The following is a 53,344-nucleotide window of genomic DNA, read 5'->3' as shown; positions in this document are numbered from 1 at the left end:
TCTGAATGACTGCTTAATGTTAAAACCTACAGTGCAAAAATAGGAAAGTATTATACATCAAAATAGCGACACTTTCCCCCCACCTCTTCCCCATCCAAGCTCACAGCCTATGCATTTCAACAGGATTCACGACCTCGGCCAGGAGCTCTAAGTCTGGTTCAGTCTGGAAGTCTTTATAAGCCTCATACCTGAACCCTTGTGTAGCTTGACAGATGCTGAGAGCGTGCTGCCTCCTTTCCCGAGTGCTCCTTAGTTTCAGACATCACATCAGCACTTCTGTGATGGTGATGCTGGGACTTCTGATCATGGTGACCATCCCTTTTCCTAGCTTCTGTGTCAAACAAGACGTGGGTTAGCCTGTCCAGATAGTTCTCCAGCTCTTCCTGGGTGTGCTCCAGTTTTTTGCCGACATTACTGGGGAAAAAGGAAGATGATGGCGGGGGAGTTTTGCTCTCCCTCTCCTTCTTGGCCTCTTCCACGTGCGGGTTATGCTTCATTAGAAAAAGCACTATGACAAGCAAAATCAGGCAGAGATACACAACCCAGACTTCTTCCATCTTGGCGGTGAGATACCAAGGAGCTAGCAGTGCCTGTCGATGTACTCAAAGGGAAGATGACAGACAGGCCAAATACAGTAGGTGCTCAGCACTTTCCAGCTGTCAGCATCCACGGGAAGGACTGCTGCCAGTAATCAAAGCACCGTGGTAGCTGATGTCAAAGTTCAATTTTCTAAAGCAGAGTGTGGCTTACAGACCCTTACAGACCTTCCAGCAGCTCTAAAGATGAAAGCAGCACAGACAGCAAGCAGCAAAATGTTTTAGGCAAAGAAAATACAACTTTGTCTTTAGAGTAAAATAACTTCAGCAGAAAGATACAAGATCATCTGTCACCTCCATATGATCTTAAAATAGCACTATCTCTCCTCTTTTTTTGTTAAGGAACTGCAGGTTCAAAGCTTACTACTCTTCAAATAACTTTCCTTCTGTTACACTGTTTGAATACTTGTCTTGCTTGAAGTGGCAAGCTTTTCTTCTTTCTGATTCAAAGAAAAGGTAAGTTAGGACTGCGGTTTTCCTTCCCACAGGAAGGCAATAGAGTATTTTATCCTTCAGAGATCTTTAGATGCCGTCCACACTCAGAACACTTAAAAAAATTTCAGTGGCAGAAGGGAATATTCATCACCCGAGTTACAGGTTCAGTAGGACCAATTTGTTGGCTTCCTCCTGTCTTTGCTGGTCCTGGGAGAAGGAGTCCTCATACAAGTGGCTGCTGGGACTCGGGAAATTTCAGCTGAACTCTGCAGGTGTCCCTTGCAGATCCTTTGTAGGCTGTTCCTCAGTGGCTCTGCCCCCAAATACTCAGGCCAGAAAATGGGCAGCCCAGGGACCAATAACTGCACTTCCACTGACCAAGGCCAAGGGAAGGATCGGAAGAACTTACCAATTAGGGCCCAGCACCCAGGTTAACAGCCAAAATGGAAGCGGGAACGAGCAGCCACCGGGACAGAGCCGGTCTGTGAGGGGGAGGCTGCCCATTGCCTGCTCTCTCCCCTGCCTGGAGTCAGGGTCTGTGTGGAATGGGATTGCGTTTTCTAACCTTAGCTAGGGGATCTTTTTACAGATGAGGGTGCCAAGCCTAAAAAGAAGAGAGATCACACATGGATTTCTACCGCCTCTGTGTGGAAACATTCTTGGGCTCACCCTGCCACAGAAAAAACTATAAAATTCTTGCACTTTGTTCTCAAAAGTGAAACCTTCCCTCTGCTTTCCTCCAGTGTTCCTTCATCCTGTTACTCTAGAAGTCGATCCTCAGCTTTTTACTTTTTCAAGACCAATGCTATTAAGCAAGTTTTGCTCTAGAGGCACTGTTGTACTTCGCACTCACTTTTTGCTTGTCTTTAACTCATTCCTGAGGCCACAACCAGGCTGAACGATATTGTTAGCAGTTTGCTGCCCTAAGAGCCCGGACCTGGCGCTGCTGCACTACATTTAGAGGCAGTTGCCAAAAAGATACAGTACCACAAACCCAGTCACCCCTTTTGCACTGCTATCAAATGCATGGCACAAAGCTGAGGAGAGGATGCAGAAAGAGATGGGCAGATCAGAACTGAGCTCAATCTTCTACCAAAACTGAGCTACGCTTCCTTAATGCAAAAACACGGGAACAGAGAACTTCAAACAGATGAGAACATCTTTCTCCCTCACTGCTGTACATTGTTAATGCCTTTAGGGCATGGACCATCCCTCCAGCCAAATGTACTAGAGTAACTCCTGCAGCAAGACTCTGACCCAAACCTGACACTGCTGTAACGAGACATCACTGAAACCCTAGACAGCATTGAAATCCTAAAGAAAGAGATGCTAAATGGGGAAAACTAAATTAAAAAAAAAATATTAAGACTGAAGTGTGGCTCCTATAAAAGGGAACAGACTGATGGAGCAGACAACATTTCCTAAATTCTAATATCATTGCTTGTTTCCTTTCAAACAAACAGTAATGCACCAGAGATACTTCAAACACTGAAAAGCTCGAGAGTGAAGCAAAAAATGCTGCAATTTCAGATGCAAAATACTACAGAATTACCTCTTCAAGACACAATCATTAATGAAATAACTTAGGCACATCAGTCAAAAACACAACAGGCATCACCTTGCCTTTGAAAACAAGGAGTGGACACAGAAAAGCAAAACGTCTTATCCAGTATCAGAGTCCACTCATGGCACTGACCCAGGCGACTCTGGTCTCGCACTCAAGTCCACAGGTCAAGCGATACATTCAGGTCTATGAAGTATTGGATGGATGAGCATTTGCCTTCTGAATCCTCCAATAATGAAGCACTGTGAAAGGAATACGGGTTGACCTCTGCAGGTCAGCATTATGTGAAGATATCTGATAAAACAGAGGAGCTATTAATGTATTAGGATGCACTTTTCTCTGACCTTTTTGGAGATAAACCGGCTGGATTCGGTTACACCAAACGTCTACCTCACTGGTATCTTTATTCTGACTGTGAACGCCTAATGAATCGTACAAGCACGAGGCAATTATGTAAGAATGCTTCCCAGAATCCTTCTGCTGCCTTCCACAGCACAGGATTTTATAACGTTTTAGCAACTCTACTTGAAACAAGACAAGGAAAAAAAAGTAACTACTTCCCAGACATATGCTGCATAACCAGCTAGGATAGAAAACAGCTGTAGTTCCAAGGTCATACACAAGAAAAATGCTCTTTCCTCTTAGTAAACAGCATGAAAACACTAAAACACTAAAAGTTTGACAATGACACAGCTCTTGTATGTTTAATATAAAATCCTGGAAATCCAAAAAATACTGCATAGTGTTGTTCCATAGAAAGTAACAGCAATGCTCCTCAGCAAGTACAATAATAGTCTGATAACCTATTGGTTTCCAGTTTTAACATACTGAGTTCCAGAAGACTGAGAGTCTTCTCTCCATATTTCTCCTCATCAGATATATTACACAGGTTCAGTTTCTCCTTATGACTAGACAGGCATTCTTTAAAATACATATATATGTATATATTTATATATAAACACCCAAACCGCAACCCTCACAGATGCAACTGACTGCATCAGAGCTTCGCAATAAAATGTATTTTTTTTAGCCAACAACAGGGTTTTTTAGTCTTTCCTAGCAAATGTTTTCCACCATCTCTCAGCTGCTCTCAGTACACCCTGGAATCTGCCTACACTCCCATTTCTCACTTTTCATACAGGATGACTGAACTATAAAAAGGAAGGAAAGCACTGCACCCTAGGGACACCTGATATCATGTTTCCTTTTAAAGGACTTCAATTCCTTCAGCTTTTTTAGCCTTAGTGAGGAAGATTTTCTGCATGAACACAGAAGATGGGCTCAGTGGTTGGAGCAATATCTAAACACTGGAGACACAAATTCAACTGTTTGGAAAGCAAAAATTTAATACACATCAAGTGCAAAAGATTCTTTGGGCTCTCACCGTTCATTTCACCACCACCCAAGGTTTGGCATGCAGCCGATTTATCCTCTGAGTCACTAGTGGTTGTAACTGGGCTACTTATAAAGTTATTTTTTTAAGAACTGATTGTACATCTTTCCTAGCTGGCCAAAACCTGGCTTCAAGCAACAAAAATCTTTCCCTGTCTGGAAACAGCTGTCCTTATACCCCTAGACTACCATCAGCATTTGCAGTTCTCTTCCTGTCAATTAAAGAGATGAATGAGCAAGGATGATTCTCACTCATTTTCCTCCAAGATTCTGAACTCATACTCTCTAGATGGCAGTGATGACACACGCTGCCCAGTGCTTTCTGGATACCAGAAGCTGCACTCACACAGACTCACAAGGAGCGGAAAAATTCAACTATCCCTTATGCTTACGCTGCTGGATCTTCATGACAAACCATTGCCTTCTGCACGCATCGCTGCCTCATCTGCTATAAAAGGTCTGCTCTATTTAAAAGCAACAGGAAAGTGGGAAAATCTCCCAGTATAAAAGACAGATTCTTAGGTTAATGTCAATTCTCAAGGAAGAAAACCAGATCCTTCCAGACTCTGTGCTGGTATTTTGCAAAGGCGCCCTTCTACAGTGTGAGAACAGAGGAGTACCATGTATACCGAGTCTTAGGGTCATACATGCAGCAGGCAGATAGGTTTTAGACCTCTAGATAAGGCACTCTGAAAGAGGATCCTTTCTTTGAGAAATACACAGAGATTCTTGCACAATATTTTCTACAGCATCTTTCCACCATTTTTAAGCCTACAGGAGATTTGGCACAGTTTTCGGCCACAGTTTTAGTCTAAAAACCTTTCCTAAAAGAAATTAAAGTAAAACTCTTCTTGGGAAGTTAGGAATTTGAAAGAATCTGTGTTAAGTGTCCTGGGTGACTCTGGAGGGGATCCTGCTGAACCTTGGCTTTTCCTGCAAATTCCTGAGTGCTTTCGGACGAACTGGCCACTCTTGTTGCGGATACTTCCCTTCACTTCCACGATCCTGGCAGATTTTGCAGCTTAAAGAGGGGAGAAAAAAGGAGTAAGAGAAGTTTAGTCATCTCATATAGTGAAGTCCCACTCCACAAAGCAATACAAAGGGCAGGAGCGAAGCCTTTTCTTCTTCTCTTCCCCTACCAGGCAAAGTTCTCCTACCTATCTCCATGAGCTTCAGCTCTTTGCACAGATCCTCCTCCATCTTCTTCCTGTAGTCTCCAAACATGGCTCTCATGAGCTGACGCTTTTTCACCAGTGGAGCCTTGTCACTGCGCAGTGTCTTGATCGCACGGAGAGACTCCTCGACTGAAGCAGTGCAAAGGAGAAACAAAGCAAAGTTTAAGACTCCTCACTGGCTCTACACTTGCATGCTTGCCAACCCTTCCACAGGTGAGATCTCTCATTTACTTGAATGCTTACCCTGCTTTGGAGTAGGTTTCTGTGTCTTCAGGCCAAGTTCCAGCTGTTCCACACACCAGTACACCTCTTTCCGCAGCTGGTCATCTGACTGCTATGCAACAGAGCAGAGTGAGCACAAGGAAGTAAGCAGTCCAAAAATTAGAGCAGCAGTTGCTACACAGGAAGAAAAGTATCTACATAAAGTCAGGACTACTCCAAATTTTATGTTCTGGTGAGTACTTTATTGACTTCATGACATTTTCCCTATAGTGTTTTTCACTGGATAAAGTTAAAGCACTGGACAAATGTTTAGTTGCAACTCAGTTGCCTCTGATGGATTTTATATTTGGCTGCCATTCACATAATGCTGTTTTCTAGAAAGCTGTCCAGGGCCTTTTCCCTGAAAGAAGCTGTCAAATCAACTTACAGTTGGGAGGAATAAGCATTAACAACAACAAAAAACCCTAATCTGCCCAAAATCAAAAAGCAAACAATGGACAAAATCAGAAGCTGTGTCTTGGTTTCTGAGCTCCTTTGTGCTTGTTCAACCTGAAATGCACGAGGAGAAGGAAGCTGAAAGCCCACAATGATGGAAGAAGCCAAGTCCCATCAAGCAAAGCCACCTGGCTAACAGAGCAATGGAAGGGAGAGGAAAACAGGGTTCATGCTGTGGCTGAAGCAATTTTTAACTGTTATGTACGTGTAAACAGAAAAGCCCTCATGCTGTCTCCTTTTCTTTACAACAGTCTCCATCCAATGGACTGGAAGGGCCATCACCTTCAAATCTTTCTACCTTTCTGGTACTCAGCAGTGTTTATTAGTAGAATTGTTGGTGAAGCAGCACTTTGGATGAAACGTATCAAGAGACAGGTGAACACCCAGTGCGACTTCTGTGTAGAATACCAATGAAAGGAAGGTTTTCTTAATAATTTTGTATTTCAGTATTGCTCAACTGCCATTGTTTGTCAATAACTACACCAGTGCTGAAAAGAAAAACGGAATGAAGACCTGGACCTTAGCAGAACATTAGAAAACCTTAAGGGCGTGCCTTAATAGTGTGTTTACACATAACTTGCAACTGCAGTCAGTTTCTGGGCCATGCCTTACAGCGGGAACCTTCTCAGAAACACCCTTAAGCTTTGCACCAGACCCTGCTGCATCCTTGGCTACACCAGGTACCTCAGCTTTGCTGTTTGCATTATGTGAGCAATTCATCCTACCCACTAACACACAAATCAGGGGCACAGTGCCTGGTTCAGCACGCACAGATACCAGCTTGGCACTGACTGAGGACAGTTACCTCCATTTTAAATTATGTATTTATTTAATTTTTATTTATTTTTTTAAGAAAACATGGCACCCAGCTTCCCAGGATTAGTCATCACAAGCCTAAACATAAAATGTTTTAGCACAAGTCTGAAGCAGACAATGAAAGACCATTAACTTACTTTTCACTACTTAGGTTCCTCAAATGCCTAGCAAAGGAAGAAAAGAGCTGCTGTAAGAAATAAGCAGCAATCTTTGTCTTTTGGCACTCAAGTTTCTCTTTTGCTCAAGGGTTCATAAACTGTGGGATCCCATCAATATTTAAATACCTGAGAGACCTCTTCTGGGTGGGAAGTATTTTGACATCTGTTAGCTTCTGCCTTTGCCTTCGCCTTCCTGTTGATTTCAGTTTCTTCAATCTCCTTTTTACTGACAGATGTTTTTTGCTGCTTTTTCTTCTTCTTCTTCTTCTGGGCAGCTCCACCTGTTGTTGATTTCTCTCTCACCAGCTCATCTCCAGGGGCAGTCTCTGGTTGGGGGATCTTCAATGTGACATGGCTTCTATCCTTGTTGGGTGCACTACTTGTAAGTTGAGTCAACTCGGGCTTCTGCAAAGCTGAAATACATGGCAAACCTCCCGATTCAGCAGGCAGTGAATTACCCAGCACTTCATGATCTGCTGCACACTCTGTATGTTGGCTTGCCGGAACTAATTGAACCAGAGAACAGTCATCATCTGGGATAGCAAAATTGAAAGCAAACTTGGGTTCTTGTCCAGAGGCAGCAAAACTCGAGGCTCCATTCCAGTTCTCCTTGGTGGCTCTTACACTGGTTTGTATCTGCTCAGCAGCACTGACATCAGGGACTGCTTCCAGAGGTGTGCCACTTGCTCCTGGGTCAATCTGAGAAAGAGTGAAATCAAATTGGAAGCTGTTGCCAGATGACATGAACGACTCTGGCTTTGCCTCAGAGACTTGGTCAAACTGTTTCCCATATACCACACCATCTGAGGCCTGCCCATTGCTTTGCTGCACTTCCACATTGCCAGGTTTCACACCTAGAAAAGACAGAGAATAATGTTTCCATCAATATGCCAGTTTCCTACTATGGGGATGCTACTGCAACTCCTCCTGTAAGGCATTGCTGCAGAGAGGCAATCCAATCAAAAGCTGCAACATAAGAAATCTACAGAAAAGGACCAAAGATCACCATCCCCTGAATGGACAGTTCAAGCTCACCTGCCTTCTCCATGCTCTTTTGGTTCTCAGCCATCTTGAGACGATAGTTCCCAAACACGTGGTTCATCACTTGTTGCTTCTTCACAGGAGGAATCTCATGGGAGCGCAGGACCTTGAGAATGTGCTGTTGTCTCCTCTACTGCACTCAAGAAAGAGACCAAGAGAGACCAGAAACAGGTTATGGTGGCCTTACAAACCGTATTGTGGGATGCTGATGACTCTTGTCTCTTTGAAAGTGTTCTGTATTCATACCTCTGACTAATCCATGACTGACATTCAATTGAAATGAAATTCTCCAAGTGCTTCTAGAAGCTGAAATACCATTAAATGCTCTTAAGTGGGGGATATCTTAGCTGCTTATTATACACAGTATGGATCTTACACTGCAATAAGTGCACTACTGACACAGAAGCTACACAGGGCTTAACCACCCTTCCCCAAACCAACTGACAAATCCAAGAGCCTAGCTTGGTGTCTCTTCCTTGGAAGACTGGAAAAAATCTGACCTGAGTAGAGAGCACGCTCTGAAAAGCAGGACGCTTACTTGACTCTCATAGACACTGGCCTGACCACAACAGTAATCCCAGTTCTTTGTGTCAGAGCAAATTATCTAAGAAGCAACACACTTTGTTTTGGGGCTGAGTTGAGACAAGTGACATTTGCCTCCAGCTGCGAAAGGCACCACTCCGGCTCATCTTGGAACATGCCTTGGGGAGCCTTGGACATGGGATGGGAAAAGACACAATATTTAAAAGAAGCATAAATCCCCCACCCGCAAAACTGATTCAAAACCTGAGTTTTCTGAAGCCTTCTCCCCTCTTACTGGAAATCAGACCAGCGAGTCATAAACCCTTTTCTTGGCTTTATGCTTGAGCTGCAGTGTGTAACAGCTCAATTTACACCATAAAGCAACACAGCACAGGGTGGGACACATGCCCTGCCACACTGCCTACATGGAGGGCATCAAGCATGCCCTCTTCATGACAAAAATTAGAGACAATAAACTTACTAGCTGTAAAACCCCCCACCCCTGGCAACCCAGGACTTCCCACGATTTTTTGCTTCTTTTTTTCTCCTCCACTCATTTTAAAGCCCCCAAATGGAAGACTTCTCATTTTTCCTGAAGCTTTTCCTATGATATAGTTTGTCTCCACAGCAGATTTCCCTCCAGCACAACACCGGCAGCACACAGGATTTATCTTCATGCTAAGCACAAGTCCTTAAGACTACCTTTGCTGTATTTTTACCCTGTCGGCCTCCTATAAAGTAAGGCTCAGAAGTCCACCTGCGAAGGAGTCGGTCATTATAACGCATAAGGAAATGAAAAGTAAAAATCTTGCTTCAGCGAAATAACGAGGTGACTGGGGGAGGCAAGCAGAGCTACCAGGGATGCCGTCCCAAGCGAGCCTCCCGGGAGCTGGGGCGGGAGGGAGGTGCCTCGGCCGAGGGCCGGCGGGGAGAACAGGGCACTGAGGTGGGGGGCGGCCGCCCGAAGCTCTTACCCGCTCCATGCCGGGCAGCCGCCGCGGGAAGGAAGCCGGCCCGCCTGCCGCCGCCTGCCGCCGCCTGCCGCCGCCCACCGCCGGTCACGGAGCAGCGTGCGGGCGCCCGGGCTCGCCGCTCCGCCCGACACCAGCCACCGGGACCTGCCCGCCACCGCCGGGGCCGGGCCTGTGAGGAGCCCTGGCCTCGAGGCGGAAGGGCCGGGCCGCCGTGCACCGCCCAAAGGGCTCCCCCCGCCGCGGTCCGCCCGCCGCCCGCTCCCGCGCCCCGCGCCTCCGTTCCGCCCGCCGCGCTGAGGGGAGAGCGGCGCCCGCCGTCCCCGCGAGGCCCGGTATCTGGCGTACAGCGGGGGCAAGCCCCGGCGCCGTCCCCCCGGGCCCTGCCTTCGCCGGGGCCAGGGCCGGGGGGGCGGGGGGTGCCGCGGCACGGCGGGGTCGCCTCGGCAGGAGGCGGAACGGAGGCGCCGAGCCCCCCTTCGGCGGGGTAGCTGAGGCCGCCGCGGCCCGCCTGCCTTCCCCGAGGCCCGCAGGGAGCCGCTGGGCCCTGCCGGGATGCGGGCCTGGCCGCTGGGGCCCCCTCCCGGGACCGAGTCCCGCGGGCCCCGCCGAGCCGCAGGGCCCGGGGCCGGTGCACGGCGCAGCGCCGCGGGTCGGGCACCGCGTACCCCCCGCGGGCAAGAAAGGGCAATACACATATACAGGCACGGTGCCACTTCTGGTTTAGGTTTCCTTTTGATCATTTAATTTTGTAAATAAAAAAAAAGTTAGACACCTTGTTCCGTATGCATATTTCCCTTGGATTTTTTTCATCAGCAGTCAGAAGTGGCCCCGCTGAGACTCGTAATGCTGTAGCACGTCACATTTTGCAGCACAGTATTTGACATCTCTTTCAAATGCTTGAAGTCGTGGAGGTTTTAGTTTCTGCTGACATTGGCAGTTGATGTTAGAAATTCTCCAAGGCTGCCAGTTATTCCAGCAGGGCTCTAAAGTGCTAGGAAAGCACTTCCGAATGTTGCTGTTCGAGGTTATAAAAAGGTACTGGAAAAATCAGCACACTTCTGCCAATCTTGATCAGACTTCTGTCTTGCTTTACAACCTCCACCCTCGCTAAGGCTTAACCCTTGTCTAAGCCCTCCCCTCACTACAAAACCCATCTAATTCAATTGAGGCTTATCAGAGGTTGTCCAAGACTTATCGCAAGGCTCTTCTGACTGTGGTAGGTTTGAAATTACCATCAGTCTTTGCACAGAAGCGTCCAAATGTCAGTAAAAGAGCTGACAGTCAAGTATCAGAGAAGATAATAATAAGCACAGGAATAATGAGCTATCAGCAACTGTCTTGAAAGGCCAGAATCCCACTGCAGTTCTCCTCTTCCTCAATCCCTGAGCTGGACCGAGGGGTCATAAGCTTGTCACCACCGGTCTGGATGCATACCCCAAAGCAAAAGCTTCCCATCTGTGGCCTGATGGCACAAACCCATCCGACAATGCAAAGGCTCTATTAGTATGGCTGGGCACAGAGCCTACAGAACCCAGCCAGCCAGACCAAAGGGTTAAGAGGACCATTGCCTTCTGTGGCAGGATGCTGTCCATGTCTCCAGCTGAAACCCCGTGCTGCTGACTCAATGCCCATGCAGGGAAAAGGCACAAAGGACCAGCAATACCTGTTTTCCTGGGTTTGATCTCTGCCCTGAGGATTCAGCCCGTGTGGATTCACAGCCCCACAATGGCACCAAGCTGGCAAGCTGCACCAGCCTTGCTCTGAGGACACAGGACAGAGGGACTGCCGGGGGATCAGAACACGATCCTCAACTTCTGCTGACACAACAGGAACCTTTTAATGTGAAGAGCTGCGAGCTGAGCTGGTGGAAGCTGATGTCTAACCAGCCACGACTGCCCGGGAGGAGGCAAACAGCAGGCAGAGGAATGGCAATGGCTTGAGCCTGCCTCGGGGCACAGGGCAGGTTAGCGTGTGCTGTATAAAACAGTGCAAAGGCTGGGACTGCTTCACACTGCTGTTAAGATGGCAACAGGAGCACCTCTGTCTGGGGACTCCATGCAGGATGGCTGTGCAGTCCTTCGGGTCAGTCCAGGGACTGACAATTCCCCCCCAACACAGATCTGCCTGCTTTCCCCACTCCACCAACTGAGCACCAACAAATTTGTTGCAGGCATGGCTGTAACTGGAAGCAGCAGCTGGGCTGGAAAACGCAGCTCTTTGGTATGAGGCTCCTTTAAGGGAGTTGCAGAAGGAATTAGGAAAAAAAAAAAGAGAAGTGGGGTGGTTACCAAAACTGCTAACCACAGTGCCAGGGGGCCTCAGAGGGCACCAGGACAGCCCAGCGTCACATGCCTAATGCATCCTGTCTCCAGACTTCCTTGCCTTCGATGTATGTGGCTTGCACATACAGACCATCATTCAGCATCAGGAAATCTGCGTTGGACAAGAAAGAAAAGAAGCAGCTGTCAGAGAAATGGAACATCTGAAGATGGCTGGGAAGAGCTGGGCCCTGGAGAAGAGCTTCTCCCCACCCCATAAACAGCAGCAGGATGGCAGTGTGGTGCCATCCTTGCTGTGGCAGCCCTGCTCCATGCCTGGCTGAGATGTGGGGGTCTCTCCAAAGGGCTCATGAAACACCACCAGCATCCAAGAGAAAAACTACTGGAGCAAAAGTCCAGAACAAATCCCAGGCAGAGCAAGTCTCTTCACAGCTCGCACTGAAACAGGGGATGAAGATGTGTTCACGGCAGCCCCTGCTTTGCTCCAGCACCTGGGAGCCCTCACACCGTTGTCCCCATACCAGTACCTGCTGTGCCCATACCAGTACCTGCATCGGAGTCATAATTTAGTGTTCCCTTTCTGTGTTCAATCCCCAGGAGCTGGGCGGGATGCAGAGATGCTGCCTCCAACGCGGTCTCTACTGAGCACCCTTGGACAGAGAAGGAAGGAGACAGGGCAACAAACAGCTCTGTTGCTAGAGCAGCCCAAACTCCCCTGGCTAAGGCAACTGTCAGCCTAGCAGGGACCTGAGCTGGAACAACCTCACCACAGCTGGATGGAGCTGGGGAGAAGAAACATCACTATGGGAGAGAAGCGAGAAGAGGCAAACTGAACACCTAGGGTATGGGGAGGGGAAAATCATTCACCTTTGTGAGAAAGGAGTAGGACAGTTCACCTCTCACTAGTACTATGGGTTAAAATCAAACCTCCCCTCAAAAAGGTGCGCATCTGAAGCCAGTGGCACTGTTCCCAGCGCTTCTCATCATGCCTCAGGTGAGAGGGAACGTTCCCTAGTGGAGCAGACACAGCTGGCAAAAGTGATACCTCTTCCTGTGTCAACATAGGGAGCAGCAGCTTGTGGGCAAGGCTCACTCACCTGTGGCTTCTTGGAAATGTCGCACACATGTGTCCATGGTTGCCACACTACCGCTCAGGGTCTTTGTGCCTGGGAGAGGAACAGGATGGCGCTGAGTGGGTCCCAGAACTCATAGCAAGGGGAAGCAGGATGGTGGGAAAGCATAATGTGACCAGAATGGGCAGAAACCTGGGCTGCATGAGGAGCCAGTTGGAGGGCCTGCAGCCATTGCTGCCAAGTGACAGAATGCAGCAAGGAAGAGCCCATGCTGGCAGTGCAGGGAGAGGTGCCAGGATGTCACCCCACAGCTCCACCGTAAGGCCCGGACTGGGTGAAACTAGTTCACAATGTGGGCACCTGCTACCAGAGACAGAGGAAGGGAACTGAGAAAGGAACGATCCTTCTCTGAAATACCTTCCCAGTCTCCAACTGCTTGCAGCTTAGGGAGCTTAGTTAGCAAGAAGTGGCAGTGTTACAGTAAAGACATGGTACAATAAATATCTGCAGGATTTCTCTGTCTTCATACCTTGCTGGAACCTCTGGCATCCATGACACTGGGCAACAAGGTGTTTAAAAGTGTTGCTGACAGCTACAAATTGACAGATTCCTCCTCCCTCCACAAAGATGGGGTACCTTCTCCTCTTTACGAGGTGCCTCATTCTCCCCAGGGCCAAATCACAGTGGAGCCATCAGGCACCAAACCCCAAGAGGGTGGCACAGCACTGTGAGGTGCGCTGAGCTCTCTAGGAATGGACACGAGTGGCAGTGCTGTCCCCAGCTCTTTAGCAAGAGGCACTTACCTGCAATGTAGGTGTTCAGCCCATCGATCTCCACCACCTGCTGACCAAGTGTGTGCCGACCTGGTGCCAGCCCCATGCCAGCGATTGCATCCGTCACTAGCACCAAGCCTGAGGAACGCAAGGAAAGAGGCTGCGTTAGCTTTGCAGCTCTTGCTGCAGCTCTGAGCACTGCCCCACTCTGGTCCTCCTACAGCGGGGCCAAGGTGTCCCTAGCCACATCTGACCAAGACAAGAGGGCTTGTGGATCAGCACACGAGGCTGTGACCTCATTTAGGTAGTGAGGGCAGCATGCCAGAGCACTTGCAGGGGTGTTCTGTGGGAGATGGCACAGTGCTCAGGACAGCTGGTGACGCTCTGTGGGCCTCTCATGGCTCACCTTTGGGGTGGGCTCGGTGGGCGATTCGCAGGGCGGCAGGGTTGGTGTGGATGCCATCAGAGATCATACCATAGAAGACCCTCCGCCCAGCAGGAATCTTGTCACTTGTCAGCAGCCCTACGATTCCAGGATCACGATGGTGGAACTGCCCGAGGGGAGAGAGAACAAGCTGTGGAGCATCACCAGGACTCGTGGGCCAAGACCCTTCCTCTCAGGTGACGCAGCCGCCATCTCTATCAAACAGTGCCTGGCAGCTGGGCGCTCAATTCTCTACCAGACAAATGTGGGCACTTCCTTGAATTTCAAGTTTGCTACAGCCTGGACTCTTTTAGATCAGGCAATGGAAACCTGAAGCCAGAGGTTCAGCGCTGAAACCTCATTGCAAAGCCTGGTACAAAACAAGCTGGGGAGAACATGCATCTGTGGGGAGCAGGAGAGAAAGCACCAAGAGCAACACCAGTGCACAGCAAGCGCCCTCGGCTACTCACCGGCAACATGGCATTGAAGAGGTGAGTGATGAAGGTAGCACCATGCTGCACAGCCTCCTCAGCCTGGGAGAGATTAGCCACTGAGTGACCTGGGAACAAAGACCAACACATTCTTCTGCCCATCTCTCCATTTATTTCCCTACAGGAGAGGAGACACTCTGTCACTAGGACTCTACTCTGATGCCCCACCCTGGGCTGATGTCCGAGATGTCAGCCTCAGCACAGAGGTGCCTGGCCATGGCTGGTTGTTTTGCTTGAACACATTCACTGTTCACATCACAACCATCACAAATGCTGCCTTGCTCAGAAAAAGTTGCCTTCAGGCTGGGTTACAGGTCCAAGGACATGCCTTTGTGCTGTCCTTGGAAATTTAAAGGCATTACAGAGACGTATCAAGGGAGTAGAGACAGCAAGGACTTTGCCAGGAAAGAATATGGGGATAAAACTATCCAGAAAGAACATTTTGTTTTCCCCAACACAGATGGCAGCTCTAATGCTCTGTGGACAAACCATGCTTTTCTGTAGTTTTTCACTTTGTGTGGCTGTGAGATAAGAGATGCTCCGCTGTATGAATCCCCTTCTCACTTAAGGCTGAATTTCACCCTGAATAACTCCCCTCTCCTTTTTTTTTTAAAAAAAAAAAAAGGAAAAAGAAAGAAAAAAGAAGAAAAAAAAAAAGACACTGGAGTAAGAGGTCTCCTATAGCGCTTCTGGTTGAAAAGCAGCATTATCAAAACTCAGCAGTAACCCTTGGAAAATGATCTCACCTGTCAAATAAGGCCTGTAGCAGTGGAACTTCACCACATCATCAACTCTCGATTACATCTTTATTCACATAAGACTGCTATTCTCTCCTGTGTTTGAGCAGCACCGAATGCTACTTGGTGTTAAATGGGAAGGGCTCCTCAATCCATATGATGTTTGGCCCTTACTGTACAAAGGGCAACAGATTTGCAGTGTCGAGCAAGGTCCCCATTTGTGACAGGTCTGTCTCCTCCATATAGGCCAGGCCAAAGAAAATCCCACTCCGCCCAGCTGCACTGAGACACCATTACAGATGCTGCACCCCTGAGAGGGGCTGCCTGGCCCGTGTGGCACAGGGGGGACAGAGTCTCCCTAAGCCCCCTCTGCCCCAGCCCTTACCGAGTGAGACACAGATGCCCCGCTTGGTGAGTTCCTGGATCACTTCACTGCTCCTCTTCATCTCTGGGGCCAGGGTGACTATCCGGACACAGTCCAGAGACCCGTAGGTGGTCAGTAGGTCCTGGAAAGCACCTGCCTCGAAGGTGCGGAGGCAGTGTTCTGGGTGCGCTCCTTTCTTCTCCTTGCTGATAAACGGTCCCTCCAAATGGGCCCCTGCCCAAACAGGAACACAAAGCCATGACCTTTCCTCTCCGCACCAAGGACCAAGAAACCTGCTGTGTCCACCCTGCTCCAGTCAAGCTCTTGCCGCTCTCCTGCAGCAAAACACATGGCTCAGGTAACTTGGGAGCTCAGCACAGCAAAAGATGCTGGCAACTGGCCAAGCCAAGACACCAAAAGGGCTGGAGTTGTGTGGGTACAACGACCGAGACCACTGCAACAGTCAGGCACAAGTTGAGGGAGAAAGCGGCTCTGGGCCCACCTGTATATCCCTCCCATCGAGAGAGCTCCAGCTCCCAACTATGCTGTCCCCACAGCAGCTTCTTTTCCCTAACAGCAAGATAGTTGCCTAATGAGGGTAACACCAGGGAGAACAGCAAGGGACAAAACCACTTACCCAGGATACCTGCTCCATGGGATCCACCGTTTCTTATACTGATCTGAGGGAGAACCTAGAGAAAAGGGGTTTGTCAGACATGGCATCCCAGATACAGCACCCCAGCCTGCCAAAACAAATCCAGATGTTGGGTCTGGAGAGAGCTTTGCCGCTGGACCACTTGAGACCATCAGCCAAACACAGCTTACAAAGAAAAAGTCAGCTCAAGCCCTGTTGTGCAAAGCTGGCCTGGGAGACATAGGTGCCTCAGCAGTCTAAAGGTTAAGGCCAAGAAATCCAGGGGTAAAGTCCAGCTCCTCCTGCCCATGGCTCTTGCACCAAGGCAGCTATTCCAGTCTCTACATGTCCAGCCTTGGCCCTCTCACCTCTTGGTACCAACCTCAGCCCTTTATCACCCTGCGGATGAGAGGGGAGGAAGTCCCTTACCTGGTGGTACACAGATGGAGGAGAGGTCACCAGGGTGGGACAGAAGGAGGTCACTCCATGGGAGAGGATTTTCTGACTGACCAGGTCAATCCCTGATTTGAAGTCATCTGTAGCTAGGGAGAAGTCCACCCCAAAGCCTCCTGCACCACGAACAAAACCGAGATGAAACTGCAGCTTCCCCAGTGGACATTTTCCCACCCAAAAACGCCAAAGAAACATTTTGCATGACTGGAGTGAGCTGCTCCATTTGTATGGCACCGACCAGAAGCAAAGGGTTCCACCAGCACTTCTGTCCTACATTCATGAGGCGCTGTGAGTACAAATCCAACCAATTGTCCTACTGAAGGGCTCTTCCCCACAGCATTCCCATGTTTTGTGAGCACTGAATTTGTATTTTGATGTGGGGCAAAAATCTGAGGATTTCCCACTGAAAAGGGGATTCGACTTCCAACATAAACTACCATCGAACAAGCCATTCTTGACCCTCAGGAAAGAGCTATTGCACGTATCGTTTGTTCCCTTGAGAAGTCCTGCTCTGTCCTCCCTCTGTCCAGGAGATACCCTAAAGAGGGTAGGGCGGGCATCCTGCCAGCGCAGGGGCAGGATAAAGTGTTGATAAAAATGAGGTTAAGAGGAAAGCTGGGCTGAAAACCCCGCCTAGCCAAAGGGGATCAGTGACGTGACAGCAGCAACCATGGGCAAAATTGTTCTTTATCGTTGGTTTGGTGACTCACGTCTATCTCGAGCAGCTGAAACGCGCTTGGTCACAGGCAGTACACATGCAGCAGGGTTTGAAGGTCTGGGATGGACAAACCTGGGACCCCCTACCCCTCTGCACAAGGCCTCACTGTACCGTTGATCTGGACATCGATGAAGCCGGGGGCGATGATGCTGTCCTTACAGTCCAGCTGGATGTCAGCAGAGCCCTTCTCGTCAAAGAAGAGTTTCTCCGGGTTGAGGATCTTCCCCTCTCGCACCCACAGGTCCTCCCTGAAGGAGGACACACACCAAGCTCCTGTGACATCTGCAGTGGAGCACACGGGAGCAGGTGGCCATGGCCCAGTGACAGGGGTGGCCTCGGGCAGGACAGACCCCACCAGCACCCTCCGCCACGGGGCCCCTGATGTCTACCAGGGCAAAGCTGCTCTTCCAGCAGCGACAGCGCCGGCAGCCCTCCCCCTGCCCGGCCTCCGGCTTTACAAAACTCACGGGAACGGGATTTTCACGGGCAGCCCGTCAGCTGCGGTAGCTGCGGTGGCCACGGGGCCGGGCAGGGGCGGCAAAGCGAGGGACGAGGGCGCGGAGCGGGGCCGCGCCTCACGCCCGCCCGTCTCCTTCGGGATGAAACCCGGCGGAGGGGCCGGGGGGCAGCGGGAGGGCGGGGGGCGAGAGCCGGCAGCTGCGCACGGGGGCCCTGGGGACAGCACCTCGGGCGCTCCGGCTTCCCGGTCGGCTCTGCAGCGCGGCCGTGAGCCCCGGCACCCCCGGCACCCCCGGCCGCCCGCACCCCGCACCCTCACCTCTGCAGCCGGTGGCCCCGCAGGATGCGGCAGTTGGTGAACTGGACGATGGGCGCGTCGGAGACGGATTTGTTGGACGGCATCGCGGGGCTGCGGGAGCGCCCCGGCGGCCGGGGCCAGGGACGGGGACGGGGCGGGGACCGGGTGTGGCGGAGCGGGGCCAGGCCGCAGCTCCGCGGCGAGCGGCTTCCGCGGGAACGGGGAAGCCGGTGAGGGGCGGGGGGGCCGGAGCACCGCCCCGGGAGCAGGTGGTGGGTGGGCCCCCGCCCCTCCCCGTGGCTCCGGGCCTACGCCGTGAGGAAAAGGCCCCGCCGCGGGACCCGCTCCGGCCGGGCCCGGTGCAGCTCCCGGCTCCGCGGGGCGGGGCCGCCGGGGCGGGCGGGGCGGGGCCGGGGCGGGCGGGGCGGGGCCGCCGGGGCGGGCGGGGCGGGGCCGGGGCGGGCGGGGCGGGGCCGGCCCCCCCTTGCCCCGCTGGTTCCCGGTCACGTGAGGCCGCTCAGGTGACGTGTTGGGATTCCCCGCGCGTCCCGCCCCGCGCACGTGACCCCTGCAGCCGCCATCATGGGGCAGGCGCCGCCATCTTGAGGAGGTCGGCGCAGAGGCTGACTGGCTACTCGGCTGAGGGGAGCGGGCGGGCCCCGCTGTCCTCCGCCGCCACGACCTTGCTTGGATGGCCGGAGGGGAAGGAGAACCGGCGGTGAAGAAGCTCCCTTCCCCGGCTGTCCTCGGGCTGCGGTATTCTGCTGGCTCACGCTGTCCGCAGGGCCTGTGGCCTGGCCTGGCCGCCTCAGGTGGGAGGGTGGCAGGCCCCTCTGCCCTGCAGGCCCAGGTTCCTGCTTGGCCCGCTAGCAGCATGCAGTGCAGGACTCTGAGCCTGCAGCCCTCCCTACGCGCAGTGAGCATCTTGGGGGATTTACTTTCAGTATCTGGTTTATTCACCCTGTGCGTTAAAACACAAGTGATAACGCTCCCTACTGGAGCCTCCAAGGGGGCTGGTGGCAGCATACACTGGTGTTTCACCACAGTGTGTAACATGGAGCTGATGAAACGCACTTGAAAAGGTCTGATGCCAGTGGGGAGTGACTTGTGTCCTAAGGGTCAGCCCCAGGACAGATGAGAGTAAGCTCAAGCCTCACAAGTTCACTACTATCTGGTATCTTTCAGCCAAGGACCAACCCAGCAGCCCTTAGTAAGCCATGATGCAGCTCCTGTACCAGCACCATCAGTGCTGGCTGGGCAGCCCTGTCGCATGCCTATGGGTTGATTACTTTTTGGAAGAAGTGTTACCCATGAAACATTACTTTTTATCAGACAAAGCTGAATGGCCTGAGAGGTCAGGGGAGGTGAATTAGTGGTTCCTAATGACTTGTAATTCTGTGAATTTGTGAATAAGTAACCTTGGCTTGAATGGCCACGGTGGACTTGCTCCTCTCTGGGGAATGATTCTGCCCGGAGGAACTGCTCTGCTTGCTTTGTGACACACTGCACGTGCATGGGACAGCACACACGCCATACCTGTGAGGGGCCAGCAGGCTGCATCCACTATGCAGGTTTTGCTTTTACTTTTGCTTTATTTACTTCTTGAATGACAACCCCAGGCAGACCCAGGTATGCTGAATGGCCCTGTCACAAAGGACCAGCTGATCCTTGGCCCTGAAAGCTGGTAGACAAGTGTTGCAAAGCACATAGCTGCTCAGAAATCTGGCTGGGCACAATAATAATTACACTAACAAAATGAAATTTGAACTGTTGGCTCAGGCAAAGTTAAGTTTCTGGAACTCTCCCTTCAGCGTTCCTTTCTCAGTCTCAGCTACAGGGGGAAAAAAAAAAAAAAAGTTAACTGCAACCTAGACTGGCAAGCCATTATATCTGTTGAATGTTACTTTCCAAGCTGACAGCATTGCTGTAGGCAGGTTCCTAAAGTCATTTGACAAGTCAGCAGTAGCCTGGGAGGGAAGACAGAAAAGCTTGTTCTGTGCTCTACAGCCAGGCCCCTGCCTTTTCTCTCCAGCAGACTGTGCCACCAGGGGCCCTGCAGTCTCCATGGCCAGAAAGGCAACAATGTCCGATCTCCAAAATGTTAAAGGCAAGAACTATGCATTGTTAAATTAAAGCCAGCATCCTCAACACTCCTGAACATCTGCTGGCAGATGCTTCCATTTCCCCTCCATCCTCTTTGCTCCACAGACTGCTGTGTGCTGCAGCAGCCCACTTAGCATGCTCACTCACAGGTTTATCCTGTTTGGTGTCCCATGGTATCACAGAGAGAGTCAAGTGTCTCATCAAGGTCTGTGCCTAGGCACCATGCTGATAGAGGGTCTGCTGATTAATCACACCAAGAAAAGATAAATCACGGGGAATGTAATTGTGCATGAACATAACATCACCATTTGGCCAGGAATTGAATTTTAATGAGATTTTATGCTGTACTTAACATTCCATGATGTCAGTGCTTGTCCACACTACAAACTGCTTCTTATTGCCAGCAGAATGCCAGGTAAAGGCCCCTGAAACAGAGAGCTGGGAATGATGTTAGTCGAGGCCAGGAAAACTATGTGCACTTTCTTGGGAATTTGAGGCTAAAAATGGCTTCAGGCAGGTTTCCCTCATTGTGGCTGAAATTACGCATGTCTGGGACACCCAACAGCACATTGGCGGGAATGGTATGTGGCTTCAGTACAAGTGAAGTGGCGGAGACTCCAAACCCAGAAGATTAGAAAATGAATCCTAAAAGCAGATCTCAGGCCTGCTTATTTGAGCAAATGACAGCGAGGAAGGAAGTACCCTCCCAAGCTGCTAAACTGAATTCAGATGTCAAAAGGAATACACAGCACCAAAACTGCCTTGTTTGTGGCTTTGTTTTGCCTGGTTTGTGGCCAAACCAGGGCACTTTTGTATGAATGTACAAGCTAATGGACTTGTGGCAGTAACTTGATACTGGAAAAGACAGCTAGGTAAATGCAAATACTTAAAGATAGTAACATCCACTGTATGAGATCCTGCCACAAGGTCCACCCCACGGACACAGCTTTGCCAACGCTTCGGTGACAGAGATACATTCTTTTAGGCTGCAAGCCCTGAAGCATACCACTAATCACAACACTGGAAAATGGCCCAGACCTCCCTCTGTGCTCTGGGAAGAACAGAAGAACCGTGCTGAGGTGAAAGGTATGGAAATTTGCCTCATCAGTGCTGCAGGTATGTCACTCAGCCCAACTTTATGTCATGTATCTGTCTTGCTTAAGTCTTATTCCCTTTGGATGTTCTCATTTCTTAGTATCAAATTAACCCTGTCTTGTGTCACCAATAATTGCACACTCCTCTATTAATTGCATGATCTCTCTACTGCCCCAGTAACAGGCTGAGGGAATCACATGCTGTCGTTTCACTTGCATTTTCTTCAGCAAACATTTTTTTCTTCAGGTCAAGTTATTTTTAACCTGGCTCGATTCCCAAATTAGATTCACTGCCTGGCAGTGTGAGAAGTTGTACCAGCACACTTGGGAGAAACAGGGGGAGTGCATGCTACAGATGTGAAAGAAGGTCTAGGTGTCCAGAGGGAGGGTTTATCCTAGCACTGCTGCCAAATGAAGTGCTTGTGGAGATGCAGCCTTGGCTTCTAGTTTTTCATGTGGATTCACAATGAGATGTAAGAAATTGCGCTAATGTGCACAACAGCCAGGAGGCTGTTCACATCTATGAGTTGAGAACACACTGCTAATCTTGGGAATATACATGATTTCCTAAGGTTTGTCGTCAGCCTACTTTAGGCAGACAAAACCATTAGGTATAGGTGGCCGTATCTGCTCTCTGCCACTTGAGGTCACCCCTTTACCCTCTCCCAAAGGCGAAGGAGGAAAGCACAGGTCTAAGAGCACAGACAGGACAGTTCAAAGTGCCAAAAAAATGGTCCGGGACTGAAGTAGCAACCAGCATCCCCTTGGTAAACTCAGAAGAGCCAGGACTTGAGCCTGTGCTGAGTGCATCTCGTCCCCTCAGCGAAAGAAAGATGGTAAACACAAGCCACTGATTCTCCAGGAACCGCATCTTGCCCTCCCGCTACCCACCTCACACTCTCACAGGCTAGTGAGAACCATCAACTGTCTGGGTACCTTGTGGGAGTCACCTGAGACCCTGCAGTTGGGCCCCTAGGAAAGCTTCAGGCTTCACACACTGTAAGGTTGGGGGAGGATTTTTTCTGCATGCTTTGGCACTGTGATATGCTCCAGAGAAACTCAGCGATACCAGTTGCAAAGCTGTGGCTGTCTTGGGAGCTAAATGAAGCGTAGCTTGCAGAGAAAAGGAACAGCATTCATTAGTGAGCAACAGGAACAAAAATGGAGAAGCTTTTTGGGACACAATCCTTTGACCCTGAAACAGAAATTTTCCACTCCAGGATAAGTGGTGGCTAGCACTGGGCAGACTTACTCTGGGTTTAATTTATGTCAAGAGAAAAAGATGGTTAATACCTGTAGAGCAGAAAGAGATACGCTAACACAATGGTGGCAAGTAAGTCCCATGTGTCAGAGACACCGGTAATTCTCACCTGAGAACAGTGGTGGTTTGTACAGTAAGGCTGGATGTAAAAAGCCACAAAATCAAGAACCCCATGGTTAGACTGCAGAAGTAACAAGGTTTATTGAGAGTTGTTTTCATTAGATCTGCTGCTACCCTGTAGTTGAAAGCAGCAGCTTAGTTTCTGGGATCAGTTTCTCTTAATGAGGTTTTTATTTCCTCAAAGCTTATTTACTTTTCCAGGTTACTACACTTCTCTAAACCAGGTCTCCCAAGGCAAGAGGAAGCACAGATAAAATCCTACTGCTTAAAATGCTTCTCCAACAGAGCAGTAAAAGAAAAAGAACAAAAAAATTTAATCTGCAGCCTTTGGAAAAAGCGCCAGTATGAAAGAGTTAAAAGAGAAAGGTCAGCAAGCTCTATGAAGGCATTATCTATGCAAGCAGCATCCCTTAACCTCACCTGGCCTGAACTGACTGCTAATGGACATTTACCCTCTGCTGCTGCTGCAGAGCCACCCTACTCCATTCTCTCTCTGCAGGGCTGACTCACTCTGCAGTGCACACTCACAGGCACGCAATCTGCCACGTTACAGAGGACTATTTATGTGCCAGAAGACGCCACCTCTTTTCATCAGGAACTCTTACGAGTCTATCATTTCACTCTCTGAGACTGCCTGTTCTCTTCCAAACCAAATAAAAAGTCAATCCCTGCCAGATGGGACTGCACTCTGATCTAGCATGCTGCCATCAGTAAATGAAGGAAAAGAACCAAAAGGTCCTCTATTTTCTTAATGCCCTGAATCACTTGAGCAATTTGCTGATGCAAGTGCATCAGTGAAGGACTTGAAATGCGAGTTTTCACCTGGGAGTCATCAATGAGGATCTGGAGCATCGCTGTCAGAAAACACTTGGCCAAGGCAACACACTCAGATTGTTAGCTTTATTCCTGGCATATCTGCAGGTACTCAGTGCAAAGCAATCCTCCACCTCCACATGCTAACCCCAGTTTTTGTTTTATGCTCTGTTCTCTTGACTTGCGTGGGTTTATGTATTAATGAGAAATGCCTGATGTTCCAAGGTGTGAACAAAAATGCCATCAATAGGATTTTGCCTGCATTTGGTGATGTAAGTATCCATCACCACCCTGAGCCTAGTAACTGCCTTCTGCAAGGTGTCACCCAAGGTACAATCGGATCTTAAAGAGTTCCTATAGACCAGTGCCTTCACACTGCTTATTTCTCTTAGAGGGGAGCACTACCATCAGCATTTCTCTGATGGTTGCTCTCTTAGACGCATTTTGCTCATATTGTAAATTGACAAAAATCAAGGCTGGCAGCAGGTTCCCCTTAAAGAAGGTAAAACCAGATCTTAAAACATATTTGCAGCCCCAGCCATGACTTTCTCCTGTTCTGCTACACAAAGCAAAATACAATGCTTCTCACCAGAACTGCAATGTGGCACATGCTTTCTAGACAGCCTGAATTTGTGACTCACCCCCCTCCTAGCTGCAAGCTCTATCAGACTACATGGAAATACTGGGAAAGAGAATTCACTGCCATCAGTGCTGAGAGAGAATTATGCTACAGTTTCTGTAAATGTTTGACCCCTGCGTAAAGCCTAATTCAGAAGTTTAGAATCTACTGCTGCTGAAGAATGATCAACACAATTCAGATCAGGAATTTTTCCCCTTATCCCAGGCAATGGTTAAGCAGGCATCCAGGATTTTCCTTAAGTCAGCTTACACCTCTACAGCCCAAGCACCACCACTGCCCAGACTGCTGTGAAGAAAAGCCCTTCTGAAACACAAGACCAGCAGTACAGCTCACTCCAAAGCCAAGCAGCTGACAGCCTATAAATGAATGCAGACAATGAGTTAGCAAACAGAATAAGCCAATTAATTATTGATAATCAGCAATATTTAAAACTACACCTTCACAAAAAACAGTGAAAATACACACTAGCAAAACAATTGGCTCATAGCTGAAGTTTCCTGAATGGTCCCCAGTTTGGAGACCAGCTACCCAGAAGGTGCATGAGGTGCCACCAGGCCTGGGCCCATGAATGCTCCTGCCAGGCGAGATGCTCCAAACAGTTTCAGTGAACTCCTCCTGCTCTGACCATAGCTCTTCATGGCAATTACATCAGACTTGTTTGCTGCACAGGCACATGGGTGAAATGCATGTACACCACCAGCACATCTCCAGTCCCAAGTATGGTGACAGAAAATGTTCTGACAGATCACTCCAGATTCCTCAGTTTAGTCTGATCACAAAGATGCTACTAGCAGTAGGTCTTTAGTAACATTTTGGCTTGAAAAGGGTAGAGCTTGAGCAGCTCTCCAAACTGCACAACAAAGATTAAGGTGATCCTTAACTTCCCACAGGCAATCTGGATGGAACAAGCTCTAATCTGAAGGGGTCCAACATACATTTCCCATATAAGCTTTAGCATTGCTTTGCAACACTGAAATCCCCACAAGAGAACCTGGCTACAGCATTCACTACCTATGAGAACATAACTTCTCAGCTTAAACGCTTCTGATTTACTAGTTAAAAAAATGAGTTCTTGAGTGAACTGGTTTTGTTGATGACACTATCATTTAGTTACTTCAGACAATTGCTGCTAACAGTGCAGCTTTCCAACCAGCTAAGTTTCCGCAGAGCCATCACCATAACAAGCTGCCTAAAAGCTCTTCAGTAGCTCCTATTCCTTGTCACATGCTGAAGCCCGCACCCTTGCTCCCTGACCCTGTCTGCTCAGGCCATGTTGCACAGCCTATTACATGGCATTACCATGTGCCAGAGCAAAGGTGTACTGCTTGATCAGGGTGAGCACAGCACTGCAACAGCCTTGCAATTCCTCCTCACCATGAGTACTGCCTGTGGGCAGCAGCTGGAAACAGCATCGCTACTGGCCCAGGAGAAAGAGGGAACAGTTTAACAGTTATGACAGCATCACTGCCGCATGGTGCTCAGTCACTTCAAGAACCTGCCTGCCCCTTGAAGGAACACCTCCTCTTCCTAAAGGAGCAGCAAAAGCATGAAATCAGAGGCAGAGGACTCATTACAGCAATGTAGTGAGGAAGTTTTATTTGGAAACATGGTATAAGTTTGTAACCCAACACTGGGTGCACGACTCTGATGCCGGAGCATACGCGATTACTACTGAAACACAGGAGTGTTTCGGACAATTGCTGTAATAAAACACAAAATTCTCATACTCCAATACCAGGACACTACAGCAATCTTTAGAATCAAAGTTACATCCAAGGAATTCTCTGCACTTACAATTGACCCCACAGTGTAATTACCTATATATAAGATTAATATATAGCATGGGAAATTGAAAATCCTTGCTCCATAGATGTATGAACATGTCAAGTCTTTTATAAATAAACATCCAGTGAAGAGAAAAAATTACATTTCTAGTTCATATTTATACATAAAGTACTAACAGCAATGGGTGGAAAATTGCACACAGGCCACCCCAAGCCATGCAGTAGGCTTGGAGCAGCCCATCCAATTTAATATTGAAGTACACACAGGACAGACAAGTCACTAACATACATCGCGCATTTACAAGAGATCAACTACCAAATTGGGACAACTGTACACATTGGAGAGACCATTTTCATTCTGGAGCTTTTTTTTTTAAATGTGGATTTGTTACATCTCTTTACATCATACCATGACATTTACTTTGTGGAGAGGATAAGGGCAACAATGAGGCCATAGAGACCCAAGACTTCAGCAAAGATCAAAATCAGGATCATGCCCACAAATAACCTGGGCTGCTGTGCTGTTCCCCGTACACCTGCATCACCCACAATGCCAATGGCAAAGCCAGCAGCCAGACCACTGAGGCCCACACTCAAGCCAGCACCCAGCTGAAGAAAGCTCCTGTAGGAGAGACGAAAAGAGTTTCAGTAGCAAGCAACAGCACACCAACCCTTCAACTTCAGGCTAGCTCCCCCCCACACACACACCCTCCCCAAAAGAATAATTAACATTTAGAGTAAACCTCTTTCCTGCAGAAAGAGCTTCTATACTCTTAAGCAAGCACAGCATCTCAGAAGCAGATGCTTCCTGAGCCTCCTAGCTCTGATACTCAAAATGGGCAGCTATGCCAGGTCTTCAGCTGACATTCCAGTATGGTTCATACACTAAGCTAAGCTACTGGTCCACCAGCTTGTCTGTAGCCACTTCAGTCAGCTGCAGGTTTAACATGCTACCAGAGCTGTACTTACTACAGACACATGGGCTAGTGCTTGCAGTAATGCCTGTCCCAAGGCACTGTGTAGCCTGTTACTAGCTGCTTTTTGCCTCCCACCTTTAGCAAATTATACAGCCATAGCACATCCAAGTTATTATTATCTTGCACTGCAAGAGCTGACAGGAATGGTCTGCTTTTCCAGGCAGCAGTACCCAAGGAGCAGTCCTTATCAGTATCTGGCCACCAAGTAAACTGCAAAGGAGCATTTGTACCTGCTGATTCTTAGGTCATGGCTTATTAGACCAACCACACTACTCAGCTATAGCTTGTACAGCGACACAGGTATCTGTTAAGACCTCAGAAGCATTGTTTTATTCAGAGGTCTCAATCAAGCCAGTTCCAGCTAATCTCAAAAGCCTAGAGCAGATTAAGTTTCAAACTAGCTAGCGTAGAGGCCTGATGTATAGCTTGAGGATTGATTTACCAGCACATAAGACAGCAAGCAATATTAATTATTCACTTGCATCTCCCAGGCAACAGGAGAACTATTTAGACAGTCTGATTATAGTGTTGGAAAGACCTGTGTATACCAGTTCTAGAATTTGGCACCATGAAAGAAGCATATCCCAGTACTGGCTGTACATTGTTTCTTTCAATAAACCACTGCATTATCTCTAGCAGTGGGATGTCTGATCTGTTAGCCAATACAGCAAGCTAATCAGGCAGCACTCCCACTGAGGCTAAGGCAACAGGTAGGACAGCTAAAATCCAGCCCACACTCTTAAGCCCAGGTTAGAAGCATTTAGCATTGACAGTCCTTCCAGGGGTCTTGAGCAAAATCCACTCACTGAGCAGCACGAAAATAGTGACAGAACAAACTTAAAGCCAACAGATGCAGCAACTTACTTGAATAGTGTGATAGAAGGTGAGAGGGCATTGGCAATAAGGACTGCCACTACGAGGCCATAGATAGCTATAATACCCGCCATGACAACAGGGATGATTGACTTCATGATGAGCTCAGGCCTCATAACAGACATGGCTGCAATACCCGTGCCACTCTTTGCCGTTCCATATGCAGCTCCCAAGGCTGGAAGAGAAAAAAATGCATTAGACATCCACAAATATAATCTCCTTCACTAGGCTGCAGTATTAGAACAGCCGAGTCAGCGCAAGGAAGAATTGTGCAAACCAAAACTAACATGGTCACTTGACTACTTGGTTTGTCAGCCAGGCATATTCCCCCAAGAGATGGGGAAGTGACCTATCCAGAGTCCTAGACCAAAGCCAGATCAATAAAAAGGTGCTGCTCAAACACTGATAACAGAATAGCCTAAGCCAGCTTCGCAGCAGGATATACTCCCCAGCAGACACTAATTGCCCATTTAGCAACCAAAACCCAAGGTCCAAATTTGAACTTGTTGCTTCAGAGCTTGTGCCCTTGCAGAGCCCACACTGTGAGGCTCTACCCAGCCCAACTGCAAAGGAAACAGCAACGCTTGTCTTTCCACCACAGCAGAATGTAACCCAGCTGAAAGCCAGGTTTTACAGTAACTGGGCTTTAAGCCACTTGGGCCGAGTTCTCTGATGCACCTAACATTTAACAAGTCACCTTCCTGGGGCCCCTTCTTCCACAAGAGGAATCTTTTTCTGCCTGTGCTTTGACCTGGGATTAAACATGCCATTTCGGCTTCATGAGACACATACCAAGATAGCAACAAACTCACATATTACTGCTGCAGTTCATTCCTTGGAGAAATGACACCCTCTTCATGTGTCAATAGTCTCACCTGTGAAGGGTTCAGGTCCAAACACTTGTTAATCCAGCCACTGGAACCACAAAGTGGAATATGGCTTGTACATTAGAGGGGACCATAACCATCTTACCCCTAAGGTTTGCTGACCACCTGTGTAAACACTTGACATGCAGAGACCAACACAGGAATCCAAAGCTTGGTTTCCACAGCAGAACACGGGCTTATCACCTCTAATGGAGAGCTGCTAGAAGAGTCCCAAAGCACTGTACCAAAAACTCCTGCCTTAAACTTTGTACTAGTCTCACAAAACGTCTACAAAAACAAAAAGGATTAGGAAGTACTTGAAAAGATCCCTTTCCTTCCAGCCTTGCTCTGGAGTACTCTAGAAACTCAACTCTGGACTGCACTCACCATCACCCAAGTCATACCCAGGTGAACAGCCATCCAGGACTAAGGCTTTGAAGCAGCACTGCAAGGTGGAAGGGCAGGTTGTCTCCTTTTCAGATACCATCAGGCTGATAGTCAAAGGTAATTCTTATTCAGCATGAAAATGCTCTTGCCAGTTCTAAAAGGCTGTTAGAGTATTAAACCCAAAGGAATTTCAAATCTGTACTGTTCAAAGACTATTTAAGTTTGCTCCACCTGCTTAAAAACAGATTTCTACAAGGGACAGCTGCTTGTTCCACACAGATGTGTAGCTGCGTTACACCAGCATCCAAGTATGGTATGGCACACCTGCCTAGGAGTTGCTGGGAGGTATTCAAAGGGCTTAGGATATGTGCTTTCCTGCTTCTACCTCAGCATTTACATAAAGCCTACCTTTGAGCAGTCAAGAATTGAGCAGTAATCCTCCTGGCTTTGTACTAAACTTCAGAAGATTAAAGGTAGCACCACTGCACTAACACAAGCCCCACTATCAGAAGGAAATTCAGTTTTAGTTACAAAACTTGAGGGGAAAACCTCATTATCAACTACAAACTGGTTCTGTACTAGCAACCCTGTACTCTTGAACCTTGACTGCCACTGAGCCAGATGTAGAGGGCTGTGCAGTGCAATTCAGAACCAGAATCCAGCTTAGCAGGAAGCCTAAGCCAAGACAGAAGACAGGTTTTTACCTGCAAATGTAAGCCAAACCTGGAAAGCAGCACACAGGCTTAGCTAAGCAGTATCAGCGATGGCACTGTTGAAAGGTCTAGCCCCTAGGAAGACCAGAAAGATAATGATGTAACTTGAATTAGGAATCTTTTCTGTTGGATGAAACAGCTTCTAAGGACTGGAAGTGGAATCAAGGCTCAGGCTATCTAGACTGGCTATGTAGCCTTTAGCAGAAGCCACTTCTCTTGTGGTTCCTGAATTTTTTCTAAACCTTTCCAGAAACAGGCTTAGGAGGAAGTTCACTATTTAAGATTAGATCAGTCATTACTTCCCCCAAGTCTGAAGTTAAAGGTGTTGCAATTAATGCAGTGATGGATTACAGAAGCTGATTTTTGTAATCCACTTACAGAAAGCCTGCCTGCTTAAGCTTTTGGGGAAGGGCAGATCAGCAGAAGTTTGTCAATTCCCAGCTGTTAAATTCCAATGCTAGGGAACAGGCAAAAGCTTATGCCTCGAATTAGCTCTAGACACATCAACAAATACAGTCTACATGTACTCTGCAGCAGCTAGTTTTCAGATGGCCCTGAAGACCTATTACACTCCCACTGGTGGACAGTCACAGATGCTACACATACAGCTTCACAGCATGACACACTTGCTCCCAAGGAAGTCTTTATCAGCATCCTGACCAACTGGAGTCCCCTGCAGCAGCATCTCCAGTATCTTACAAGGCAGCTTACCTTGCTGCTCTTCACTAGCCTGAGAAGTTCTCCTTACACCTCTGTCAATACCCAATATTACAGTGCAAGTGGCAAAGATTGTATCTGCTCCCCACCACAACACAGCCATCTGATGGCAGAGCTGTTCAACCATGAGCTGTTTGGCACTAGGTCTATCTTCCTGCACATCTTGACTTGTACCTCTCAGCAGCTCTGAGCATTTGAAGCACACGTGCTTCACATGCTACATTTAATTACCCTTAATCAAGAGTTGGAAGGACATGTTTTCCACAATCTGCTCAGTGAACAGGGTTTGAAGAGATCTATGTGGAAGACAGTGAAAGGGATACAAGAGCTATACCACAGCTACACACTAAGATTCCACATATTTACTTCAGATCATACAGCTCCATTACCTCCAACACACAGACCAATCAATGAAGCTAAAAAGGGTACAGACACTGAGCTATCAAAACATTTACCTGGCAGCTGGAGAAGGACCTTGCCTACCTAGCTTTACCACAGAAGGGAGCCATTCCAGTCTATAACCAGGAACTGTGCCATTTAAAAGTTCAATGGTGGTATAATACCGAGGAAGTACTTTATACATCACTCAAGACCAACTACTCCCAAGTAAGCCCGTTTCAAAGCTGGATTTTGAAATACTTCTGTAGAGTCACTCCTTGAACTCACAAGTCAGAGTTCATACAGTACTGCTCCTGGGGACAAAACCTCCCACAGGGCTGTGGATATTTTGCCTGGCACCTCACCATAGCTGTTACTTTCTATGAGACAAAAATGTTAGCAGAGGTAGTTTAGCTGTGCAGCTGCAAGATGAACTACAAACTAAAAAGTAACTTGCCATATAGTCTGTAGCTTCGGTAAGGACTGAACACCAGTTGTAGTCTTGGCACTGCCAGGACCTTTCAGTACAGCTTTGCCTCCGATACTCACTGTCACTGCTCAAGCAGCCTGCTGTTCAGATCAAGTGCAAGACCAAGTATTAGGACCAATCTTTGTAGCTATAGTTACAGTGCTCAGTAAGGTCATGCACAGAGAACGTTAATCTTGCAGCTAAGTTAGCTGCAAGTCACCTCATGCGACACTCCCTCAATATAGAAAGAGGCTATTACCAAAGGCCTTGCATCAGTTCTGCAAAGCTCTGCAGACAGATATGCACCTATGGACAGTGACCACATTGTCAGGAGTCTTCAAGCCAGGGAATGCAACAGGATGCATTTGCATGCATCCAGTTTCAGCAGCTGCACCACATTCAGACATGCTTAGCCCAAGAACAGAAGTTTTGAACCAGCCACACTCTGGTGGCATTTGGTCCATTTAGGCCTGTGATTCCTCCCATGTCCCATCCGGAGAAGCAGATTTTCACACTGCAATGTGGGAAAGATTTTCACAGCACTAAATATGCAGCCTCTTCCTGCATTAGGAAGTGAGCTAGTAACAGGTCAAACTTTCAAATTAAGATACCATGGGTTACTATCACAGCAAGTCTGAGACACCATTCTGCATGAGTTCTTACATCTGGAGCCTTTTATCAAATGGGCTGCCCTCTGCAGTAAGTAGGCTTCCTCTGAACCAGACAGACAGCAGACAATTCACCCCAATGCCTGTTCATCCTTGAGCAGGTTAAGTGGCTGGAGAACTGTTAGAGGTGATATCCAGGTCAAGTACAATCCTTGCTTTGCCATGACAGAAACCTGGGAATTTTCAAAGAAACAGGCTTCTCCTCGTTGGTATTCTAAGGCCCCTCCCCACACCACCCCATTTAACACAAACACAGCTCTACCTCCGATTACAGTAATGGATACTCCATGGCTGCTGTGGAAAAACCCTGTTGCTATGCCCAGCTGCACCTCCACAGAAGAGACAACCACATTAGTGGAACTGTATCTGGAGCCTATGCAAATTCAGATCACACTGCAGGTTGGCTATAGCCAGTCTGCCAGCAGTAACACCAGAAGGGTTAAGCTGCCCTACAGGAAGTTGTAGACTTTGAAAAAATATCTTTGAGACACCCATTACAGGACACGCTTTTTGTTCTTACCTAATGTTAAGAGTGTTAGATTATGGGTGTAGGGATTTCAAACAAGCCTAGGACTGTCAGCTTACAGCATTATCAACCAGTCAACGGCTAGCAGGCCATTTACTCATGTTCAGTAAGTGAGAACTTAAGAAGTCTATCAGCTCCTCAAGAAGCTGCTGCAATAGTAGCAGTCCAAAGAAAAGTTACCAGTCGACTGCCCCAAGGAGCTGAGACTGCTGCAATCTGTACTCTGGATTGTCTGGCACAGCACACAAAGCCTTTTGTTTTGGTTTGTTTTTTTTTAAAGCTGGTACAGCTGACACTTCACAGTGCAGCCTTGCTCTTCTGCAAGCAGCAAAGTCCAGTTACTTGTTGTGTATCATCCAAGTTCCCCTACAACCCCAAAGATGACTCATTTTACAGACTGGGTGGACCACTGCACTCCAGGTACTGACTAGCAAAAGCTATTTGTTATACCATTAGCAGAAGCCCTTTTTGTTTAGCTGGTCCAACAGCAGCTTACACCACTCACCAGGAGGCAGCCACAGCTAAGCTACCTCATTTCTGAGGTGTGGGAAAACCAAGATCATCTGACTGCATCCAGCAGACACACCTGCAGCCAGACTAACTTGAAGCATCATGCTCACAAGATTAACAGTCTAAAGGAAGCAAGTTCAGCAAGTTATATGTCTTACTGTGTGGTGAGGACAACAAGCAGGTGGTAGTATGCACTTCTATGAAACCACTGTTTCAAGAATCACTGAACAGTCTGACCAGGCTGAAAAGTTTTCCAGCTTCCAACTACTGCTCAAAATCAGTCAGCCTTTGGACAGACTGAAGAGACTAGTTTTAGGAAGGAAGAAAGAAAGTTGGCTAAGAGGTCCTGAGGCAGCTGGAACTTGTCTCCACTGCTGCTCTGAATGTTCCCATCAAAGGGGAAGTACCTGCAGACTGTCATTTACAGTGCCTTCAGAGAGAGACAGGAGTCCCATCAGGTACAGCTGGAAGTCACAGTACAAATGACAGCATATCTGCTTAAGCCAGATTTTGTATAGCCAACTGTTTATATTGCTGTTCAATCTGGTTATCAGATATTCAAGACTAGCATTTACCAAGTTGAAATAATGCCCATGTTGAGATGTCTTCTGTTAAATTAACAGAGCTGTAAAAATACTGCCTATCTGGTTTACAACACTTATGTCTTTACAGTCCACGAATTTACCTGCCATTAAGGATGAATGCTTAAGCTAGTCTCTCTACTGTAGACAGTCCGGTAGCTCAAACATCTGACACACTGATTTTTCCTGCCCATACCACAAGGCCTTTGAAGTACTCTAGTGATCTGGAACAGAAGACTACACTGAGCTGCACTCAGTTCTGCCATTTCACTTTTACCTGCACACTACAGCTAAGGAATCTGCAAGCTCCTCTTAGGATGAGGTCTACAACTGCTTACTGAGAAGCAGCTCTCCTCTCTACCAACTCCCCACCCCTCAAGAGACAGTATTTCAGGAAACACCGGTATAATTTTCCTTCAAGGCTACAAGCTGTTTATAGTCATGATGCCTTCTAGAATCAGACTGCACACAACTGCCAGCTGCATCAAGCTAGATGCTCTGAGCCAGCAATTTCACCATGGAGGTCTCTTAATAGCTAACCAACTGCTACAATTATCTGCAGCTCTAGTTTAAAGTAAGGTGCTATTTTGCTAGCTCTGCAGCAACAAGACAGAGGCCTAACCATAACACTGCTGGCTAGAGTTCCATTAGCAGTCTTCCAGATGCCTGATAGTGAAGCAGTACTGAAGGCACTGAATATCCATCCAGACTGCAGGTCCAAGTAACACTCCTTACCACATTAGGGAGCCCATCGTGGGGCACACCTGGGACAGCATGCTTTTCTACAAAGAGCATCAGCAAGTGCAGAATCAGACAGCTCTGCCCAATACTATGCTGCTTCATTTTGGCATGGAAAAGCCACAATAATTTGTTCACTCAACAGCACCTGACACTGAGCCAGCCACATGTTTTACACATTGGAAATAAAGGAACTTTAGCTATCACAACAAGTTGTAATCAGCAAATGAGTAAGCAGGCTTGAAGACAACCAAGGTCACAGCAGCCTGCTTTAGTCTTTCTAGCTGCCAGCAGTACTAGCTGACCAGAGTAAGTTCTGCTATCTATTTACCATCAGCAGTTCACATTTGAGTGTCAAACAGTACCACATAAAACCACTTGTTTTCACATCAAACTAGCTTGGACAGTATAGAACTTGAACCTGTTTACTAGAAACAGGTCTCAGAACTACAAGCTCCACAAGAATCTGATCTTCAGATACAGCACGAGCCAGACACTATCACCACAGTAATAAACACTGATCTAGGACAATTTTACATAGTTTTACACTGCTTGTCCAGACAGACTTAGCTCCTTGCTTCTAAATCTGGTAAATGTTTCAATAACTAATATCAAATTAACATCAGAACGTGCTGTAGTGTCACATCTCTGTAAGGAAAGCTACATGACACTGCAAGTTTTAGTTTATGCTACATTGACACCTCTACCACATTGTCTTAAAAAAAAATCAAAGCTACTTCACAAATCAAGCAGTTTGATAACATTCACAACTAAGAAATAAATTTTGCACCAGCAGTATCTATAACCTGCTGTCCAGTGACTGAACCCATCAGACAGACATCGGTCCTTGCGAGACTAATGCTTCATGGCTTAGACCTGCTAGTATTAAGACCATCTGACAGAATCTGCATCAAGGGCCAGTCATATACCAGCAGCAACATGATGGTTACCAAACCTTCATCAATATAGCTTATGCACTCACTCTGGATTACTCAACTCAAGCCTTCCCCTTTAACTTGCAATCCCACAGTACCATGCTATCAAACGCACAGCTTGTAGCAAACACTTCATTTCCAGTTAAGTTGTGCCAAGGAACACTTTGAATTCCTATCAAAAAGCTCCCTCAGGTTTGCATCCCTCACTGATGTTTGCACTGAAGGAAGCTCGCATATCAAAACCAGTGTCTAAAAGGCCACACAACCATGTTCTTTTGCTTCAGAGTTCAATTTTGCAAGAGGAATCCAGTGACTCCTTTCTCAGGAAGAAAGCTCACTATTTAGGACTTTAATAGCTGCTCTTTTGCAAAAGGCAGTGAGTGGGCTGTTCCTTTCCAAGTAACCAGGTCTCAGTCTATTCCTCCATTATCTGCATTAGCCAAGTCAGTCGTCCCAACATTGGCTCCCACACCATTCCAGCCATGCTGTTTCCCGAAAAATCCTTACCCATTGAGTGCAAACACAATCTTTCAGCTCCAAGGTGGCAGGCCCTAATTGCCTTCAGCACAGGACATCTGCATCCTACAAACTGGACAAGACTAAAAGCCAGTCAGGTGTTTGGCTTTAATATTTGCAAAAAAAACCCAAGAACATGGCTGGTGTGACACTAGGCAATGGTGCCAACACCAGCATGACCAGACTGCTTCCTCTCAAATATTAGTTTTGATCCACTGTCTACTTAGCTATTTACACAGTTTAATCTACCAGACTAATCAGTCAAGAGCAGCTTCCACAAATTTGCCTTGCAGACCTAGCTACCATCTCAGAGGCTACTTTATCATCAGTCTCCAAGCACATGAGCGTATGCAACTCAAGCTACAGCCAATTCAATACTTGAGCATTTTGATTCCTCAGCCGGGAGCTAAATTAGGCAGCAGATGAAGACAAGTCAATATGCTAATGCATGCAGAGGCACTGGCTAAGCCCTCAGAAGAGAAAAATCAGACCGGTTTCTAGTTCTCGTATTCCTAGCTACTGTAGCACTTGCATTTGGAAAAAAATACCTAGCTGAAGCTTTCCCGGTGTTACATCCCAACCAGAAGAGCAGGTCTGCACCCAACAGGAAACAGTAAGTGCTCAGTCAGAACAGCAGTCATTTTCTGCAGAAGGTTCCCTCAGGCTTCCAGAGAGCCAAGGCATCATATGATGGTCCTTCTAGTGTAAAACAGCATTTATGGGTCTCAGCATTAAGAGTCTCCAACAGGGAGAGCAGATACCACAGAATGACCCAATTTACTCCGCACTGAGGCTCCCTGATTCCAGATGCAGCTGGACAGCCACTGGAGAAGAGCTTCCCTTTTTCAGTACTTCATGCATCTCCCATTGCCAAGGGAAGGTCAGGAGCCTATCACTTCCTTTTAATGTCAATAACCTTTTTAAAGCTGATTCCAAGCCTGAACTGCCTGCATAGCTAGGTTTCAATAATCCCATTAAATATCGGTCTTGCGTTATCCAAGGAACGCTTTAAAACAATTGTCCTAGTTCTGTGGCAGGAGAAGCACCGCACCCGGCCCCGGGAGAGGCAGCCCGACCCTCCCGGCCGGGGAGGCCGCAAAGGCCGAGCCCTGCGGCGGCACCGGCCGGGCTCACCGCCCCCAGGACCGAGCCCCGGGGGAGGCAGGCGCGGCAGCAGGCCTGGCACGCCATGGCGCACGTTACCAGGGCTGTGGTGGCACCGGCTTTCTGGCCGGCAAGACCCCCCCCATTCCTGCAGGCCCGGCTCGCCGGGGGCCCGGCCGCGGCCCCGCGGGGAGGGGGCGGGGAGGCGCGGCCGCCCCCGCGGGGCCGGCCCGGGCGGCGGCACCGCCGCAGTCACGTGGGCGCGGGGGCTCCGCCGGCGACGGCCGGCTCCGCGGTGACGTCACCCGCGCAGACCCCCGCCGCCGCGCCCCGGTAGCCCGGATGAAGCCGGGGGCAGGGGGGGAGGGGTAGGGTAGCCCTCCCCGGTCCCGGGGCCGCCTCCCGCGGCCAAGCCGGGCCCGCCACCGCGGATCCCGCCCCGCCGAGGCGGCAGCAGGGCGGCGAAGGTGTGTGCCCCTCCCCCCCCCGCGATGCCCCCGCGGCGAGCCCGACCGCGCTCCCTCCTCCGCCCCCGGCGCGCCCCCCGGCCGGGTGCTCACCGCTGAAGACCATGGCAGCCGAGGCGCCCATGACGGCGAAGAAGGAGGCGTACTCGGGGCTGGCGCCGGAGGACATGGCTGCGCGGGCCTAGCCGGGCCGGGGCGCCGCTGGGAGCAGGAGCGCGAGAGGGCGGGGGGAGGCGGGGGGCTCCGCCGCGGCGCCGGTCCTCCGCGGGCAGCGCTCGGCCACAAAATGGCGGAGGCGAGGAGGGACGGGAGAGATGGGGCGGAGGCCGGCTGCAGGCACCGCAGGGGAGGGGAAGGGGCCGGCCGCGGGCGGAAGAGCGGGGGGTGGGTGGCGGCGCGCAGCTCCGTCCCGGCGGCAGTGCGCGGCGGCCCGGGCGCGGCGCCCTAAATACTGCCTCCGCAGGACAAAATGGCGGCGACCCGCCCGCCACGTGACCCGCCACCCCCGCCCGCCCGCCCCGCCCTCGGTTGCCACCACGCGCGTGCGGCCGGGGGGCGCCAGCCCGTCCCCCCACCCGCACGCTCCACGTCCGATCCCCCTCCCGTCCTGCGGCGGGTCTCGCCCCACCGGGACGAGCGAAGACCGCTCTCTCCCCCGTGCCCCGTGTCGCGAGTGTGGCGCTGGGCCGCTCCGCCCCCTCCCCGCTCTGCGCCCGTCCACTCGCCCTCCCCTCCTCTCCGCCCGGGTGGTTCAGTCCTGCCCGGCGGCCGCGTCCCGCCGAGCGTGATTCAGCGCTCATTAGCATAAGGGGCGTGTCCAGCGTGCGGCACCGCCCACGTGGCGGCGGGTGCTGGCCGGGCCGAGTCCCCACGCCGGTCCCTCAGAGCCCCCCCGGCGTGTCCCCTGCGGCGTATCCCGTGTGCCACGCCCGGCATCCCCCGTCCCATGTGCTATGCCCCATCCTGTGTCCCCTGTCCCATGTGCTATGCCCAGTGTCTCATGTGCCGTGCCCCATGCCCCGCGTGCCGTGTCCGCAGCGCCGCATCCCCCACACTGCTTGCCATGTGCCACATCCCCGCACCTTGTGCCCTGTGTACCCTGTCCCCGAGCTGTGGTGACCTGCCATGGACTCTCCAAGGGGGATGTAGCTGTGCCCACGGGGCCTTGTGGCTTGGGGTACCCTTTGGGGGTCTCTACCCTCTGCCCTCCACCTTCTCCTGGGGTCTCAGCAGCATCCCGCTGGTGTTCCCCATCTCCCCTGCTCCTCTCCCTGGCGAGTCTCCTGCTCCCTCGCACATTGGTGGCCAGTGCCTCCAGCCTATCCTTCTCCCCCAGGGCTGGACGGGGATGGGTGGGCTGGGTTCAAGCTAGGGTATCACCTCACCACAGGCACTGCTCCCCACCCCACTGTGGGCAGGGTGCAGGCGACCCCTTCCAAGCCAGCCTCATCCCAAAACATCCCAGAAAGGTACTGCTACAGCCCGTCCTACAAGGGTGACTGGTGCCATTTCTGTTACCCAAGATATTCTAGAAAAAAGCCATGTTAATTTTGGATTTGGGGTGCTCATTAACAGTTGCCTGTGCCTGCTTTGCTGCTGCCACAAATCCTGCTGGTCTTCTGATGTCCTGAAATACCAGATGTCTTAATTAATTGAGGGCCACCATCTTTTTCCCATTGTTGCCACTCTTCTGGACACCTCAGCCTTGTCAAAGCCTACAGGGAAGGTGAGAACAGGATTTGAGCCCTGCGTGGCAGATTCCCTGGCCCAACACAAGAACACAGACGGCTCCATCACTGCGACAGGCAGAGGTGGCAGGTACTCCCTGGGGACCAGCTCCGACGGAGATGTGCTTCCAGCAGGCTCTGCCGCTGGGGCTTCACGGGGCTGGCGGCAGGACAAGTGCAGAGCTGGTGGGAGAGGAGGAGAGGGCTCTGAGGGGTCCCAGTCCCGAGCCCTGGCAGAGGTGGGTGCAGGGGGGGCTGCGGGTCACGTGTGGAACACACCACTGCTACCACTGTCACCATCATCACTGCCACCACTATTGCCATCGCTGCCAGCACTAGCACCACCACTGCCACCATCACCACACCACTGTGACCACCATCACCACTCCCACCATCACAGCCACCACCATCACACTGCTTTTCCTGCAGTGTTGCACGCTGGGATGCTTGTCAGCATGGTACCGTCATCGCTGCTGTGATGGCGGTGGCTGTCATCACTAACGAACACTTTCAGCAGCCCCAGTGAACATTAGGAAGCCTTTCACTGGGGCAGGGACAATTCCCCCTGCAGAGGACCAGAGCGATTGCTTTGATGGGTGACTTTCTCACCCCTCAGGCACTGGTGGCACTGACAGTTTGTTCACCAAGTTCTGGGCTGGTGAGGGGAGCAGGGACCGGCGGTGCCTCATCCCACTCCTCACGCTGAGGTCTGTGCCAGCCCAGTGCCCACCTGGGCTTTGGCTGCATCCCCCGGAGCAGCCGTCTCTCCCAAGTCTGTGCCCAAGTGGGCTGCGGTGAGGGGTCCCTGTGGGGCGCAGAGCCTGGGCAGAGAGCGGCACAAGCGTCCTGGCTGACAGGGATGAGGCAGTTGTCTGCCCCTGTGGGATTTATCTGTGAAGCCACTGCATGATGGGTGCTGACGTGGCATCGGGCAAGGGCTTCAAAGCCCCAGGGACAGCCATGGCCTGGGGCAACAGCATCATCAATACTTGGAGCAGGGACCCAGGGAGCAGGGTGGATGGATTTGAGGGGCCCCCAGAGGATGCTTTTCCCCCTGTGCCTCCGGGCACCCGCTGTCACCAAGGTCTCCCAGTGCTGCTCCTGGGTGCCACCTGGTAGCCCCAGCTGCCTGATGGAGTGGGTCCCACCACCCCATGTGCATCGCGCTGCCTTCTCCTCTCCCTGTGCCTGGCGCCGTGCCAGCTGGCTGCCCTGTGCCTGCTGCCCCTCGCCACTGGTGGCTTCCCACAGATCATCGGGCACCGTCTCCGCGCTGTCGCTCCCATCCGCCTGGTGAACAGCCATCACCCGCAAACAAAGAGCCTCCTTGTAGCAGCGAGCTCACGAGTTGTGGCAGCGGCCGCACTTTGGGGATGCCATGTCTCCAGGAGGGCTGAGTGCCGGCTCCATGCGACGCCCCAGGGGCTGAGCTTCCCTCCTCCACGCTTCGGAGCTGCAGGATGTGGGGAGTCTTCTTTGCCCCCGTGCTGTGGTCACAGCCAAAATCTCAGGGTGCTCAAGCACCTCGAGCCAGGCCCTCTTGCCTTTTCCCCCTTCTTCCTCCACCTCCTCCTCTTCCTCCCATGCTCGTCATTTGGGGCTCCTCAATGGTTCTGGGTCTTTGTTCTCCAGCACTAAAGGTCTAATAAATTGATTGGGTTTTCACCAGAAATTGCTGATTCACAGAAAGGATACATTTTTAATGCTTTTGTCAATGCTTCCTTCCAGAAGATTTCATTTTACATTTCCTCCCATGTCTTGTATTTATTTAGCCCCTCAGTCCCCCTCTCTTCACCCTGCCGCTGGAGCTGGCCAGGCAGAGGCAAGGAGAGGACATGGTGGGTCTGGCATGGCTCCTGCTGCACGTCCAAGCGCAGACATGCTCCACTCTTTGGGATACACATGCAGGGAAGGTCTGGGTGCTGGGAACGGGAGCATCCATCTCCTTCCATCTGCCTGGGACTGCCCGATCCTCCTCCACTCACGCCACATGACCCTGGCCTGACCACAGCCAACGGAGGGACCATGTGCTGAGCGTCCTCCTGGGATGCCCACTGAACCACGCTGGTTGCCCCAGGTGTGGCTGTGGTGGGTGGAGTGGGAGGACATGAGGTTGTATAAGGCCCACGTGAGTCAGAGGAGGGGAAGGACTGTTTGGATGATGGTGACAGCACGTGTAACCTTGCCTGGCTCCCTGCCATGCCCTGGTGCTGGGCAGGCTGCAGGGGGTATCCAGGAATAATTTAATGCTATTAAATTCTTTCTACACCATTGCTGTTTAAAAACACAGTATTGCCACCGTCGCTCTGCTGCTGCAGCTGGGTCTCCTGGCCTGTGCAGTGCTGGGCACCGCGTGGCCAGGATCTCTCTCATACCGCTCCTCGAAGCTGGGTCTGCTCTGCCCCCATGGGTGCTGTACCCCACCCAGCCCCCCCCTCCCCCACCCCCTCAAGGTGTCACCCCTAAGCGGGGTCACCCCCGAGGCTCTCATGCCAGTGCTTGTTCTGCCCTGTGGAAGTCAGGGATGCTTTCTTCCTCAGGGAAACGATGACGAAAGGAGGGAACAGAATTCCGTGCAAAACCAGGAGGCGAACACAATATCAAAGGCAAAGAGCCAGAAACCCAGAGGCAGAACAACCCAAATTACTGTTCCCACAGCAACTTGCACTCACCCTCCTCACACTGCCAGGCAGGCGCTTACCAGGCTGCCACCGAATGTGCGCACACCCTCGCCATGGGTGCCGTGGCTTTGTCATCTCCAGTTTTGCCTTTTAATTTTGGGCTGGATTAACCCTGCTCCGTGTGCGTGTCCAATGGTATTGCATGTCACTGCACCAAACGCAACCAAAGGGTGATTTTAGTTTGTCCGTTCCCATCCCAAGGAAGGGAGAAGAGGGCTGAGATGGGTTTTCCAGCAGGTGCAAGCTCTGGGTGCCACCACCTTTCTGGGGGGCACTTTCTGAGCAGCCTTATGGTAGATGCCTTTCCCACCATGCTGGGACCATGCACCCATCCTTGCATGGACAAAATGTGCTGGAGAGCGATTTAACACGGGGGTCCAGCTTTTGTTGGCTGCTTTTAGCAAGCAGGAGCTGGCTGCAGGCTGCTTGGTGCTGCCGATGAGACACCAGGGCTGCTTCTCAGCCCTGGCCCCGGCTGGCTTTTGGCAAGCTGGATCAGCCGTTTGCCAGGGGACCTGTACCCGCCCCAGGCTCCTGGTTGTCAATGTTGTAGCGATGCCAGCAGCTTTGCCCATGTCATGAAGCAGGGCTGGAAGGGGTCTGGGAAGCCAGGTGGGAACACCCTGCCCCTCCAGCAGGTCCAGGCATGGAGGTGCTGGCATGGAGGTGCGGTGTTGCAGGAGAGGGGTGCTTTGGCAGGGGATGCTCTGGCCACCTGGTCCTCCCAAGGGGATTTGGTGTCAATGCGTTAAAAATGCTCTGTACCTCCCAGGACCCCACAGCTTGGTCCACAACAAGCCCAGGTGAGCTCTCGGCCAGGGCTGGGGAAGGGGGTCTGATGGGGTCAGGGGAGCTGAGCTGGTGCCAGAGGCGGGGATGGGAAAAGCAGGGCTGCCAGTGGACCTGTCACCCTCAGCCTCAGCAGCAAACACTTGCCAGCAATGGAGCAAGCCTGGCTGGAGCATTTCCTCGTTTGGCATCTCCTGCGGAATCTCACCAAAATCACAAGCCAGAGTCACGGGGCTCAGAGGGGAGACACACCGTCCCTTGGTTGCTCCTTGCTCCCTGTGTCCCAGGGGTGACACTGTCTTCCAGGAGGTCAGGACCCTGGCTGATTTGTAAATGCTCTTCTCTTGCTCTACTTGGATCTTAATTAACTGATTTCCATCCTGGTCAGTTAACTCCTTCTTATCTGGGACACTACCTGGTGCTAGACTTCTTGATGAAGCAAATTAGGGTCCTCTAATTCTGTTTGGTTTTGTTCTGTTCTATTCTCATCATCTCATCTCATCTCATCTCATCTCATCTCATCTCATCTCATCTCATCTCATCTCATCTCATCTCTCTCTGTCCAGGACTTTCCTGCCCCATATAAAACCTCTCTTCTTCCTCTTTTCCATGCCATACTCGTGGCCGAATGCAGCTGGGAGATTATCCTTGTTTCTACAATTTCTTCAGCTCCTGGGGACAGTGCAAAGAAAAGCTGGTTTTTTTCCACTGTCCTTTTCCTGACATGCCCCATCAGGGGGCAAGGAGGAAGAGCTCTCCAGGACCATGTGCTGGTCTTCTTCATCCTTCCTTCCACAGGGCATCCATTCCTGGACTCCAGCACTCAGCTGGCAGCTGGGATCAGCCAGGGCTTCTCATGAGGAGGATCTGCCCATGGTTTGAAAATAGCATTTATTTGCTCTGGGTTACCATAGTTACTCATGGAAGTCGCACTGCGCTGCTTCTGCTGCTTGCTTGGGCGATTCTCTCCAACACGGCACAACCAGCTAAGTTTATGTTCAAATGGACCCACCAAAATAGCTGGAATATCTTGGGTATTGGCTGAGCTCTGCATGGCATGCCCCAGCCACCCCTCACGCCTTTCAGCAACCCTCTTTTTGAAGTGCTGGATGCACCTGCAGGGCTGTAGCAGATTTTGGGGTTTTGATCACTGGTTTAGCTTTGCTAGGAGGAGCCAACGTGGTTTTCCCAGTGCGGAGCCTGTACTCAGGCTGCATCTCGGAGCTCTTGAAGACAAATACTGAGAGCCAGCATGGCCAACCTCCCCGCTGCTACCCCACGCCTGGTTTTTGGGAGGCTGGTCTGCAAATGGGGGACAGGAGCAGCTGATGTGTCCTGGAAAGACACTTTGGGAGCGACAACGCTCGGTGAGACGGGAATGTAGAGTGTTGCTCTCCCACGGGCTGGAAGCTGATGGTGATAACTCTTCAATCAACAGTGACCAGCAGCTCAGCACGTAAAGCACTGTCCATGTTTGTATTACTCTGCACAAGCGATAGAGCTTGTCCTTGATGTCAGACCTGGCAGAAGCGAGTTCCAGCAAAGTGAGTGGGAGGGATGCCTGGTGGCTGGAAGCCACATCTGGGGCTGTGCTCCCATGCAGAGACACCCAGAGCAGTGTAAACCCAAAGCATGGGTTGGTCCAGCACCAGAGCCTCCAAAACGTGGGATTTTCCTGCAATGCTTGCCGGAGCAGGTGGTATTTGTTACCTTGCCCACAGAGACGGCAGACACCATCCCATGTGGGAGAGCCAGGAGGCAACCAGGGATGCAGCTGGACTCTCCTGCCCACAGCTGTTTCCCTGCCGTCCCGGGAGCCCAGCAGGCAGCTGCCCAGGGGTGGCAGGTGCCCGGGGTGGGCAGCGCAATGGGGACAAGACGTGGCAGGGCAAGGTAAAGCCCACAGTGCTGCGTGCCAGCTGCACAGCCACCTCTTTTTGGGGATGGAGCTGCCCGTGGATGCCGAGAATGGGCAGCCACGGGGAGCCAAGGAAGAGAAGCCTGATTCTGGGTCATTGCTCAGCACCCATGCTTGGTTTTGGGGAGAAAGCATGCGCTGGTTTCTACCGGGAAAGGCGAGGGCAGGGGCTTTCTGCTGCCCGGACAGGAGCTGCTTTGGAGCCTTGTGCCGGGCTGCCCTGAATCTGTCCTTCATCCCTGGGCTGGGACAGTGCCATGGCTCTGCCTCCACTCCACAAACCCGCTCCTCCTCCATGCTGCCAGCTCTCCCTCAGCCTGCAGAGCTGGCAGGCGGAGAGGGAAATAAAACCTTGGCTGGCTGGCAGGACACACCGCCTTTCTGCAGAGCTGCTGCTGCCATGTGGCGAGGCAGCTGAGAAAATCGCTGTCTTTCTGCTCTGAGCTGTGCCAAGGCAGGAGCCTTCTCTCCTCTGCCTCCCTGCCTGGCTCAGCTCTCAGCAGAGTATCCCACTATGAATTAGCAAATTAGATCAAATCCCTCTGGAACTTCCCAGGTATTCCCACAGGGCTGCTCTGCTTTTGGCTCCTTCAGCCTTGGCTCCTGCACTCTGATGGAGCATCATCTCCGGCATGCTGCCTTCGGCTGGCTGCTGTGCTGTGCCAGCCTCTCCCCTGGGATTCTCATGCCTGTGGACCCCTCAACAACTAGAGATGAGATTGAGCCGGTGTCGGTGCTGCCAGCTTGGTGGCAGCCGGCTGGGAGCCCCCAAAGCTCCTCTCCTCTGGGGCTCATCGGACAGGTACCCCTGCCTCCTGCACACACTTCTCTGCTGGGTTTGACTAATACATGTAGAAAAGGGTATTTTTAACTGGGTGGATAAATTCACCAAAACAGGGTTAGATTAATCCCAATAACCGTTCTATACATGAGTCGGGGTGACCGGTTTGCCTGCAGTTGTGTTTCTGGGTGTGGGTGCTGGCAGCATCCCAATCCTGCTCTGCCTGGCTGGAGAGTCCATGGGCACCGTGCTCTGGCCCCTGGCAGCCTCTGTTAACTCACGATGGGGCACAGCATCCCTGCGCCCTCACCTCCCTGCCCAGCTGTCGGGCAAAGGATGCAATAGCCAGCTCTGCCAGCAGCTGTCCCAGCCATGTCCTTGCTGCCTACGAGCACCCAAACCAAAATGCTGCAGGTGAGCCAAATCAAACAACGCTTGGTTATCATGTTGCTTTAAAAAAGGTAAACTGAAAGGGAGAAGGAACATGTTTGGTTTTGTTATTTCCCTCTCAGGCTGTTATTTCCCTGCCTGGATTGCTGGGGAATGGGAGCTGCCTGCTGAGCCTTGGCTGGCCCCAGAGCTGCTGCCAGGCAAGGCACGAGGCCGTTTTATTTTAAGAGTAATTTTTCTGTTTCCTGGGTTTCACATCTCTCTTGCAGGCAGTTCCTCTCCTACAACGCCCGATGTGCAACGTTGCACCAGTACGAGCGGACGGTTGGCTAATCACGGGGATAAAGCGCACATCTGCTTATCTGAGCTGCCCGGAGCCCTGTGCCCAGGCAGGCGGCCACGCGGTCCCCACTGGGCTGTGCCGGCATGCGGGCCATGGGGACCAGTGCCTGCTTCCCAGAGCATGGGCACCTCACTGGGAATGAGCATCTCATCAGGAATGAGCATCTCATTGGGAACGAGAGAGACCGCTGCGATGCAGGAAAGGCTCCAGGGGTGGGAGGGACGAGTTTCTGTTCCCCTTGGGCTGCAGAAAATGATTGCAAACCCCTGCTGTGCAAAATTCACAACCTGAGGGGGGTGGGCTGGGCTCAGCTTCCAGGGCCTCCTGGTCCTGTCCCTGCCTTTGTGTGTTGCCTTCTCCTCTACACCTCCAGAAAGTGCTGGTGCTTGCAGCCATGGTCATACCCAGCCCCTGAAAAGTGTATTTTAGAGCCACCTTGCAGAAGAGAGAAGAAAAAGCACAACATTTCCCCATCAGTCCCAGCCCCGGTGCTGGGATTTGCCGGACCAGGGCGGCTGGGCCAGCTCGGCACGCAGCTGTGATGGGGAATGAGCAGCGAGTGTCTCTGGCTGCTGCAGTGGGGGAGGATGGAGGCAGGGCCAGGAGGGACCACGGGCTGTGGCAGCCTGGGGCTGTCACAGCCTTTCTCCGGGGTGCCAGAGGCAGGCTGGGGATGGTGCTGGGGTTTCCTTCACCCAAGCTCATCCTTGGCCGTGATGGCCACGGATCAAATACCTCCTCTGGAGGAAGCTCCGACAAGCCTAGTCAAAGATGGGCTTAATCAGATCGTTTTGCTATCCTAGCAAAGAGAAAAGACACAAGGTAATCCAGAGACCTCTAAAGGCTCCAGTGCAAGTTTCCAGCAGAGCTGGGAGCAGGTGGGTTACCTGTGGGTTCTTACTATCCTTTTATATTTGTTTTAAAGGCACATGCCAAGCCTCAGCCAAAGGCAGGGTCCAGCTGTGCCAGCCACAGATGTGCTGCCCTCCAGGGCAAAATAACTAAGAAAGATGATATTTGGTAGGAGAAATTACAGTGTGCCACGGACCTGCTCACCTCAGTGCCACCAAAGCAGCAGATCTGGACCATGATCCCAAGGTTTCCACCGCCAGTCCTCTGCCTTTTTAGGCTGGTTGTCTGTCACAGGCTCAGCAGGCATTGCCTACTGCAGGGCTGCAGCGAGATCTCGAATTTAGGCTTTTTACAGGGGACAGAGAGGCACGACTACATTAACCAGCAGGTTTTGAAGAAGGTACAGCCACGACAACAAAGTTCCGTGGATGGGGATGAAAAGGGCAAGAGCATTTGCAGATGACAAAAGATCACACAGGGATATTGGCTCAGAAAAGGAGAAGAGGTAGAGGAGACTCAGTGGAAATATGTGGGGGACATACGAAAACAATCAGTTCCTCTTTTTGCCATATCCTGTAAGTACAGTAGAGAAATTAAAGGGCAGCATATGTGGAACAGATTAAAAAAACCTGATTTTATGTATTTATTTACTGTCAGGTTTTGAAATACACAGGCATGGTTCCGAAAGCCATGACCGCCATGACATGAAGCCCAACTGATGGGTGACAACGAAGCATCACGTTTTCCAGCACTGCTTTGAGGGTTTTATAAAACCCAAGGGATTTTACAGTAGGAATAAATTCAGCTTTGTGACTCCCTTTGTCTTTTGAGAGAGGGCGAAATACACTTTTAGTCCCTGATGGAAACTGGGACCAGACTGGGATGAATGCATCCTGTGGTGTGCCCACAGCCCGGCCCCATGCAGGGTGAGACAGTGGCTGGACACCCCGGAAAGCAGCGACACCTCCCTGCAACACAGCGGGCTGTGAGCAGAGTCCAGCCCCTTAACTAAGGTGGGGGCAGCAGATCTCCAAGAAGCCAAACATGGCAAGCCAAATCCAGGTTGGGTCTCCATCCTCCCTCCAGGACACATGGCTTGTCCTCATCCTGTCCCCTGTGCGCAGCTGGCTCTGAGCTGGCTGAGCACAGAGGAAAGGGGTGACATGCACGGTCCTGGGCTTCCTCAAGGAACACGCAGTTTCTTCCATAAAGAGATTTTTTTCCCCCCATCAGCTGACAGTCAACATCACACGGGGCAGCCTGAGCTCAGGAATAGCTCATTCTTTAAGATTGCCTGTACAGCTCCATATATATTATGTACTTGGTGCCTGTGCATCAGCACCTTCACCCAAGCTATTGCTTTTTCCGGGGGCCCTTCTCATCCTCGTGGTCCACCCCACCCCTCCCCGTTTCCATCCTTGCAGAAAAGCTGCCGTGTGCTGGAGTGGCCGGGCAGAGCCTGCGGCACTTGGCTCTTCACCGCTCACCCACCGGGAGACATGGGCGAGGGGCTCCCTGCCAGGGTGGGGGCGCGGCAGCCTGATGCCCTGCACCTCCCCGGGGAGCCCATGGCCCACGCGCAGTCACGTGCCCCCCTGCAGAGAAATCAGCAGGAAACATTTGATGGGGATTTAGAGATTTTTGGCCCCCAGGGACTTTCAGGGCAGATCCGCCCATCGTGTCAGTGCCACCAGCAGCAGGGAAGACCAGTTCAGGGTGAGGGTCTTCAGAGAAAACACTGGGGGTTGTTCAAGGCCAGGGCAGAGCCTCAGGCTCCAAGGACACTGGCTGGCTCTGGGTTTCAGGTGAGACCTGCTGGACAATCCCCAGTCACGCAGCCCTGGGAGAAGGGAACCCCCAGGCCCATGATGCCTGAGGACAGGAGGGACAACGCTGGTCCCGTGGCCTTGGCCCGAGCTGGGGGACAGGCTTTGCTGCAGCAGCACCCATGGCCACGGAGGGCTTGCTGCCGAGCGCGTCTCCTGCATGCTAAGAGCGGCATGTTTCTGCAAAAGCACTGCCCAGAAATTCAAAGCGTTCTAAATTTTCCCTCTTTCTTGTGCTCCCAGAGCAACTCTTTTGCCCGGGAGGAGGTTGTTCATCGTCGCTCATCATGTGCCTTTTGCCAGCCCCAGCAAGCAGCCGGATCTCCCAGCCCTGCACTTCTGACCTCGTGCAGCCGTTTCCCGGTCTCGTTTAACCTCTGCAAATTCTTCTGGTTAGTAGTGTGCAGATTAAACATTAAGCCCTTAAAAACATCCTTTGCCTCAAAAAACCAGCATAAAGGAAGGGCAGGAACTGGCTAGGACAGACGGTCATGAGAGCGTACCCTTGTCGTGTGTACAAGGAAACACAGATCCAGCCCCTGCAAGTAGGTTCTGGCTGCATGAGAGACCGATCACAGCGGAGGTCATGAGACACAATTCAGGCCAAAGGCTTCTGCTTTGAGGTTGTTTATGCTGGTTTATGGGCCAAAAGCCTGCCTTCCCTTTTCTTTTTTGGGCAGCCCTGGACCCTGGTCTTTGCTAACAGCTCTTTAGGGCAGCCCGGGAATCGGGGTGGGCACCCGCTGGAGATCGCTCTGACCCAGGGAACGGGCTTGAGCGAGCATCAGCTCCCAGCACGCCGCCCCTCCCAAATACAAGCTAGAAATCCTCTCCAAGATGCCACTCTGAGCCTGAGGCAGCTCCAAAACCATCAGAGGGTTAAGCACAAGGTAGGCAGCCATCCTGGAAAGAGAAGTGCTTTGACTCTTCCTTGGAGACTCTACACTTGCCCCTACCTCCACCCCCAAGGCTGCGCTGAACACACATTCATCAAATTTCCTCTGCTAGTCAGTTATTCCCAGCCGTGGTTTCCACTTCTGCAGTTTCAAAAATCTGTAGATGACTCTGTTATTGCTCACTAGGGAAGGAAGCTGTCCCAAGAAGACCCACACCCTCAGAAACGCTCAGTTACGGTTGCGTAGAGCCCTCCAGCCCCTGAAGCTAAACTGCTCCCTTCAGAGTCAACAGTTTGTGAGTGGGAAACAAACCCAGGCGTACAACCCACAGCGTGGCTGCAAGCAAAGTTGTGACTTCGAGTAATGCTTTGCCTTATCTGCCCCCAAGGAGGGCAGCACAATCCCGCAGCTCGTAGGAGCTGCAGCTGACGAGCCGGCAGCCTAAGGGAAAGCATAAGGAACTTGGGGATAGATGCTATGGCAGCTGGTAAAAATTAGGCAGATCCTTAGAGGAAAAGAGCATCAACAAGTATTTCTGTGAGCGGTGGAGCTGCTGAAATCAGTTTCCCCTACCTTTGTCTCCAGGGTGGGTAACTAGGGGTGGGGGGAGGCAGTACCAGAGGCTTGCTTCCCGGTTCTGTGAGACAGGCAGCCAAACCTGGAGCAACTCAACATGTCTGAGACTTTGCTGCCTCTTCCCCCTGTTAAATTTGCGTGAGTGTGGCCAGGAGGAAGCCGAAGAGGAAGGTCACAGCCAAAGCGCTGCAGGGAGGCAGCAGGGAAGGCTGGACTCTGCTGTCCCACCGTCCCCCCACGTTCTCTCTACGTGCTGTCCTCCAGATGAGCGGAGCGGGTGGCTGCGGCATGCTGCATTGCTTGTGGAAGCAAAGCCGGCACGTGGCAAAGCTTCTGTGGGTGCCGAGACGACAGAAAGGATGGATGCACATATACCCATCTTGTCAGCCCAACCGGCCCCAGCTGCAGGGCTCACAGCTCAGCCAGACCCCCACGGCCACCAGCCTCGTGCTGCCCGAGCAGGCAGAAGCTGCCCTCCTGCTGCCGAGGGCCATCACCACTGAGCACGTATGACCCAGCATTCGAGATGTCAAGGGACAAACCACTGGCCTGGATGCAGCTGAAGCCCCTACACGGCTCAGCAAACAACTCCTGAAGTTTCAGTCCTAAACCTCCCTTGAACAAAACTGGACAAGGTGGTGCTCTGCAGGGTTCAGAGCAGGCAGCCAACCCTGCTCTAGCTGCGGTCTTTGTTGGGCTTGAGTTCAGAGCCTCAACGAGACGAGTCTACCAAAGCATGGCATACTTGGACCCTGGCAGAAGGTAAGCGATGCAGAAGCCCACGTGTAACGGTTCTGGAAGGGGCAAGGGACCGGTGCCTGAGGCAACCCCTGCAGCACAGCAGAGAGCTTCGCAGTGAGGGGGCAAAAGCTGGTCTTCACATCGACTGAGGGGAGAAGCAGAATTTAAGGAAGCAGAATTTCACAGCATGAGAAGGAACACTTGAAGAGAAATAAACTGTGCCCCAGCCACCGCAAGCGGGAGAGCACTGGCTGCAGCCAGCTGGCCCCGTGGGCTGGTGGAGCCAGCGCTGGCACTGCTCTCTGCAATGCTCACAGGTCAAAACCATGGACTCCCAGTTGTTTATGGCATGGAGGATCCAGCACCCTGCAGGCTGGGAGGACGAGGCACTGATCACTGGCTCACTGGACTTGCACTCTTCCCTCTGGGTTTCCAAAGCTGCCTCCTTCGCCTCGCAGCTGTGAGAGATCAGGAGGAGGACAAGTCCAGTCAGAAACCCTGCCAGTCAGCGGCAGCTGGAGGGCACAGCCCTTAACTTTGGAGGACAACTTACCCACGAAATGGGAGGTGACTCACCAAGCAAGCAATGCACTGAAGCTGTGTCAGCAGCTGGGAGATGTGTATCCTGGTTCAGCGACAGTCCTAGCGCCTGATCTACACTTGCACAAGAGAAGCCAGCACTCGGTTAGCAAAACAGGAGCTGAATGCTCTCAAGTACTGCCTAGCTAAAGTCTGGATCCAGTTCCACCGAGCAGCCGTTTGTGGATTTGAAAACGGTCAGAAGCAGCCACGACACCAGAGCATGGCCAAGGAACTGAGCCACGGCTCTCCCAGCTGCTCATGCAGCGACTCTGCAACCCGAAGTGGTGTTGGGGAGGTGATAGCAAGGCAGGTCTGGAAACACCCAACCGGGTGCTTTACAAGGCAGGAAAACCTTTAAGTTTGCCGCCAGAAGCAGTCTTGTGCCGTCAGCTGGTTACAAAACATCTCCCAAGGAAGCAGGTATCTGTGTCACCTTTACAGAAAACACGGTGCATAGAAAATCCAGGAAAAAAGGCACAATTAGCGAGCATCATGCTCTTCTCATACCACAGCACCATGGCAAGACAGAGGACAGCCTTCCTTTTCAAGGACTTAAGACTCCTCCAGATTCATTATGAACTCCCAAGCCCGTGAGACATCGCCCATAACTTTCCCATCACCAAGCCCTCCAGGTATGATAAAGAAGCTCCCACTACTTGATGCAATCAGGCATAATACTTTCCTTTCAGGTCCTCAGTCACGTAGTTTAAAGTAGCTGTGAGGTTCAAAAGCAGCAGCCTGCATTACTCAGCTCCTCAAAATCCCTGTTACATTTTCCTACCACTGAGCACCTTCATTACTAAGTTTAAAGTCTTGAAAGGAATTGTAAAATTGTGATTTGTGGTATTTAATGCTAAGCTCACTTTTGGAAATCAAGTGAAAAAAGCCTATTCATATGCCTTTTCCCCACTCCCATCTCTTTTAAAAAAATAAGTACTCAGCCTGATAACGTTTACGAAATTCTGAAACTTTTGGCTTGCAAGAATGGTTTTACTTGTAATAATAAATATTATAATAGATAAATATATATTATAGGAAGAAGAGGCTGACACCCAGGCCAAGGGGAACCTCTAGTGGCCACAGGCTTTCTTTGCACAGCACCTCACGGCAGGCAGAGCTGGCAGGAAAATCATCTCTGCAGTTTCTGCAAGCTCAGCAATCCCGCCTTTCCACGTTGCACCTTAGACCTCAGCTTTGCTCTTGGGAACACCCGTGTACAGCAGCATAGGAAGCCCCAGGGCTGTGCACAAGGTGTGTAGCTGGGGTTTGGGTTTTTTGGTGGGGTTTCTTTTTGTTGTTGTTTTTTTTCTTCTTTTTTTCTTTTTCTGCCTGCCAGGAGTTTCACTGAACCCCAAGAATTTAGTGGAATTTCACTGGAAACTCAATTATTTAATTTTTTTTTTTTTACCTTCACCGGTCATTGCATGCAGGGCGTTTCCAAAGGCATTTTGCTCCAAGTATCTTGATATCGTCCTCCAACTCTACCAAGAAGTTCCTGTTAGTTCCCACAAGTCTTAGATTTTCCAGGCATTGGCAAAGACTAGCCTTAAGTAACAGGAACATTTGTTTAAACCCGTGCTGCTAACTGGAAAGACTCTTTTCAACCACGGCAAAAGGCATCCACACTAGTATCAGGGACATGGGCAGACGTCCAGGTTCAAACTAAGACATCAAGAGGAACAAAAATACTACTTTTTAAAAAAGCAGCTCCCCAACCAAGCTGCCTACCTGCTGCCAACAGTCACGTTTGTGCTGGCACAAGTCAGGCACAGCCTCTAGCAAGAGCAGCGCTGACTTACAGCGGCTGCAGGGCTCTAGCAGAGTCCAGGACAGCACTGACATGCAGAGGATGCAATGGCACCGGTGGCCTGACCTACAGCTTCCAAGCGCTGGTGGCCAGAAGACACCT

The 53,344-nt window shown here is 50.9% G+C and overlaps 3 protein-coding genes and 2 long non-coding RNA genes across 9 annotated transcripts; 1 reads left to right on the top strand and 4 right to left on the bottom strand.

Moving 5' to 3' along the window:
* Nucleotides 1–3,272: 3,272 nt before the first annotated feature.
* On the bottom strand, nucleotides 3,273–9,450 carry C4H8orf33 (chromosome 4 C8orf33 homolog). 3 transcript variants are annotated; one of them, XM_056335460.1, is made up of 6 exons: nucleotides 9,391–9,450; nucleotides 7,889–8,027; nucleotides 6,980–7,707; nucleotides 5,406–5,496; nucleotides 5,145–5,291; nucleotides 3,273–5,008 (listed from the first exon to the last, which is right to left on the bottom strand). In XM_056335460.1, exons 2-6 carry the CDS (start codon nucleotides 7,953–7,955, stop codon nucleotides 4,812–4,814), a joined length of 1,230 nt encoding a protein of 409 aa, XP_056191435.1. In that variant the 5' UTR covers nucleotides 7,956–8,027; nucleotides 9,391–9,450; the 3' UTR covers nucleotides 3,273–4,811. The 3 variants fall into 3 exon arrangements, with proteins under 3 accessions (XP_056191435.1, XP_056191436.1, XP_056191437.1); XM_056335461.1 differs by lacking the exon at nucleotides 9,391–9,450 and adding an exon at nucleotides 9,119–9,365; XM_056335462.1 differs by lacking the exon at nucleotides 9,391–9,450 and having other exon boundaries at nucleotides 6,980–7,552; nucleotides 7,654–7,707; nucleotides 7,889–7,975.
* Nucleotides 9,451–10,162: 712 nt separating this feature from the next.
* AMDHD2 (amidohydrolase domain containing 2) lies at nucleotides 10,163–18,496 on the bottom strand. Of its 3 annotated transcripts, XM_056335458.1 has the most exons (12): nucleotides 18,115–18,496; nucleotides 17,448–17,584; nucleotides 16,595–16,734; nucleotides 16,169–16,223; nucleotides 15,553–15,765; nucleotides 14,410–14,498; nucleotides 13,922–14,066; nucleotides 13,546–13,653; nucleotides 12,767–12,835; nucleotides 12,218–12,319; nucleotides 11,743–11,823; nucleotides 10,163–11,621 (listed from the first exon to the last, which is right to left on the bottom strand). In XM_056335458.1, exons 1-12 carry the CDS (start codon nucleotides 18,195–18,197, stop codon nucleotides 11,269–11,271), a joined length of 1,575 nt encoding a protein of 524 aa, XP_056191433.1. In that variant the 5' UTR covers nucleotides 18,198–18,496; the 3' UTR covers nucleotides 10,163–11,268. The 3 variants fall into 3 exon arrangements, 2 of the variants coding, with proteins under 2 accessions (XP_056191433.1, XP_056191434.1); XM_056335459.1 differs by having other exon boundaries at nucleotides 11,436–11,823; XR_008821344.1 differs by lacking the exon at nucleotides 10,163–11,621 and having other exon boundaries at nucleotides 11,777–11,823; nucleotides 12,218–12,680.
* A 97-nt stretch (nucleotides 18,497–18,593) lies between these two features.
* Nucleotides 18,594–26,047, top strand: LOC130148006 (uncharacterized). Its single transcript, XR_008821439.1, has 2 exons — nucleotides 18,594–21,312; nucleotides 22,873–26,047. It is a non-coding gene; the product is annotated as an uncharacterized LOC130148006 (long non-coding RNA).
* On the bottom strand, nucleotides 25,704–37,803 carry ATP6V0C (ATPase H+ transporting V0 subunit c). Its single transcript, XM_056336073.1, has 3 exons — nucleotides 37,427–37,803; nucleotides 27,750–27,933; nucleotides 25,704–26,530 (listed from the first exon to the last, which is right to left on the bottom strand). Exons 1-3 carry the CDS (start codon nucleotides 37,500–37,502, stop codon nucleotides 26,326–26,328), a joined length of 465 nt encoding a protein of 154 aa, XP_056192048.1. The 5' UTR covers nucleotides 37,503–37,803; the 3' UTR covers nucleotides 25,704–26,325.
* Nucleotides 37,804–50,999: 13,196 nt separating this feature from the next.
* LOC130149126 (uncharacterized) lies at nucleotides 51,000–52,737 on the bottom strand. The gene is made up of 2 exons (XR_008821799.1): nucleotides 51,430–52,737; nucleotides 51,000–51,311 (listed from the first exon to the last, which is right to left on the bottom strand). It is a non-coding gene; the product is annotated as an uncharacterized LOC130149126 (long non-coding RNA).
* Between the last annotated feature and the right edge of the window lie 607 nt (nucleotides 52,738–53,344).

The sequence above is a fragment of the Falco biarmicus genome, chromosome 4 (assembly GCF_023638135.1).
Source record: "Falco biarmicus isolate bFalBia1 chromosome 4, bFalBia1.pri, whole genome shotgun sequence".
NCBI classification, from domain to species: Eukaryota; Metazoa; Chordata; class Aves; order Falconiformes; family Falconidae; genus Falco; species Falco biarmicus.
The sequence above is the reverse complement of the archived record's forward strand: the minus strand, read 5'-3'. Positions and strand labels throughout refer to the sequence as shown.

Bases quoted from the DNA above. Each gene is read 5' to 3' on its own strand.
- C4H8orf33 (XM_056335460.1), bottom strand. From the start codon at position 7,955: ATGAACCACGTGTTTGGGAACTATCGTCTCAAGATGGCTGAGAACCAA. The intron at 5,497-6,979 runs GTATTTAAATAT...TCTGTTGCATAG, and splicing joins ACCCAGAAGAGGTCTCTCAG to CAGTCAGATGACCAGCTGCG. The intron at 5,009-5,144 runs GTAGGAGAACTT...CCCCTCTTTAAG, and splicing joins GCTGAAGCTCATGGAGATAG to CTGCAAAATCTGCCAGGATC.
- AMDHD2 (XM_056335458.1), bottom strand. From the start codon at position 18,197: ATGCCGTCCAACAAATCCGTCTCCGACGCGCCCATCGTCCAGTTCACC. The intron at 16,735-17,447 runs GTACAGTGAGGC...TTCGTGGTGCAG, and splicing joins CATCGATGTCCAGATCAACG to GAGGCTTTGGGGTGGACTTC. The intron at 14,499-15,552 runs GTAAGGGCTGGG...CTTTGTTCCCAG, and splicing joins GGGCATCTGTGTCTCACTCG to GTCACTCAGTGGCTAATCTC.
- ATP6V0C (XM_056336073.1), bottom strand. From the start codon at position 37,502: ATGTCCTCCGGCGCCAGCCCCGAGTACGCCTCCTTCTTCGCCGTCATG. The intron at 27,934-37,426 runs GTGAGCACCCGG...TTTCTCTTCCAG, and splicing joins GGCTGCCATGGTCTTCAGCG to CCTTGGGAGCTGCATATGGA. The intron at 26,531-27,749 runs GTAAGTTGCTGC...TCTCTCCTACAG, and splicing joins CCTTCTATCACACTATTCAA to GAGCTTTCTTCAGCTGGGTG.